This window comes from Lactuca virosa, chromosome 2, assembly GCF_052849685.1.
Source record: "Lactuca virosa cultivar CGN04683 chromosome 2, Lactuca_virosa_CGN04683_v6, whole genome shotgun sequence".
In the NCBI taxonomy this organism is placed as follows: Eukaryota; Viridiplantae; Streptophyta; class Magnoliopsida; order Asterales; family Asteraceae; genus Lactuca; species Lactuca virosa.
Genome location: NC_136427.1, coordinates 272,780,604 through 272,852,692, shown reverse-complemented (window position 1 = coordinate 272,852,692; position 72,089 = coordinate 272,780,604). Strand labels below are relative to the sequence as shown.

General features: G+C 36.1%; 2 protein-coding genes and 2 pseudogenes across 2 annotated transcripts; all 4 read right to left on the bottom strand.

Moving 5' to 3' along the window:
* Positions 1–27,760: 27,760 nt before the first annotated feature.
* LOC145157000 (agamous-like MADS-box protein AGL62) lies at positions 27,761–29,989 on the bottom strand. The gene is made up of 2 exons (XM_079076180.1): positions 28,938–29,989; positions 27,761–27,910 (listed from the first exon to the last, which is right to left on the bottom strand). Exons 1-2 carry the CDS (start codon positions 29,703–29,705, stop codon positions 27,857–27,859), a joined length of 822 nt encoding a protein of 273 aa, XP_078932306.1. The 5' UTR covers positions 29,706–29,989; the 3' UTR covers positions 27,761–27,856.
* Positions 29,990–41,209: 11,220 nt separating this feature from the next.
* LOC145156999 (miraculin-like) lies at positions 41,210–41,896 on the bottom strand. Its single transcript, XM_079076179.1, has one exon. It carries the CDS (start codon positions 41,842–41,844, stop codon positions 41,257–41,259), a length of 588 nt encoding a protein of 195 aa, XP_078932305.1. The 5' UTR covers positions 41,845–41,896; the 3' UTR covers positions 41,210–41,256.
* Positions 41,897–43,695: 1,799 nt separating this feature from the next.
* Positions 43,696–44,433, bottom strand: LOC145158518 (secreted RxLR effector protein 161 pseudogene; annotated as a pseudogene).
* A 23,557-nt stretch (positions 44,434–67,990) lies between these two features.
* LOC145161101 (kunitz trypsin inhibitor 5 pseudogene) lies at positions 67,991–68,765 on the bottom strand (annotated as a pseudogene).
* Positions 68,766–72,089: the final 3,324 nt, after the last annotated feature.

Here is a 72,089-nt window from a genome sequence, read left to right as displayed (position 1 = left end):
AAAGTCAAGGTCAACAGTCAAGGTCAACAGTCCATGTTGACCTCAACTCGGCGAGCGCATTGAACAACTCGCCGAGTTCCTGTATGACTCGTTAACTCGCCGAGTTACCTTTGTAACTCGTCGAGTTCCTCCCGAGTCCATTCCACTGAATCCCGCATCAACTCGTCGAGTCCCCCTAGTGACTCGTCGAGTTCATCATATGTCCAGAAAACTAATGTCTGATCAGACCAAAACCCTAATCCTTCACTGCAGTCATCCAGAAACCCATAAACAGGCAAACCCTACCCCGACTCGTCGAGTCAGCTAAGGGACTCGACGAGTTCCTTCAGGGATTTCAAAGTCCAGCCCTTTTTAGTGGGATCTAAGGTCCCAATCTCCAGATCCAGACTCCCTTAGCACAGATACCACGTAAAGTTGTAGACTTTACGTGCATGCAAGGTCCTTCAAGGCCATAACCTCAAAACTAAGCTTCTTACAAGGTTTTTGTGCATGGAAAGGTGCTAGGCTGCATAAAGTGAGCAACTTTATGTCATTGGGCACCTAGAGAGGTCCAGATTTGAAACCATATCCTAGTGATAAGTCCAGATCCGAGTTTGACTCCATTTTGCACCAAAAATGGTCCTTTACTTCCAAGAAAAGGGATCTAATCAATTAGAGATCAAGGTGACGACTTTATACCTCAAAATGATAGCCAAGACAGAGTAGATGTCGGATCTAATGCTCCTCTCCTTGCTCCTTCTTCTTCAAGCTCTATAATCATTCACAAATACCCCAAAATCAGTCACAAAAGCTCTCACTCTCACTCAAGAAGATGCAAGATCGAAATAGGGTTCTCTCTGGCTAAAAGGGTGATAAGGGAGGCCACAAGAGGCGGGTTATGTTCCGTAAATAGGGTGCAAACCATAAAAATTAGGGTTTCTCTTTACAGCTCCTACTCGTCGAGTCGGGGCCTTCCGACTCGTCGAGTAGGACCCAAACCCCGCGTCCCCTAACAGTCTCAACTCGACGAGTTGGAGCACCCCAACTCGCCGAGTCCATGCACAAAACCCTAAAAATAATATAAATTAATCAATAGCAGGAGCAAGTGTTACACATCTTCCCTAGAGCAGTCGTACCCTAGTCTCTGATAGGAATAAGAACCATCCCGCTAGTATCAACCTCATAAGACATGGCCAATCAAGTGACCCAATGGCCACCACAAATCCTACTCGAAGGCATAGAACCTAAATCCATATCAGACAAGTAGAGAGAAAGAGAAAAGGGAAGATTGAAGAGAACCTCAGTCTAAGTAAGGCACTACATGTATAAGAGGCCGCCAGAAGGAACCTTGTCACGCTTCTCATGGTGACAAATAGTAGAAGCAATCAATCGGTGAAGCGATCGATAAGTAGGAGATCTAAAGGAACTCTCATTGGCTGTCATAGAAACATAGATCCCCCTAGCATGACCCCAAACCTGCATATAGCTATACTCCTAAGGTGGCTCATTAATGATGATGTCAAGATTAGCAAATAAGTAAGGACTAGGGGGTCTCCTCATCTGTATAAATCGCTAGACGTATCCCCGACTCAATCAAGTTGCAGGAGCGGGTTACACCTCCCAGGAGAAAAGAGAAGACCGATCTGTCAAGCCAGTTCGTTGACACCTTGTCGAAGTGAACTTTATAAAAGAAGTCCCAACAGATCTCTTCATAGATCACCTCCCGAATCCTAACGACCCATCATCATCCTTGGCAAGTAAATAGCTCAAGACCTTTATCATCGCATAGGACCTGGGTGAGGTATAGCTCCAGACGAGCCGTCAACCCAGACTCATACACATCACTATAGGAAAGAGCCTTGGGAATACTAATCTTCTTGGACAGAAGAGCAATTAGGAGAGAGACAAAGAAACTATGATCAGTAAGATTATCGGGGAATTGTAGAAACGGAAACGATGGCCAGTTAGGAGGTAATTGATTGGCAGCTTGACGATCCTGTCTCAACATATCTGTAGAAAAATAGGCAAAAGGAAAATTAGGAGAAATAGATAAGATAAATACAGCATAGAGCGTTGAAATGGACCAAACGTGCAAAGGTGCGCTCTACATGCGAGTGCACGTGGCGCACAAGCCTCTATGCGACGTGCTCTAAGAACACAAAGAACAATAGATTTGGAAATTTGTTTTTCGTCTAAATTCCAACATAATAACTACATAGGGATGTTCGACTAAGCTTCTAGAATGCGAAGAACTAGCTTATTTTGTCTAAAACATTACCAATTCGAAGGATTTAGTTGAAAATTTAGAAAAAAATTTAAAATCTAAAAACTCAAAATATGGATCAATGGATGAAATAAACTCAAAAATTAGTATTGAGGTAGTAAAATCGGTAGTATAACAAGCCCAAAAATGGTATCCCATTACAATAAATTCATCCAAAATCTACCCAATACAAAATTTCTAAAAAGCCCTAAAACCCGAATTTGAGCAATATAAAGAGTTAGGATTAGTGTAGATAGTATCTGGAAGTAGAGGAGTCAAAGGAAATGTTAAACATCAAATCCTGGAATCGAGCACGTGGCATGCTCGTCGTGCGAGTGGGGATCGATCGAGACATAAAAAAGGGGGACCAAAGGAATGTTTGAAGATGAAGCCAAAAATCGACTTTAATGTTGATTTGTTTCAGGTGCAAGCGGCACACATCGTGTGCCCATCGCGTATTGATCAAAATTTCAAAAATTCACCCTTTTGATTTACCCTTAGATTATATTATACCTTAAAACCCTAGAAACTTAATGTAGTTAGGAGTTAAGGAACAATGAAGGAAAATGTACATAGGATAAAAGAAAATTCTTATTTTAGCAGCGATAAGAAGACTCGTTGCCAAGATAGCAACAATAGCTTTCTATAACAAAGGAAATAAAATATTACTAGTAGACCAAGACATATAAGGAATTGATTACAACCCCATTAGTCAAATGTAGGATCGACAAGTAACCTACTTGTTGTCGTTTTAGGATAACAACCCTTCAATGATAGATTTGATTGACCCAACCACTATTCAGACCATGATTCAACGTCAAGTCTCTGATGTGTTAGGGAACCTCAGAGAAAGTAAGCAAGAGGGAAGCAATAAGGAAGATAGTCAAATGACAAAAACCTATCAGGATTTCATTAACAGTAAACCAAGACCTCTTTATGTTGATAAAGGGGTAGATAGTCTAATCCATTGGATAAAGGAAATGGAGAGCAAGTGTGCTGATGAAAATAGATTTAAGTTTACGACATGTACATTTATGGGAAGAGCTCTCATCTAGTGGAGTACCCAATTCAAGCCCTTAGGCGTAGACAAAGCCTATGCAACCCCATGGGAAGAGATAAAGAAGCAGATGATAAGGGAATTCCATTCTGAAGAAGACGTGACTCGAGCAGAACATGATTAAGGAATTCCGTTTGGAAAGATGTTATTTTGGCTTTTCTTGGCACTGATCGGGATCTTGATAGGACTAGAATAAAAGTGGGGTATGGGGATGGGAGGTGTAAATAGTCATATGATAAAAATAGACTTATCCATTAACAATTGTCTTGTCCAATATATAAATCCCATGTATAGTAGTTTACACTTTTGGAATGATAAATGGTGTAGTTACAGGAAGCTTTCTCAGACCTTTCCTAGGCTCTTTTATTACGACATGAAACCTGATTGATTCATCATAAACAAATTACAATGGAATGGTAGGACTTAATAGTTCAATGGAATTAGATTCGTGATATGGAAGGGATCAGGATGGGGAGTACAGAGGTCACAAAGTTACATCGAATTTACTGTAATAATCACTATAACTGTCACAAAGATATGTGGATTTGGAAACTTCAACAAGATGGTAAGTTCAGTGTTGCCTCTTTTAGAAAAGAGATTGACAGGTTGTATTTGGATAGGACATTAATTCCTACCAACTGGTTAACAGTGATTCCAGGAAAGGAGAATGTTCTTTTGGGGAGAATAAGGCTTAATCGATTGTCAACCCAGTCCAACATCATTAGGAGAGGTATGTACTTTTTGTCCCGTGTGAAACAATCATGTTGAGAATGAAGATCCTATTTTCAACATCTGTGATGTGGGGAAAAGATTAGAATTCATCTTCACAGGTGGTGGGACGGGATTCCTTGGAAGATTAACTCCAATAATAATTTGTTCATGAAGGATCATTTCGATGGGCTTCAAAAACAATTGGTTGAAAGGTGGAAGGTGATCATGGCTGCTTACTGTTGGGTCCTATGGAGGATAAGGAATGATGTGGTCTTCAATGCACAGTAAATGCAAATTAACTTGCTAGTTAGCAAAATTAAATGTGTTTCTTTTTTTGGCTTAAATGTCATTCTAAGCTTGCTCATTTATGTAATTAGGACACTTGGCATTGTAACCCTTCCCTGTAATTTTCTGTTTTGGCTAGCTTCTCGTTAGTTTAGTTGGAAAAAATTCTTGTTTACTGAAATAAATATCAATAACTAGCCTAACTTCGCCTTCTTAAATTAGGTCAAAGATCCAGTCATTTGTAAAGTATCAATTCTGGTATGTAAATATGTGGTTATTAATCAAAATGCAACATCAGTACGTAAAACGTAATGAAAAATCAAGTAAAAATGATAGACACTTTGTAGCACCCGATTCCTGGTACGTATTTAATTAAAGAAATTTATGTGTTTTTTCTGGGACTCGACGAGTTGGTGGCCCAACTCGTCGAGTAGAGTTGTAATCCGCGGGAGTTTAAGTGACCTACTCGACGAGTCGGGAGACCGACTCGGCGAGTAGGCGCTGTTTGAGTGAAACCCTAAATTTGAGGGTTTGTACCCTATTTAAACACCTTATCTCAGCCTCCATCGTCCCTTATACTCCCAGAGGACATCATATCGAAACCCTAGCCGTTTTTTAGTGTTCTAAGGACATTTTGGTGCTTTTTGGTGGGTTGTGAAGCTTGAGAAGAGGGAAGGAACTTGTGAGACCAAGGGGAAACAAGAACATCCAGAGTTTGAAGCTCATTTTCAGTTTATTGGAGGTATGAAGCTGAACCTTTGTCTATAGATCTTGATTTTTGGGCCTTTTCCTTCATCTTTCTAAGCCCTAGAGAGGTTGTATTCGGGATTTATTGTTGGAGGTCAGTGTATGCTTTAGATCCAGGTCTATTTGGGGGTTTTATGGCACAAAGGTTCCCATTTTGTTGCCATGAACACCCTATGCACTTTGGAGGCCATCTTTTATGGCTTTTTGGACCAAAGACCCCTTGCATGTGTACCAAGTTTGGAACTTTACGTGTAAAATGGACATTAGGAGGCTAGATCTATAGTTTTGGTGTGTTAAGACCTATTTAAATCGACTGTATAGTATTGGTCAAGGATGGACTCGATGAGTTGTTCTTGGAACTCGGCGAGTCGCGGTGTAATTGACCACCAAATCCTTTATGTGGATGGACCAGTTGTTAGGGAGGAAGTCCCTTAGTTGTTTAGGCGCGTAAAGGGACCTGGGAATCATAGGTTTGGGCGAGTGTATGAACAAACTCGGCGAGTCCAAGGCAATCTCCCAACCTTTGAAGATGGACTCGACGAGTTGTTCATACAACTCGACGAGTCATAGGCTGGACACATTCTTATGAGGGAGATGAACTCGACGAGTTCACGGTCGACCTCGGCGAGTCGGATGAAGATGGCCCCGATGGTATGATTAAAGAAGAACCCGTCGAGTTCTTGCTAGACTCGACTAGTTGAGTCGGGGATTGGTTCGAGTTAGAGGGATATGGACTCGACGAGTTGGTTGACCAACTCGGCGAGTCAGGTCAACTGGATGTTGACTTTGACCAACATGGACTTTGACTGAATTGATTTGACCCTGGTTTTGGATTGCATGTTCGAATTGATGATTTAGAAGGGTTGCCATGTAGGTATTGAGGAGTCGAAGGGAGTCGACTTTCACGCCGAGGACATTTCAGACACTGCACGACATCGAGGTGAGTTACCTTCCAGTAGCGGTGGGTCTACGGCCACAATGTCGGCCCACCAGTAGGAGTTGTATGTTGGATTATTGTCTTTGTGATATTCATCTGGGTTTGCTACTACCTGATATGTTTATGTGCTAGCATGGTATATTATATGTGATAGTGGTAGTAGGGGGAATATAGTCCCCAAGTTCGGTCGTTAGGACCGAAGGGTAGGTCGGGCACCCCAGAATTGTCTGACAGTATGTTTATGCTATGATATTATGTGGTAGTAGTAGGAGGTGAAATAGTCCTCGTATGTCGGTCGTAAGTAAGTTAAGCACCCCAGAATGGCTTGACCTGGGTAGTCAGGCACCCCAGAATTGCCTGACAGTATGTTATTGTATGGTGTGTGGTATGATGGGGGAACTCACTAAGCTTCGTACTTACAGTTGTCAGTTTTGTTTCAGGTACTTCTTCAGTGAAGGGGAAGGAGTCGGCGCGGTAGCGGCACATCACACACACGCATGATTTCCGCACTATGAGATTTCTTGGGATTGCACTCTGATTTTTATTACTATGGATGATATGGTTTTGAGACATGTTGTTACAGTTTTATAAATTGATTTGACGTTGGTGATGTTTTTGGTAAACTATTTTATGAGTTACTTAATTAAAAATGAAATTTTTGGCCTTGAAAATTGGGATGGTACACACTTACATATTATGAATGAGGAATCCTACATTATTAATAAATTTGGTTATCTATTAAATGAATAATATAGGTAAATGTATGATATTACATATAGTTTTCAAATAATTCCTAATTTATTACATGTTATCTAAATTCTTGTGCGACTATCATCATTCTGTGAGAATTATGCAAAGATTACCAAGTGTAACAATCAAAAACAATTTGGGGTTGATCTCCCTAATGGTTGGTCGACGGTCTCCATTATTTGATATGCTAACAAAGAGGTTTTTTGTAACATCCTAAAAAAATTGATAAATTTTTCATTTTAAACATCGAATCATACAACCAATTGTTCCAAAACCAAATAAAGTAAAAGTGTGTTTTTCAAACATCAGAGTGAATGAAAAGTAACCAGTGTAGAAAAAAGCCATCAGTGGGATGTTATGCAGTCAAGTTGGGCCCTTCCCCTTGGAGTTGGAAGTACATGAAAATTTTTAAACCACAAAACCGTAAGCACAAAGCTTAGTGAGTTCCCCAAAATACCACATACCATAAGATAGAGAACGCTATGGGTCATCGATAGTCTGAATGTCACTATTAGCCATGAACCAATCATGGTCTTTCCTTGTCACACCAGGAGCCAAATCCTAGTCTTATGTATAAGTGACAAGAGCCACCTCCTGGTCTTCCTTGCGAGCATCACAAAGACAACTAGCAGCATACAAATAACTGTCGGGGGCCAGACCCTGGTCTTTCATACAATTTTCTAGGAGCCACTGTGACATCCCCATTTTCACCTTTACTCTTAAGGATCTACTCGAAGCATCATCTATTCCTCATTCATTCATTCCGAAGTCCATCGTCGCCAGGGTTTACACAATAGGCACTAAGTCCATAGTTGCCAGGGTTTATACAGCAGGCACTAAATCCATAGCTGTCAATGCTCGTTCGTAAAGCACTAATTCCATAGTTGCATTCATTGGGTACTAAGTCCATAGCTACCAACGTTTATCTAATAGGTACTAAGTCCATAGCTACCATCGTTTATCTAACAGGCACTAAGTCCATAGCTGCCGATGTTATTTATTAGGCACTAAGTCTATAGCTGCCAATGTTCACTCATATCATATTTCTTCTCTCATCATTCATCTACCCATGTTTTACCCAACATATTCGTAGATATAAAATACATATACAGTTTAAATTATTTAAAACATGTATAAAATCGTTCATCCAACATAGATAGCAAGTATACAGGTTATATGCACACATAGAATGTAATTTATATAAAATAATTCATATCTATGTGTAAGATGAAAGTAACTATGCACTCACTTGTTAAAGTGATGATTCCAAACTCGGGCAGCGCTTCGCTTCTAACGATTCTAATTTCCTTCAACGAAACCTAGCATTATTATCGCTAAATTTTAGTCTAATATTTATTGCGACTAATTATTAGTCTAGATTCGTCATTAACTCAGAGTCTACTTTCATGATCTATCAAGTAAGGAACAACCAGGTAGGATCATATCGGAGGTAGGGTCCGTTTGGTATAGGAAGCATACTGTTTGGAAATCTCACTTTAAACACCTCACTAAATCACAGCCTAGACATCATTCCCGTAAGTAGATCAATCAGTATAACGACTTTGAATCACTGATAGATCTTATTTATAGGTTCATAATAACAATATTATATTTAAATATAAGCTATATTTAAAGCAGGGTAGGCGTATCTCACTTACAGCGGGTTTTGCTAAAAATCGGGCTTCACTAAAGCAGAGTTTCTGAGCCGAAAAGCTCTTTTTCTCGGAGCCTTCGGGCGCTCTGCGGCTTTCCTATAGCACCTTGAGGTTACTAGGGATTTAGAGGGGTTTTGGGAGTCTAGAGAGAAGTTAGAGAGAGAAAGAAAGGCTTATGGTGTGAAGAAAATATGAAGAATTCATCCTTTATTTATAGGGGTTTGATCATAGAGTAGGCCCTAAGTTTTGTTCGTATCTTCCGCGTACGATATTTGTTTTCTACGTTCTTTATACCCACGCATTGGTATTTATGAGTACTACAACTTTCATTAAGACCCAGTCGGCTAGTTCTCATTCTATCTTCGATTTACAAAACTATTTCGAATTTATCGCGATCGAATAGTAGGGACTAAGTTTCGTCCATATATTTACCATACGAGCTCTATTATCGACGTTTTTTATATTCACATGTTGGTATTTACGAGTACTACAACTTTCATTTAGACCTTGTCGGCTAATTCTCATTCTATCTCAGATTTACAAAATTGTATCGAGTTCGCCGCGCTCGAAGAGTATGGACTAAGTTTCGTCCATATCTATCGCATACGAGCTCCGTTTTCGACTGTCTTTTTATCGTTGAACTCCTATTATCGATATCTTCATTTCTCGTTTAGATTATTTTGGCTAAAATTCGACCGATCTAAAATTCGAATTTCGGGCTGCACACTACTATGCCAAATCTTAGAAAATTCATAACTTTCTCATACGGACTCCGTTTTTGTCTGTATTTTTATCGTTGAACTCCTATTAATGAGATCTCCAATTCTCATTTTGGTTGCGTTGGCCAAAAATCGATCGATCTAAAATTTGAATTCCGGACTGTGCACTGCGATGTCAAATCTTAGAAAAATCATAACTTCGTCATACGAAGTCAGATTTGGGTGTTCTTCTTATGTATGTTCTCGGTTTAACGTATACTACAACTTTAATTAGATCTCTAAGTCTAAAAAGTAGTTTATCAAAAATTCACTTTTTACGATTCCCGGTGCCGTGCTGGTTTTGCCGTAAAACTTCGACAGGTCATAACTTCTTCGTTATAACTCGGATTTCGGCGTTCTTTATATGTACAAACCCTTGTGACATACACTATAACTTGGTTAATATTATTCCTTCTAAATAATCTCCCATCAAAAAAGTCATTTTTGACGCTCATTGTCTCTAAATTAACTAGCCCGAATCTGCGGGCGTTACAGCCACCACCTAGTCTTTCATACATATGCATATGCCACCACCTGGTCTTCCATACAAGTATCACATAGACAACTAGCATCCTACATAGTACAACGAGAAGACTCACGTGGCTCATGAAATCAGCTACACCACAACTCAATGACCCGCAATAGATGCTACAACACTCCTATCAAAACACACAAGGTACAATATTAGTCTACACCCTGAATCCAGAAATCTTGACCAAAAGTCTACCCAAGTCAACAAGTCAACGGTCCAATATCAACCCTTAAGTCAACAGCCCAAAAATCACTTTACTGAATCGCCATGTCATGGCCGCGTAACGAAAAAACAGTCGAGCAGCCTCCTAGCTACCACGACGCGGCGGACAAAGTGTCATGGCTTTGTAACCGAGTCTTGTTGGATTAATGTCTAAGTCCATAACTATATTTGGTATGTAATTGACCCGACCCGACATGGTCCATTTGGGTTGCACTTCACCGACACAATTTATATGGATAGTCTTTTGAGAATAGTATATTTATGATTTATATTAATATATTATAAGTTCTAATATATTAATATATAATCATATTATTTAATTAGTATTGATCAAGAATTAATTTATAATTAATTAAGTGATCAAAAGGAACTAATTAAATATGGACTCTTAGATATATATATGTGTAGTGGGCCAAGTTCATTTAGGTTGGGCTAAGTCTTCATGGATAGTCCATGGAGCTTTAACCCATGGATCCTAGGAAATGAAAGGTCATGGGTATTAGGGTTTAACCCTAATCCTCCACACTATATAAAGGGTCTTATGGTTCATGAAATTATGCTAGTGGCTAGTGTGGATACACTAAAGAGGGCAATAACCGATTTCATAGTGTGAGCCAAGTATCCATATTCTCTAAAGGTTTTCCAAGGTGTTTTGGTGATTTGTGATTCCACTTGAGGCTTCCACACTATTGGGGCTAAGCTCTTAAAGCTTGAAGACATCAAGCTACATCAAAAGGTATGTCATCTAACTAGAACTTTGTAGTATAGGTGCTTCATAATATGCTAGTTAGGATGAAACCTTGGAATATTTAATATTTGCATGTATAATAGAGAAAACATAGATCCAAGGTTTATAGGGTTGCATGTACACCATAGGAGTGTTAGAATGCTCAAAACCCAACAGTTGTATCAGAGCCATGGGTTGTTTTCTGTTATATTGATGCAAATGTTTTATTTTCAAGTTGAAAAAAAAGGAAAAAAAAGCATGACGTTTGTCAAATTTTAAGATAATTACTTGTTTTGTGAAAAACTAATTATTTGTAAAATTTGAATTATTTGCTATATGAGTTGAATTAGGTCAAATTTAGTAAAAGATAAAATGATATGATTATTTTATTAGTTTTAAAAGTTTGATCTAAATGTTTTAAGGAGTTACAAATTTTGTCATAAAATTTTGGAGCTCAAAAGTTTTTTTAAAGTTGTGATCTTAAGTGTTTTGAAACTTCCATAAGTTATGGATATGAAAGTTTTTTTTAAAAAAAAAAAACAAATTTATTCAAAGTTTTTATGGAGTTACAAATTTTGGTGTTAATGTTTTAAAGAATTCCATAACTTGTTCTTAAGTTATGGAACATGGAAAGTTTCATCATAAAACACCACTAATTCCATAAGTTATGGAATCCAAAGGTTTTCAAGAATTACAAAACTTGCCCTCAAGTTTTGGAATTTAAGAAAAGTTTTTTATGAAAAAAAGAATTGAATTCTAAAACTCTTGGGTTCATAACTTAAACAATTAATTAAATGGTTTTAATTTTGAGTTTAATAATTGGAATTATGATGTTTTGTTGAATAGTTCAAATTAACTCTTATGGACTTTATTAATAGTTAATTAAAGCGTTTAATTAAAAGAGTATTATTAATCCATAAATATATGGTTTGAGTTTAATTAAATTAAAAGTCTAGTTTAATTAATAGATTAAACCACCAAGTATTTTAAATGTCTAAAATACACCCTTATACTATTATAATATTAAAAGTTTAATATATTATATGTATAAGAGCAAGTCGTCTTACCATTAGTAGGCCTCATTCACGAAGCCAGTCTATAAGGGGGGTATAAGGTTACTGCCTATAAAATGGCAGTTTAATGGGTGTCCACTCTCACTCACCGCTTCCTTGACCGGTGGAGGGTCGTTAGTCGAACAGGTAGGACAAGGACTATAATTCTCCCTTCATTATAAGTATAATGATAAATACTAAGTAACTAAACACTTATAAATTCCCAATCTTAGTTACTTAGGAAAATGTGAATAAGGTGCTAATCCATGAAATTACACTTTGCACTTTGTTTAAGATGTTAGTGGAGCGTGTGTGGTTAACCGGCACACTAACCTGGACTTAACAAGGTAGGCAAAGGGTAACTTAATGTTTATCATAGTATCGTTGGAGCGTGTGTGGTTAACCGGCACATCGATTGAGGGGTAAATATTAAGGGTACCAAGTATATTTGCATGGTTACTTCACACCTTGTTTTGTGATCCTCGGCATCCCAGTCACAAAACCTGAAGGGCACACTCGAGATTGAAACATGCCATTGAAAAGTTCAATGAATCTCAAAAGAATCTAGGAGTTTCAAAACCAATTAAAACCTAATAATACATTTCGTTTATCTTGGTGGAAATTGGTGAATCGTCATTCACCTACCTTCAAATATTTTATAGCTTGGATTATGGCATCCCTCTTCCAAGTTATAAAATAGTTTGTTGGGTCCTAGCCTTAATATATCATATTGGGTGTTATATTAAGGACTTAAATCAACTTTACGTGAATTTCTCCCATTGTTGATGTCTGGTTTAGACAACAATGATCTTCCCAAACCAAGCTTTCCTAATGAATATGACTTCCCGAGTTTGGCTCATGGAAGTCATACTTCTCTTCCTCCACCTCCTCCAATTATTCTTCCTAACCCACAAGTTCAAGGTCACTCAAGCCCTAATGGCAAGCAAGGTCTATGTGTGATCACATCTTAGAGATGAAGTCACATATTGACAAGCCGGGAGAGTTGGGTGTCAAAGTCTTGAGAAAGTTGGATGTTCAATCACTTTCTAAGTCACATAGTGAGTTCCTTTGGGACTACTATGAAACAGACTATGACATGAACCTTAATGATCATATCTATTTGCTTGGTGCTGCTGAATCAGCAATGATTTGGAACGATAGTAAAGCAAATTTGATTAGAAGATCAACTTCCAAAAAACTTTATGGATAGTGACAATGGTGACACTGGAAATCCAGAAAAAGCATTCTCTTCCCAATAGAAAGGGATTGGCCATAGTCAACCCGGTTGACCAAATGGTAAAGAGAAAGGCTAAGTCTGAGATAGTCCCATTACCAAAGGGTCCATATGTTTATTTTGCCAAAGGAAGGGGCGTTGATTGCAAAGCTGCCAAATTTACCTAAGGATGTTAAAGTCAATAAGTTTGACTCTACATCAGGTAGAGCTCATTATCTAACTTTGTTAAGTTCTATTCTGAGATCCTCATTACATGATGTGACTGGGTCACATGTTGATGTTTTAAGAATCAAAGAATAGAGAGAAATTTTAAAGGAAGTATATGTTGATTCTGATCGCGAAGGTGGATTTCGATCGCATCAGAATTTTGAGCAGTTGCTTAAGAAGTTATGATATATTGCTAAGGAATAGATAACAACAATTTTCCATGTGGATTGTAAGGATAAGTTTTTCCGCAAAGTTTTAAAATAAAAGAAAATTGTTTAATTTTATTTATTTGAAGTATCCTTACAATGGCATTTGTGGAAAATTGTTGCTTATATGATTCCACTGACAGCAATATTGGAAAATGGATTTGATTCTTTCATTTGTGGTAGTGTCTAAATTTACCAAATCAGGAAAGTTCCTCATCACCCAAGTTTCAATTGGACCGAAACTTGGAATCATGCAAGTTGAATAGTATGATGAATGAGAACTTTCAAGCATTGGAAAATCAAGACTAATTACTTGTTCACATGGATGTGTGAGTCAAGTGAAGGACTAAAGGGATCGAGTACACATTCTTGTGCACTGGTCATGTCCACCACAAAGCTCGTTAAGACTATTTGATTTACTAAAGTTTAGTAAATATGGTTATACTTACAAGTTTAAGTATAATTCTGAAACATTGGAAAAGTCTCAATGTATGGCAGAACGAATGGGAAGAATCAAATTAGGCAGAAAGATAAAAGTTTCTCAAATCTGAAAAGATGGGAGAGTACTTTAGTATCATGTTTGTGATCATCTTAATGATTTAGAAATCATATCACAATTAGTCCTCTAAAGGTCATCTTAGTGCATTCTTATGACTAAGAAGAGGAGTCATGAATTGTTGAAATGGTTAGATCAGGAAGATGAGTCATACTTCGTTCCAAAACAATTCTTAGAGTCATACTCCAAGATTGTAACTTGAGTGACATATCTTAAAGAAAGGTTTAAAACACTTGTCAAATGTAAGAGTAAAAGTGTCCTACTCTTGTACATTTGAAATTGGTAAGTTGTGATGTTTTGGATAAAACAAAGACCAACTAAGGCCAATTGTGTGAAGTGTTTGTCTTGATAAAGAATCCGCACTATCTCTTGAATATTTGGCAAGATAGTCTTATATGTCAAGAGGATAGTGGGAGTCTTAAAGATCCTAAAAAGAATTTCAAGAACTAATCAAGAATAAAACCTGAGGTTCTTCACTAGCACACGACTTGAGGTTTATAACCTATCGTGTTGACATATTCTGTGCCCATTCCAGTTAAAGTTGGCTTTGCATAGGAGTTCTGAAAGTTCTCAATTGGTTGCATAACAACTTGGAAGCAATGGCAGGCCCTGTACTTCCAGGTGGCAAGAAGTTAAGATTGCATAAGTTCAGTCCATATGAGTTTGGATTTGTCATTATCCTTGTCTTGAGACTATGGTTTTGACGATTCACATGGATAAGAACACATACACCATAAAATCTAAGGGTCATAAGGTTTCTCTCCGATTCATGAAAATGATGGTGAGGAAACATTTCCACCAAGTAGATTTGAAGCAGATGGCAAAAGGTCTAAACAATTGAGACTATGATTACGACATCCCTTTTCATAGTTCTGAAATTGTTTAGACACACATGCATGCTATCTAAGGAAAGGTGTATGATTTTGATAAAGTTTTATCAAAGCATCTCATATCAGAAATCTGAACTTTGGTAAGAAAGTCAATAAAGTATTGATTTCTAGAAGTCCAACTGATTTCTGAGTACATGTCAAAGCTAGTGGGAGCATAAGTGTTATGCTAATAATCATCATGTTAGTGGGAGCATGATAATTATTGTTAGTGTTGCAAGTTAGCAATGTTAATTATAGAAAACAAAAGTTTCAATTCGTGAGGCTGCAGGGATTAAAAAAGTTGTTTTGCTATAATTAAGGGAGAGGATATACTTCATTTCAGTTCTAAAGGCTTAGATTGAGACCTTAATCATCTTTAGTCAAGAATATATATATATGAATTTCATGTTGGATTGGTTCAACTTAAGGAAATTCTATATATTGCGTTCTCAAAATTCGATTATGATTACGGCATCCCTCTTCATAGTCAAATTTTGAAAACGTGGCAAATAAAAATATTGTAGCAAAAGACTGGTCTAGAATCATGTCTTTATGTGAGACATCATGAATCGTGTACCATTTGCTTTGGGTACAGGATCGATTGCATGTGCTATAATATTTGTCATTTCTAAATTTTTCCAAATGCCCAGAGGCATTAAGAAGGGAAAAGGTCTAGAATTGGATATGACTAAAATGTTTAAGCAATTGTCGAGGACAATCTGAGGTTTACCAAAGATTGGTTGCTCGGGGACAGTTGGAAGTATAGTGCTAATTTTGGAAGGACCATATTGACATATTCTGAAAAGAGGCATCTCTTATTAAGAAGTGATAGTCAAAATGAGAATATGGAGTTGTCTCCATAGGTGGAAGTTATCTGTGTAAGATTAGAAAACTTAATGCAAGAAGCATGTCCAAAGCAATGTACTTTGAATATGAGACTTAGTTTCCATGGAGTTGATCTCCATTGGAATACCTTATAATGATTGTTGACAAGTCTTTGTGACTTTGTACATATTCATTACAGGAGGGTCAGTGCATATAAGTTTAAAATCTAAACAGATTTCGATAAATGATAGGAATTTGAAATTCTCACATTTTTCGATAAGGATTTGGGAGTGTGAAATTAGAATCATTGAAATTATGATCAATTGGTTTATTTCACAAAGTAAGGATCATAGACAAACATAGAGTGCATACTTGGTGTATGGCAAAGCTATTGTTTAAGAAAAACATAGTGTACATGCTTGGAGCATGGGACAACTAGTGTTTTTAATTCAAGTATAAAGTTGATAAAACCGAAACAATGAATAATGAGTAACCAGTATGGTGATAAATAAAAGTGTTTATTTATATTCATAGGGTTTGATACCATATTTGATTCATTTATTCTTGTGTTTCACTTTGCATGTTTTGACTTCCAGAATAACTAAGTCGCTCTTCCTGAATGATTAAGTTATTCAAACCATCCACAGTCAGTCATATGTTGGAAGTAGATATGAATCAAGACTGTCATGGGTTGGTTTGTAGAGGTCCAAGTTGGTGGACAAAGTGGTGCTACAACACTCATGAGTGCTCATAAGTTCTGAGTATTGGATTCAACCCGCGCTCATTTGAATCACTTCATGGATTTTATCACGAGTGATCATGAGACGATAATATCTTATATTCTTCAAACCTAGAGATATGAGTTGTTACTATGAGTTGGTTATACATTGATTGCACGAAAACGCATTTGGTAACTTGATGTTATAAAACGTGCCTTTGTGTATGATTCAACAAGTAGTAGAACAAGCCATATGAGTTGAAGTTTATCCATTCCTTTTACCTTCGGGATAAAAGCGATATATGTGGGCCCCTCGATGATTTAGCGATGACACATGTGAGTTCTTGGCCAAGCCAGGACTGATTTGATTTGTTCAATCAGTCAGTCATCATAAATCGAAAATCGGGAAACAACAAATGGACAGAGAGAATGATTATAATCCATGTCTCAGTCCATATGATATCTAGAATGGAGGAATATATGATCCCTTATCTAATGGACAAGTCATTGACAAAGGTCAGAGTTCATTGACAAGATCAGAGTTCGACAGCGGCTTTAAGAGCTACGATTGCCAGTTGGTTTTTGAAGTCATACTCAATAATAGTTTTAGACTTATCCAAGTGGGAGACTGTTGGATTAATGTCTAAGTCCATAACTATATTTGGTATGTACTTGACCCGACCCGGCATGGTCCATTTGGGTTGCACTTCACCGACACAATTTATATGGATAGTCTTTTGAGAATAGTATGTTTATGATTTATATTAATATATTATAAGTTCTAATATATTAATATATAATCATATTATTTAATTAGTATTGATCAAGAATTAATTTATAATTAATTAAGTGATCAAAAGGAACTAATTAAATATGGACTCTTAGATATATATATGTGTAGTGGGCCAAGTTCATTTAGGTTGGGCTAAGTCTTCATGGATAGTCCATGGAGCTTTAACCCATGGATCCTAGGAAATGAAAGGTCATGGGTATTAGGGTTTAACCCTAATCCTCCACACTATATAAAGGGTCTTATGGTTCATGAAATTATGCTAGTGGCTAGTGTGGATACACTAAAGAGGGCAATAACCGATTTCATAGTGTGAGCCAAGTATCCATATTCTCTAAAGGTTTTCCAAGATGTTTTGGTGATTTGTGATTCCACTTGAGGCTTCCACACTATTGGGGCTAAGCTCTTAAAGCTTGAAGACATCAAGCTACATCAAAAGGTATGTCATCTAACTAGAACTTTGTAGTATAGGTGCTTCATAATATGCTAGTTAGGATGAAACCTTGGAATATTTAATATTTGCATGTATAATAGAGAAAACATAGATCCAAGGTTTATAGGGTTGCATGTACATCATAGGAGTGTTAGAATGCTCAAAACCCAACAAGTCTTAATAGCTTAATTGATTAAGTTGTTTTCTTTATCCTTAATAGCTCCAAAGCTCATATATGATACACCCCAAGGTTGTAACATCCGAATCTTGAGGTACATTTTTTATTTTATTAAATTTTGGCTTTTTTGGAGTTTCCACGACGTGGAGAGGATCACCACAACGTGGCGAGGCATTTTTGGTCGCAGACTTCTTTTGACCCGCCACTGCGTGGTAGGTATAGGCCATGGTGTGGCCACCGTTGATGACTTAAACCATAATTCTTTAGGTTTTGCATCCTATTTAAAGGAATGAGGAGGCTAGGGTTTGCTCATCCTCAATCTCCATCACCCTCCTTAGCTCTGAAGAAACCCTAATTCTTTTCCCTCTATTGTTGAAGCTTACATTGGTGCTTTTGGAAGATTTTGAATGAAGAAGATAGAAGGAGTGAGCCAAGAATTAGCAAGCAATTTCTCATTTCTCTTCCTAGCACGTTTTTGGACCTTTGTAAGTATCAAATACTCCACCTTTATGTTGTTAGGATGCTAGATCTTTAGTTTTGCCTCATTTTCTTCTCGTTCATGTTAGTTGGGATGGTGAGATCCCATAAAGGTTGCAACTTTATGAATCATTGGGGCATTTGGAGTAGTTATTGGCTTGGATCTGAAGTATGGTTGGATTTTTGAACCATGCATGGGATTTTTGGTCATAATCCTCATTTTGACCTAATATAAGGGCAAAACATGGATTGGACATGCATGTATATAAAGCACTGACTTTTAAGTTAGTTTTAGTGTTAGAAATTCTTCTGGAACTAATGGACTAAGGACTTTGGGGATTAAGTGCTTAATGGTTAAGTCCATGTTATGTTTTACCCCTTTTTTGGACCTAGGGTTTGAGATCTTGATCTCTTGGAGAGTCTTAAGGGATAAGGTTGGAAAATTTATCCATCTAGACCATAGAAAGGACCAGATCTGAGCTTTGGAGTTCTTAAAATTGGAGGAAATGGCTTAACCTGTTAAGTTGTTTAGAACCTAGTGCCCATAACGTGGTGACCGGGGAATCAACGGTTATTTTATCGCTTGTGGGCAACGACGTGGTCAACGATTGCCATGACATGGAAAGTTGACTGAAGTAAACTTTGACCATTGACTTTGTAACGCCCCAAATTTCAACCGAAATTTTACGATTAAAACTTTAAATATTTATTTCATTCACAACTGTAAGAATCTTAAAACATTTATCAGAGTATCATTAAAATTTATCAAGTACACAAGTCCCCTATTGATGCAATTCAATCGAGCCATGCCCCTCCTTTAATATAAGAAAACCTAAAACATGTAAACCGCAAATCGTAAGCGCAAAGTTTAGTGAGTTCCCCAAAATACCACACACAGAACAACACAAATAAACAACTATGGGTTAGCAGCAACCCTGGGGACTATCATCAGTCCCAGTGGGCTAACAGCATGCCCGGTGGGTTATCAGCAACCCTATAGACTATCAGCAGTCTCAGTCACATATAATCAACATAACACAATAATAACAGCTAGACCCAGTTGGACATCACAGATACAACTATTCTACCACATAGGCTCATACAAACATGCAAGAGTCACAAAGACAGCTAGCATCCTACGTACATAATTGAGCCATCACTGGTGCCTTCGACTCACTAGCACCGGGAGAAGACTCACCTGAATCGTAGAACCCTGAAACACTACGACACGATCCCTTTTCTGCATTGCTTAAACCCGCAAATCCACTAATACCAGAACCAGATAAAATCTTATTTAATAACCCAAAACCCTCAAGTTTGACCTCAGGTCAAACTTGGTCAAAAGTCAACGGTCAACGAAAGTCAAAGTCAACAAGTCAACTTCAGGCTGAGTACGCCCAACGTACTCAGCTCGTGCGCATGGCGTACTCATCATCTAGAATCAGGACCCCATACGAGTACGCGCAGCGTACTCAAAGGTACGCCCAGTGTACTCGGCCAAATCACACTTTTCCATTAAGTGCTTAATCTCTTAAACCCTTTCATCCAACACTTAGGTCTAGTCCCACAACATCATTCTAAGTCATAAAGTTTCCACCTTTATGACTTTCCATGTCTAGAAAAGGTCCAAAAGCCAAAACCTTAACTTATTAATACGTTAAGACATCATAACACTTTCATTGAAGGAATAGAAGGATCAAGATGACATTTTTATAGATCCATAATGGATAAAATTTCCAACTTTATCCATTAGAATGGTTCAAACCCCCAAGATCTAGACTTTAAGTATCAAAGGGACCAAAAAGTGCATCTTTTTCAACTTAATTCATTAAGTCTAAGTCTCCAACCTTCAGATTGAATCACAATGATGTTTAGATGGATAAAGTTTCCAACTTTATCCATAACAATGTCATAAACTTTTAAGATCTAAACTTTATGCACTAAAATGACCAAAAGCTCATAACATCCAAAATTGGCTAGATCTAACAAATGCATCATCAAGATTCAAACTTTATACCTTTAAAAGAGAGATCAAGGTGAAAAAAGTCCAGATCTACAAGCTCCAATGCAAACAACACTTCTCCAAGAAGTTCCTTCTTCTCCAAGTTGCACCATGCATACTCCAACGCACTCAAAAACACCTTCTTTTAGCTCACAAGGCTCAAACTAGGGTTAGGGTTTCATGGGAGGCTATTGGAGAGGTGGATGTTGAGAATGGAATGTCTTTGGGGGAGTTAAGGAGCTTAAATAGTGTTCAAACCACGAAAATAGGGTTTAGGCACTGATCGCGTACGCCCTACATACTCCTGGTATGCGCAGTGTACTCAGGATTCCCCAGTACACCCAACGTACTCCCCCCCTGTACGACCAGCGCACTCAGCTTAACCGAAAACTGTCCAAACTTCAAACGGTCATAACTTATTCGTTTCAACTCCGATTTTGACGATCTTTATATCCATGGAAAGGTATTAAGGAAATATACAACCCTATCTAATTACTTTTGACTTAAAACACATCAAACTAAAATCCATAATTCATGAAAGAAGTCTAAAACACTACTTTCCTATTTTACCATTTGACTCCAAAGCACAAACCGAACTATTGGATCACATATCTACATCACCCACATCCAAATGGGCCTAAACCTCTCTTACCCAAAGCCCGAAGTCTTATGATACTTTATCTTCGGGTTACGACCCCGAATTATGAAACGACCCAAAACAGGGCGTTACAACTCTCCCCCACTTAAATTATATTTCGTACTCGAAATCATTCCTTACTATATCTTCTACCGAACCAAACGATCCTGACTGAACTCCCTGAATCACGAAGATGACTGGGAAAGTCACCTCACTCTGATAACCATCCACCCTTACTACTATTGAACCCAAAATAGCGGAAATCACAAGTGCTAATGAAGAATGAACCTCAACTTGGCTTTAAGCCCACATGTGTCCAACCGCTATGCCTGAAACTTAAAACCCTACTCGATGTCTGACTCTCAGGAAGGCAAAACCGCTCTAAACCATTTCCAAAATGGCTCAACTTCATATCCCGAACCGCACAAACCTATCCGTCCTGAACAAATTTATGGATACCCGAAACATATACGCCCCGACTACTTACCGGTAACGAAAAATCCTCATCGAAAACGAAATCAGCTCCAGACTCAAAAACGAATAGGTACAGGTGGTCCTGTTCTATCCGCCAACATTAATCCATCGGTAATTCACTCCCAATGAAGGACAACTCAACCAACCAATGCTCGAACGATCAGCAAGTCCATTTAACCCCAGTGATGGCTACAAACCGAACTGAGTACTCACATCACATTTGGCCCCAATCCAGCCTACGATCTCCCAAGTATTACAGATGTTGAGGCCCACTCACAGCCCTTCACCCAACCATGCGACAATCTAAATCATCCTAGAGAATGCCACGAGCCAAGTCAGAGACTTCCGTCACTATTACCACCGCCTACCAACCGAGTGAATGCTACGGCTGCTCCGCAGTCTTCTGATACTTCCACAACTGCATCCTATCCTAGTGAATGATACGGCTGCTCCACAGTATTCACTTCCACAACCACACCCTATCCTGGTAAATGCTACGGCTGCTCCGTAGTCTTCTGATACTTCCACAACCGCACACTAACCAAAAACACTGCGAGTCAAAACCTTGCCTACCGAACTCTATCAGGTGTTCGAGTCGTGCTTCAGACCCTAAAGCCTTCATCAGACAAGAACAAGCAGAGAGGTCCTAACGCAACCCTCGACCTGAACTTAACCATGAATCCATATCATTTTCTCTGATGCTCGTCACTGACCAAAGAACACTATTTCTTTCTTAACTTTGAACCCTCTCGCAACCAGAACTGGCTCTCTAGTTGACTGGACTTCTGAGTTAATCCTTAATAAAAAAATATCTTATCCGCACCATCCGATTAGCTGTTAAGGCCCAACCGGCCAAACAGTAGTCTCCTCCACACTCACATTACTGACCTATCTTGGATTCTTCCTAGCCTCAAGGAACCCTAGCACTCCCTCCAGATATATCGATCCAAAACTATAACATAGGCAAAAATTCTAAAGTGGCTCGCACTTGGAACTATCCCCGACATCCCCAAGTGACCATCCCTCACTTGGATTCATCTATGTTCTGATAACTTCATATTCATTAGATTACTTAGCCATCCCACAATATTCCTACCTAATCACTGCCACATTGAGCTTACTGGACTAAGATCCTATGATCAAACGATATCGGGTTCTCACATCCCAAAACAGATGAAGCACTTTACTACTCTCGGCTAAGATTGTCGTATCCAAAGTACCTTCCCTTGATACAATTCCACATCCTTCTACAATCCCAACTGATGACAAGGAACCTAAAAGACCCACAATTGGAACAGATAGATAATCACTTCAATGTTCTTCCTACTACCAAAACAAACCCGATTCTACTATAGACCATAATCCCACAATCCGGCAATTCAGGGCAACGTACCCAGAAGCCATGATATACCATAGCATAACATGACGATTGGTTGTCACGATCATTGACCTCCAGTTATACAACTCACAACCTTCGAAGCATCCCCACCCATTAACGATGAACGAGAACATCCAAAGATCGAGAATGCACTGACAACAACCCGATAATCCGAAGTTTTCCACTGAACTAAACTCATGCAGAGCTACATATACCCAACCCTGAAGTTGATTGACAGACTAACCACTGTTTATCTCAGACTAAAGGTAGCAATCTATACCATGCTGGCAAATCCTTCAAACATCGATATTCAACCTGAGTGACCCAAATGACTCATGACCTAAAAATCAGCGAACCCGAAAGAACCACTAACTACAACGAGCTCCCGGACCAACATCTCCTGCTACTAAAACAACTCGTGCATTCCTAAGCTCATACAACAAAGGTTAACTTGCTTTACACCCCGTATTGACCACATATTGAACCAAAGCCTCGTATATCTGGACCACAAATCCCTATAACCCCTTCTTCTGAAACCGCGAGCTCAAACATATTGATGATCGATCTTTCAAGTAGCATGCCCAGTTCTCCCCCACTTAGGTTTGAACTATCACCAACTGATATTGCATACAAACCCAAATCAAACCAACTCAGCCAGATACATACCATCCATGACTCTTGGAATGTATAACACAGCGCAAGATAATCTCCTAGATAAAGATCTAGCAATGCAAAGACATTCTGAATCTCAGATGGAGACCTCGAAAACTTCCCAGACCTAACCGCCTCTATCATCAAGAATCCCATTCAAAGCACAAGCAATAACTCTAATAGCCCATTCATAACATTGATTCTCTATCAAGAACAATTGGACTACCATAAACTTCGCCTCTGAATCCCTGGCCTTCAGTCCATCGCGAGACACAATCATAGAACATGAGGCATCATCCTCACAGTTGAGACACAACAAAAGTTGTTGTTCCCGATTCACTTTTCCTGATCATCTGGAACAACCTGCCAAAACACTCTCTAACTAAACTCAAGGAAAGCATAACCCTGGTCCTCATCGTGTACAGTCTCCACGAAAATGACTCTCTTTCCACACATGAAAAAAAAATTAAGAATATAATCCTCGTCATAGAAAATGTCATCATAAGCCATCGACCGATCACTCAATCTCAAGACTGCAATCCTCAAGCCGCTCATCCCAACCGCTCCCTCATTGAGTCCCACGACTCAGACTGGCACTACCTTAAGTAGTGCCCTAAGACCTCGAAATTGACTACTCATCATGGTCTGCATCATTCAATCCCGTTGATATGGCCACTCAGGTCCCAATAATCATCAGGCACGTCTTCTTCCGTGATAGCCATAACCGAAAAGCTGATAATAACTAAAATGTTGCAACAAGTTCATGGTGCCAAACCATGTTCCTACCCTCAAACATCTCTTTAGAATTTTAGGGACTTTACTTGATTCGAGTATGGATCGTGTGCTTCCAGTAGTACAGGCCCAATACTACCTTCCACACTTATCCGTACTCTTCTCAGAATAATCTCGAATCCTCTAAGTCACTTGCTCATAATGATACCCTCTAAAATCTGCTGAACAGCGCATCACTCGCACTAAAGCGCTTCATAGGCTCTCCTAGGATTCCTACCTCACCCTGCCATCAGCTGCTGAAGGACCTCTATGAATCTCAGTTAACTACTTCACGAATACAATTACATGCAGTAAAGCTTAGATAATCCATTAAGTCCAAGTCTCTAACCTTCAAATCTGAATCACAATGATGTTTAGATGGATAAAGTTTCCAACTTTATCCATAACAAGGTCATAAACTTTCAAGGTCTAAACTTTATGCACTAAAATAACCAAAAGCTCATAACATCCAAAACTAGCTAGATCTAACAAATGCATCATTAAGATTCAAACTTTATACCTTTAGAAGAGAGATCAAGGTGAACAAAGTCCAGATCTACAAGCTCCAATGCAAACAACACTTCTACAAGAAGTTCCTTCTTCTCCAAGGTGCACCAGCATACTCCAAAGCACTCAAAAACACCTTCTTTTACCCCACAGTATTCAAATTAGGGTTAGGGTTTCATGGAAGGGTGTTGGAGAGGTGGAGGGGGAGAATGGGATGGTTTTGGGGGAGTTAAGGAGCTTAAATAGGGCTCAAACCATGAAAATAGGGTTTGGGCACTGATAGCGTACTCTACGAAAATGGGGTTTTGGGGGGGTTAGAAGCTGCTACATGCAAGGTTACCAAACATGAGAAATCATGTGTGGAAAATCAACACGTGTTCATATCTTTTGTATTTGATACATTTTGTTTCCTTGTGCCGGATGCGGTGGAGCTTCTTAGTAGAGTACAACGGATCATGCATAGCAATGTTATATCCCCTAGATCTATGGATGTAGTCTTCAAATGAATTGGTTTTACCATATAAAAAGGTTTAGTGATGCAACTTATTGCTCGTTTGCCTTCTCATTTGTTGTACAATGATAGCTAAGATGTATTCGTTCATGATACTTAATTGATATTTATGAGACTTAATTAAATATCACTAAAATATTTAAATTATGTTTAGTAAATTAAATTGATACTTATGAGACTTAATTAAATATGATTAAAATATTTGAATTATGTTTAGTAAATTAAATGAATAATATAATCATCTAACGCCTAGACAAAATAATATATCAAAAGCTTTCAAACCAATTATTAAAAACTAAATTAAGTGCATCTATTATTTTGTGTGTATTTATTTATATGAGAGTGTATGTTATTTTTGCTTTACAAACATATTGATCAAATATATATAATACATAGTTATATGTTTAAAAGAAAATTCATAACTACCAAATAAATTTATTCACATTTATATGTATTAAATTATAAAAAAGATGATTGGAAGATGCAATATATATAAACTTATGGCCCTACAATTTTAAAAATAATAATTTGCATATGTTTACAATTAACAGTCGATAACTTTCAACCCTAGTATACAATCAATAAGATTAATCATATTTATGTGTATTAAATTATAGTAACACAATCATCAAAATATAAATTCTTCAAAAAACCTTTTTGTAATAAAAAAAATTGGAAGTTGAACGCTATGATGTTGAAAAACTTCAAATTACAACTCTTAAAAATATAAGAGTTAAAAGAATTATGTCATTAAGATAATAATCACGACAACGACAAAAAAATAATAACAATAACATTCATAGAATCTTCATTCCTTTTTATTCAATATCCACACAAAACTGAGCCATAAAACAAATGAATTGGGATATTTATATTTTCATTAATGTGAATAAAACCTATAAAAGTCCAATTCATGATTTCATTTTTTTTCTTTCAAAAACACACTTCAAACACACTAATATTTGTAGTGTCTTCATGTACTTATTTCATCACTGTGAAGATAACTCATCAAAACACAATTCTGGTTTAAACACACTTCAAAATCATCAAAATTCACAACACTTTTATGCTAGCTCTAAATGCCGTAAAAATTCTTCATTATCAAAATTCACAACACTTTTAACATATAACACTTCAAAATTGACGACACTTTTTTTTTCTCTAAATGTACAAAATTGAGACAATTCTTCATCATCTTTAAATACAAAAAACTTTTGGATTTACTCCTGTACACAACAAAATTCTTATGGAATATTAAGAAACTACAAGGAAAAAAAGATATGGAAAGAAGAAAGCAAACTTATTTGAAACTTCTCTATTATCATGCACTCTAAATAAAAAAAATGAAAAATAGAAGATAAAAGCAAAATGAAAAGAGAAGAGAAGCTCGTGTTTCTTATATAGGTCAAATATTTCAATTAAATAATCATTTAAGTAGTAAGATGAAGAATTGATAGTTTCAAATGAATATGCTTCAACATAGATCATTTATCTTGAATCACATTCATTTCAATGGTCTCCTTTATAAGAGATAGATGGATTCTTAGAAGCTTCCACCTTACAGCTGGCCTCAAAGTTAATATTTTTAAAAAAATATAGTGTTCGGAATCGATTTCACATATGAGGAAATTTTTGAATATGTCTAGACAGATGAATTATGCCAATGACAGTATGACACCCTTCCATGTTACTTACCTTGGATTCCCTCATGAAACAAATATGAATAGAACTTCCAATTGGCCTCCCTCATTGAAAAATTCCAAAGCAAGTTCTCGAGATGGAACTCTATAGGAACTTATCTTACAGAGGTTGCCTAGTCAATTGCAATGTTGTTCTTGGAAGCCTTGGTTCGAGCATGTTATCTTTTTACAGAGCCTGGTCTACGATCAGTAAAAGACTTGAAAACGTTAGGAACAATTTCTTTTAGAGAGGGAACTCGGAAAGTAAAACCATTGTGTGTACAACTCCAAATTCAAAAATATCAAAAAAAAAAAATTTGTGGCCATCTTGGTGGCTGCTTTCCATTGGCCATGATTAGATGAAAATGGGTCATTGTTGATTTAGGACAGCTGGTGCACATGTAAATCTCATCCACAACTGTTTTGTTTCGATCTATCTCTAACTTCTCACTGGCCGGTTTTTAATAGAATGCTCTTGTTGTTAAACATTATGATGTAAATAAAACATATATTGGATATCGAACTATTTTGAAGTCATTTCACCAAAAAACTGACAATGCATGGTTAAAAACCTTTTCCAAAACTAACATCATATAGGAGGCTCATATGACTAGCATATGAACTATTAGGGAAGCCAAAATGCACAATAATTTCATAGAGTTAAATATATTGCCACATCATTATACATTTCATACAACTCTATCATTTTTTTTTCTACAATGTATTGAACTCTACAAAATTCAATAAAATATTACAAAAACCAATTTATAATATATATTTAAGAATTAGAAACTTTCATTTTTCCCATTGAACTTCAAATCTATTTAATGTCAAAGGTGTTGTCTCATAATGGTAAAGTTTCATCCATTGAATAACAACTAGACTTGCCACCATCATAAGGGTTTTTTTTTTTTTTGCCACTTTGCAAGTTTTAGTGAACTGATAAAAGAACAAACAAGATAGAAATAAAATTATCCCATAAAATTGATACTTAGAGAGTTCGAAAGACAAAATACAAATAAACTCTAGAATAACATAGAATTACTCCCTTGCAAAGCACACCAGCCACTCCATAGCTTTAAAACCTTCTTGAGTTACTCCCATCAATCTCCAAGTGTCTTGAACTAGAAGCCTGATCAGAGGAAGAGTCATGAATTTAGAATATCTAAATACGATTTAGCTTCCAGTGTTATATATGGCAGATAATTGTCAAAAAATTTCACCATGTCATACTTCAAATTTCATTATTGGAACAATAAAGTTCATATGATCAGATGGTCACTTTTGGTTTTTCTAAAATAAACACAAAAGAGAACGCTTTGAATTAAATTGAAATGTCTAGCTACTACAAGCTAGCCACATGTTCTGGCTTGTAGTAGCACAAATGCCAGTGAAAGAATTATGCCTTAAAAAAGTTAGAGATAATATTTCCAAATGAGAAATCAAATATCTTCCTATATTTGCTTCCTACTTACCCTCCTACTCACTAGATCAAATACATGAATGTAAAAATAATATTGAATTCTTACATGTTATTGCGTTAAAAAAGCATGTTACTTTTCATGGAGTCTAGATCTGAGGAGGTAAGAGTTTAAATTACCGTCTAAAATATTAGAGAAATTAGATGCATCTTGAGGATCTTAATTATCTTCATAATTTTCTTCAGTGATTTATAGCCAAATCTACTTCTATATAAAACCAACTTTTACTTTTTGGTAATTCGTGTTCATAATTAAGTATAAATAATATATAGCCACTTGTGCTTTTGTATATTTAAGCTAGCATAGAGAAAGATTATCCTTTTGAAAACCACAGGAGATCAAATATTATTCACAATTATATAAGAGAAGATATAGTTAATCATGGCTTAAGATTTTTTTTGGAACAGCAGTCAATGGATTAAAGCTCTAAGCAAAAGACTAAGAGAGAGACAAAATAAAAAATAGTTACAGGTATATAGAGTTAATAGCAGTTTTTGGATCTTTATATTAATCTGCTCGATTTTCACCTTTAAAAATGAGTTAAAAACTAGTTACACAAACAAACTATAAATCAGTTTTCAATATTAAAACAAACTCTTTGTGGTATAAGAAAAAAAACAAAGTCAAAATAGCTAAATTCAGGGATCTTTGTAATTGAAAAAATGAAAAGAAAGTCACCTGATTCAACGACTGAAATGGCCATACTCCATGAGAAGTCATGGATAATCCAAGCCCAGAACTTTTATCTTCAACCGAGTCCCCAGCTATCCCCATAGAACCAGAGATTGGGACAATTGGCATTGAGTTTGCAGCCTCCACCAGATGCCTTTTCGACTGCTCTCCAATGTTCTTTTTCAGCGCCTCCATTGCTACTTTCAACTGCTCAAGTTCTGTTAATCTCAGGTTCTCAATTGGAGCTTCCCACCAGTGATTATCTTGGCCTGCTTTCCTGATCTCGCTAAGGTGTTCACTTTTGTTCTTCTCAAACTCGGATTGACTAATTACATAAGTAAGTTGCCTATTGAGTTCGTGGATTTTGGCATTACGATGAGCATCCATAAGTTGAGATGTGCTAGAACTTGGTGGAGGATTTTGTGAGAGGAAGCGATCAACAATCATCTCAACAGATGGATGGCCAAAGGAGAACACCTTTTTACCTGGGGAAAAGACGATGATTGTGATTTCAACCCCACACAAGATGCTTAGTTCACTTGCTTTCTTGAAAAGGCCAGCACGACGTTTGGAGAAGGTAACCAATAAGTTACTTTCTTTCGCCATTCTTGTCATCTGAATCTTTTGGCGACCTTTGGTCTTTCGGGGCATCATTGGAGGACTTGAGAGGACGTCTCCACGTAGAACTGTAGGACAAGTAAGTCCGGCCGGGTTTTTCTTTCCTTGATCTCTTTGAAAAACCTTGAAGGATATATATATATTTAAAGGGCTCATATCTGCCAAACAAATTGCGACATGTGCTGGATCCACATATTATACCACTAAATGTATTCCCATGTATGCATTTGATATTTCAAATGCAGATTTAATTCCATATACTATAGTTCGCGTTTAGATGGTTTTCCAAATTGAAGAATAAATTTGATTTTTTATTGGTCCGTTGTAGATCTTTTTCCAGACTTCTCTTTGAAATGAATTGCTTTAATCATATAATGAAAATTATTAATTGCAAATATGGTTCATGAACCAGTTCAAAATACAGTCAAGACCTTCCAAATTTGTAATGTACAGCGCTAAGAACCCAATAAATAAAATTTAATTTTATCCCCGACATAATACAAGGCAATTACATTGAAATTGTAGGGACACGATCCAGAAATTTTCTGCCAATAATGACTAATCGAGAACTTTGAAAAGTTAAGGTGTGGGCGGTGTGGCATGATCCTGAAATTCACTGCCAATAAAGACTAATGGAGAACTAACTGGGGTGAGCATCAAAACCGAAAACCCAAACCAATACTTAAAATGATGGTGCGGTTTTTGATTTTCATAAACCAAATACAAACGGTTTGGTTTCGGTTTTATTGTAAAACCGCCCCATGAATAATCCAATTCGAACCACTATATCTTATGAGTATTTTAAAAAAATTAAAAATATCATATCTATTATATAATAGATAATTATATATACATATTAATTTTGGAAAAGCTTATGAACAGTAACCTGAAGCCAGCTGGCAACTGTTCATCGGCTGGCCAAAGATGGTGGTGGTTGAATATTTGTGGCTCCTTTTGGTTGGTCAACGGGTGCTCTGTGACTCATCGGAGATTGATTGTACTCTATTTTTTTATCGACGAAGGAATGCTGAAAATCGCGGCCGAGTTTTGATTCCCCCTATGTATCCCGCTTCTAATTGTACACACACCACTGCATCGCTATCCCGTCTATTGTTTCGTTTGGTGTTTGAAAGGAAAGAATTTCACGAACTAGGGTTCTACCCTGATGCACATCATTTTGGGCTTTTGCGATGGAGATGGCAAGGCCGATGGAATCAGTGTGATTTTTATCGAATTTGACAGTCGAGATTGATGTTGCTTCAATAATCTAGGAAACTTTTGAAGAAAACACAACATTCCACCGTAATTTCTAAAGCCCATGTAATTTTTTTTTCATTGAATTTGACAATCAGAATCGATGGTGTCGTAAATATATGCGTTCGTATTGTTGACATTTTCATTGAGAATTATCAACAAAAAAAATGAGAAAAAGGAAGTACACGAAAAATGGTGTTACAAGGAAATGGCGGTGTATTGACCGCCTCCATCTCTAATCAGATAACCACCGTCAACCCATCGTCCAATCAGATGAACACCGCCTTACAACACTGTTTTTTTCATTGCTTTGTCTTTAATTCACTGCCTGGAACTTAGAGCATTGGGTGTGGGCATCTAGATGTAACATTATTTTGGTGCCACCTCACATGACACATCATCAATGGTGTTATAACACCAAGTGGGGAAATGGTCACCATGTTACATCTTGTTATAACACCAACTTTTTTCCATTTTATAATTTTTTTTTTCGAATTTTTTTTTTTTAATTTAAACAAATATTTTTTAAATATAACATAATAAATAAAACATAATGTTTAAAAATTATAAATAACATATAATAAAAACAATTTTTAAAGATTAAAAATAACATAGAAATTAAATTACACATAACATCCAAATTCAAAAAAAAAATACAACGCTATTCGTTAAAAAAAACATTTTTTTAAAAAATAAACGCTATTCGTTATCGTTATTGTTACCATAGAAGATATAATCCGTCAAGTCCTCTCGAAGTTGTCTGTGTTTATTTGCGTCATGAATGTCAACAACTCGATGCAAATACCCTGTTGTTCCTGGTTAAAACTGAACGTGTCTGGGCTCCGTTGGGATATAGTGTGCAATATTTCTCCATTTATCTTCTACTATCATGTTATGCATTATGATACATGCATACATGATATATCGTAGAGGTTCTAAATCCAATGGTCGTGCTGCATGTTCAACTATATGTCACTTCGCCTTCAGTACTCCAAAAGCACGTTCCACATCCTTACATGCTCCTTCTTGTCTTCTCTTACAAAAATTGTCTCGTTCTTCAACCGGGTGGCGGAATGCATACATGATATATCGTAGAGTTTCTATTTTTTTTTTTTAAAAAGAACCGTTGCCAAACGGTTAGTCAATGGAAACCTTTGAAAATAGCCCCGTTTCTTCCGGTTGTGACGCCAATGAGCTTCGCCCTTAACGAGCAAAAACGAGAAGGGGGGGGGGGGGGGGCAGTGTTCCCCCCGTCACCACGCCGTTATGGTTTTCCACGTCCGCACAACGAGCACGAGAAGTGCCCATACCGTCTCGTCTTAGAGGTATTCTCCATATTAGTTTTCCGATGCAGACAAATATCGACGAAGACGATGATGTCTCTGAAATAGGTGAGGAAGTTGGTCGGCCCAATGACAAGAGGCGGAAAAAGTAGACGAACGTCTTCATTCCATTTCTCAAATTTCAGTTATGCCTTCCTTTGTTGTGCGGACGTGGAAAACCGTGGGGGGGGGGCGGTGTTCCCCCCGTCACCACGCCGTTATGGTTTTCCACGTCCGTACAACGAGCACGAGAAGTGCCCATACCGTCTCGTCTTAGAGGTATTCTCCATATTAGTTTTCCGATGCAGACAAATATCGACGAAGACGATGATGTCTCTGAAATCGGTGAGGAAGTTGGTCGGCCCAATGACAAGAGGCGGAAAAAGTAGACGAACGTCTTCATTCCATTTCTCAAATTTCAGTTATGGCTTCCTTTGTTCTTTCTCAAGTAAAAACCCCTTTAAGGTACATTGCATTGTTTCTCTTAAAATCTACACCAAAAATCGATTTTGTGATTGTGGTGGTTCTTGTGCGGAGATGTTGATGTGGGTCAGTTTACTTGCAGCCGTCGTACCCCAAGAACACTATTCAGTTATATAGGCCCGCTTATGTTGATATTTGAGAGCAAGTTTGACTATGCACACCCACTACTCGATGAAATGCTAGAACCAGGTTTCTAAATTTTGATTCCAAAACATCTTTTCATGTTTTCTCTAAATTATTTGACTATGAATATCATTAAGAATCATACTTGAAGGCTATTGGGTCTTTGTGTCTCGCTTCTTTAGAGAAACAAAGGTATTAAATGCTAATTATATCGTTTTAAATATCAATATATAACAATAATAATTTTCTTATAGAAATACTTCTAATTTTTCACATGGTTGACAAGTTATCTGCTATTGCACATTATATCCAGACAAAAATGAAAGTGTTAATTGTTGTAGCAAAACAGTTGAATGTGTATTGGGATTCAACTTCATTTGAAGTGGCAAAATTTGAGCCTACGAATGACTTATTGGTGAGTTGCAATTTTGCTTTTAAGCTATGTTTTAGAACTGTTTGATGAAACTTGAATCTTTTGTTTAGAATGGACCATTAGACCTGTGGACTTTGAGAAGGTGACTATGATGAATCTTGATTCTCCCAAGATCCAAACTTCAGATATGCACAATGTGCACAACCGTATAGAAAAAGATGAATGTACGTTATGATTTCTCTCAAGCATAATAGAAGATACACACTAGGCAATCAGAATACTGTTTCCTCTTATACAAAACCTTCAAGTATACATATTTATTACAACAATAATCTTTTTATAGCATGATAATGTTATTGGATTCGTTGATTCGATGCTACTATTTTTTTTTAATTAGGAATTGCCACTGGAATTATTCCAACCATTGACCATTATGCCCTGATGGTTGATATTCATAGATATAAAAAAGCTAAAAATAGATTCATACAAAAATCATTAAAATGAATGGATTTTTTAATTTATGAAAATATTTTCCTGAAAATGGTCATTTACTTAAAAAACCTTTAAAAGAGATTAGAAACATATATTTTGTGTGAATGTATTTTCAATTTATGATGTGATTTACAATCTATAAATATAATTGTTATCATTTTCTTTTTCTTCATGTTGTAAATATAAATAGTTATGGGTAATCTGATACATCATATGTACAAAAATCAATGTTGATATGTTTAATGCTTAGTAATGTTTAAACAGACAAATATGCCAACTTTTCCATAAAGGAAATTGTTGTGTTTCTTTAGCTACTTATATAGAAAGTTGTTGCATATCTTTCTATTATCTCTCCGGTGCTTGCTTTGCTGATCGGTATTTCATCACTGGTCGATTTAATCTGTGATTTTAGTAGCTCTTCTTCTCCCAAACCATTTCTATTGTTTTGCTTATGATGCTACTTTCTTTTAAGTGGATACGTAAAAGTAATTGTTGTCATAAACAAATATATTATGTGCTTTATGTAGCTTAATTTGCATCTAAAATTAATTGCTTATTGTTTGAAAATATCTACGATTTTTTGACATATCATCATTTATATTTTATTCGAGAAAGTTTGATAATTGGCGCAAGAAGACACCTTTTACAAATGTAACACCCACTTGACCAAATTTTCAGAAATCATAAATTAAATTGAAAACTTGAATTTCGAAATTTAGACTTAAAAAAAATATCTTCGGGAAATGATAACAACATTATGGAGAAGAGGCTCTGTTCTAAATTTTTATTCTTTTTAGTCGACCAGATTAATTTTTCAGTTGAAAAATAATCTAAATAGTTATCTTTTGGATTTGAAATTTTTTATTTTTTGCTAGTCTCAGGACGAACAAATGGGTTGAGACTAAACTTATAACCAACATTCACTTCCACACAACAATTGCCTTTCAAAACCAACGCTGCTATTTGCACTAAGGATCAGTAGGCGGTCAATGTTGAAAGAGGGCTTACTAGACATTGATATATTTGAGTATAGTTTTAGTGATTTAAGTATAAATCTGATCATAATATTATTTAACTTATTTACCAAGACTTTTTTTAATAAATGACATTTGATTTTTTTAACATAACTTTTCATGATTAATCATTACTAATATTTTATATCATTTAATCCAAATATTATCTAACCTATAATGTGTGTTTTCCTTATACAAACTTACCGTTGACTTCAAAACGTGATTAAACATTATTCAAAATAAATGCAAAAAATTATACAAGTTAACATTTTAATGTAGAAGATTACAGAAAATTGTCATATAAATGCATAAAGAATATATATAAGTGGCTAAAGAAATACAACAACTGCATTATATAAATGCCGAAAATTACAGAAAATTGTCATATAAATGCAGAAAATGACATAAATAACCCTTTTATTGTAGAGAGTTACAAAAATTAAACTTTAAATGCATAAAAAGACGCAAAAAATGACCAAAATTAAAACTTAAATGCATAAAATTATAGAAGTTAACATTTTAATGTAGAAGATTACAAAAATTATACTTTATATGCAGAAAAATACTAAAATTATCCTTTATGCAAATTTTTTACTATATTTTTTGATTTTATATTTCTTGACTTAAAGGTACAATGTTATTTTATGCAGACGGATGGCACAAATCAAAAAAGATTATTCCTTGAAACCCGTTTTAGTTATACCCCAAAGAAATACTATGTTGATGCAAAATTCTAGAAAGACAGTAACCTAAATGATCAATCACTAAAAGATTGACTTGCTTTGATGCAAAAGCTGAAAGAGGTGAGTTGAAGGGTAAAAACCCAATAATAGTATATATAAATTCAAAGGACAATACCATCATTCTTCCATAATTGTTAGCAAGAAAATATAAAAGTAGGGTGCTGTAGTACAACATTTATTTTTACAGGTGACTATTTATAATTGCAACATGTATTGTGTATTTATGGGGAAGAATATCAATATAGCATCGGTTATTTCTGTTTTCTAGCATATGTTGTACTTTCAAGTTTTTAAGGCTTTGTTCTTAAAAAAAATTTAAGCTTCATACGGATATTGGTCACATAGGTGGCTGCAACAGTTGCCAAAATTCAGCAAAAGGGACAAAAGGACATAATTATCATTTTGGTTATAACTGCAACTAGTGTTCTTTTTTCATTTAAAACTTTTTGTTGGTATCGTTTTTTCATTTAGAAGTAATCTAGCCGGTTACTAACGACATTATATCTGAGTGAGTCATTCACATACTTAAGATGATTAGAAAAACCAAGTCATAGTATTATTTCTTTAAAAAGTGGTTGTTGCTATCATTTTTTCGTTCAGAACTAACTCATCCAAATACTAAGAGTATTCTATTTTTATTGCTACCATATTACTTATCTTAAGGTATTTTAACAACACTATTCAACAAAATGGACAGTAGATGCACTAAGTGCCGAATGTATGCCTAGCATCCGACCAACCTAAATGCAAGCCAACGTATGTAGCGTCCTACTGTTGTTGGTTCGACCACGAGGTTGAACAATACAGTGAAAATATGTATGTTTTAGAAAAAAACAACCTACAAAGAAATATGTAACTTGAAAGTTCAATTGACCCACACCAAGACAACAACTTTCCCGACCCGTCACTTCCTCTAGTTAACTAATTGTAGTAGTTAAATAAGGAATTGAATTCAAATAGAATGTGAGATACACACGCTTCATACACACCTTATCGTAATTTATCAATCGTCCTTCTCGGCTCCCTCACAGACACACATAACTAAAGAAAATACCTACGTACGTATTTGATTAATCAATTTTCTAAATCATCATCGGCTTTCCCTCTAGCTCTAATTGGAAGCATACCTGGTTACCCACTACCCAGTAATTAAGTTCCTTAATCCAATAAATTACTCAACTGTGTATTAGAGATTCAGGGTGACATAAGATACTCGTAATCACACCCGGAAAGTCTCAATACATGGACCAATGGCTACAATCTTAAATCAATATGAATGTTAGTGTCATTGTCTCAATGTAAACGATTGTATCAATGGCTGTATTATCTTGAATGTTTCCTGAAAGTCAATATTCAATAGCATTATGTGAAATTGTTGTTTTGGTGTCGTTTTAGGTAACATCCGAACTCTGAGGTATGAACTTTAAAAATGTTTTGAAGAAATCTGGTTGGCCATGACGTGGTGAATATATCACCACGACGTGGAAAAAGTTCTTTGTAATCGCGCATCTTAAACGAGTGTCACGACGTGGCAACCATTTTTGGGCAAACCCTAAATTTTCGGGCCTTAAGCCCTATTTAAAAGAAGTGATGGCTAGGGTTTCCTCCACCCTCAGCCTCCATCACCTCCAACGACCTTTTGTCCAAACCCTAGACCCCTTTGAAGCTTTTGTGCTCATTTTGGAAGTTGTTGGTGGTTTTAAAGGAATAATAAGAAGATTTGGTGCCTTGGTTCAGCAAGTAAACCTTTTCCTCTTCTGTGTGCATCTTCTAGATTCTTTGTAAGTCCTCAAGTTTCCATCTTTTAATGCTTTTCTCTTTAGATCTAGGTTTTATGTCATGTTTTGGTCATTTTGATGTGGTTTGTATGGTTTAAAGAGATAAACTTTGCAACTTTATGATTTCTCTGAGTCCCAAGAGCATTATATCTCATAGATCTAGGAAGTAGTGGTGATTTTGAATCCTTTCATGAAATCTAGATCATATTGCATCTTTTGACCTAGATTTAGGAAAGGACATGCATGGGCATGCATGTTTATAAAGTTCACATTTTTAGGGATCATTAGGGTCCATAAAACCTTTCTGGAAGTTTTGGACTGAATACTTCATGGATTAAGTGCTTAATGGTTGATTCCATGCATTAAGTTTCCTTTTTGGACCTTAGAATATCTAGGCTTAGAGGGATGTATCAATGGATAAAGTTGGAAACTTTATCCATTAAGACCTTAAGAAGAACTATATCTGAGCTTTGGAGCTCATGGGGTCGATGAAAAATGGCTTAACCCTTTAAGTTGTTAGACTCAGTTTCCACGACGTGGCGTTTGGTTGCCATGACATAGCAACTAGGGAGGTGTAAGAGTATTTTGTCTTTATTAGACCACGACGTTGACCAATAGGAGGTCACGACGTGGTAGACCTTTGAAGCCAACTTTGGATAGTTGAATTGAACATTGACCTTTTGACCGGTTTGACTTTTGGTCAAAGTACTAGTTCTAGGGTATAGACTAAGGTTGGACTTTGGTTGATTGTTAGGTGTGTTGTAGTACCGGTTTCGTGGCAGTTAGCCCATGGAAATTTAAGAAAAAACCATGGTGGTATCCCATGATACTTGGATGTAAGACCACGGGGGTAGCCCATGGCATTTCAGGAAAAAGATCATGGTGGTATCCCATGACAATTGGATGTATGGTATGTGGTATTTTGGGGAACTCACTAAGCTTTTAGCTTACGATTTATGTTTAAATGTTTTTTAGGTACTTCTAGTTCCAATGGGAAGGGACTAACATAATTGCATCGCATCCACTCGAGAGTTTGCACCTTTGATTTTATCATTACTATGATGTTGTCTAGAAACACTTTTTTATACTTGGATACCTTTTAATGAATGAAAGAATTTGGTTGCTTATTAAAAAGAAAAAAAAATTACCTGGGATTTTGAGATGTTACAAGTTGGTATCAGAGCCTTGGTTTGAGGGATTTGGACAGACTCCCAGGTGTGTTTGAACTCAAACTAAGGAATTTGTAATATGTTTGAAAAAAATGAATTTTCTAAAAATGATTTTTTTTTATGAAAGGGGCGCGATGCGTGAAATCATACGAGCTCAAGTAAGTGATTCATAGAATACTCATACATGTTGTTATTTTATATATGTTATAAAATGTTTGCATGTTAGAAGTTAGCATAAGGATATGTTCAGGATTGAATGATAGAATGCCTATTAGGAGAGACGCCTATTAGGAAGGATGCATGTTGATGTTTTGTGGCCTATAGAGTTTTACTGCTCGAATGTTGCTTGCTTTATGCTTTGTAGGGTTCATATTGATGTGGGTTAACTATTAAATGAATATGTTAAATTACATGTTGCAAGGGTTAAATAATTTTATAATAATTTATTCGATTCTATTGCGTAGCTCTTGTTTGAGTCCACCCGTTGTAGGGTTGGGTCTGTTAGCCATACGATTATTTAGGCCTTGTTGCATGTAATTGTATTCACAAGGTAGTTAGCTGACATTAGTAGGGGTCTTTCAGCAGCTGATGGCAGGTTAAGGTGGGAACCCTGGGAGAGCCTAGGAAAGAACATTAGTTTCATTTCTCAAATAAAACTATGAAAATATCAATTTTAATATCTTTGAAGTTATATTATTGAAGTGCACAATGAATTTTATCTCTAAAGAACATTTGTAAAAACTCTTATAATGATAACATAATATTGATAACAAGCTGTTAATATAGTTGTATGAATTGTTTTAGTGTCGTTTCTAAAATTAAATTAACTTTGATAACTCTAAAGTTATGTTATTGAAGTTCACAATGAATTTTAGATAAAAGCATTTAAAAAAAACTCTACTTGTCTCGAAAGAATGATAACACAATGTTGATAGCAAATTATTAATAAAGATTTATGAATTGTTTTAGTTTCATTTTTAACTAAAATCAAATTATCCAAGATCAATTTTAATATATTTAAAGTTAAGTTTTTAAGGTGTACAATGAATTTTGTCTCCAAAAAACATATGTAAAAACTTTTTACTTACATAGAAACAATGATAATATAGTAAAATGAATTGTTTTTGTGTCATTTATCAAATCAAATTGTTGAAAACCAACTTTTATCTCTCTATAAAATTATGTTATTGAAGTGTACAATGAATTTCATCTCTAAAATAATATATGTGAAAAAACTTTACTTACCTAGAAAGAATGATAATGTAATGTTGATAACAATTCATTTAACTGTAATGTTGATAACAATTCATTTAACTATATTATCACTGTTTCATAATTTGTTTGATAAATGCCACTAAAAACAATTTTAGAAAAGGAATGGATAGGTCATGAGATATCCCTCACATACCTAAAGGTTTTCGGATATGTATCTTACATTAGAGTCAATGATGTGAATAAAGACAAGTTATATACAAAGGGAAAGACATGCTTTTTATTGGCTATGGTTTTTGGATGACATAGGGTACCGTTTTTTGGTGGTAAAAGGGTCCCAATAGAAGGCAAGAATTGATTGCAATGAAATTTTCTCACCAATTATGAAGATGACCACAATTGAAATAGCTCTTGGAATTGTCGTTACAGAAGATTTACATCTAAAGTAGTTGGATGTGAAGGAAAATTTCTTGAATGGCGACTTTGATTAAGATATGTACATGGCACAACCATAAAGTTTTTAGATAGATGGAAAAGAAAACTTAGTATGCATGTTGAAGAAAAACTTTATAGGTTTAAGCAAGTTCCAAGGAAGTGGTACTTGAAGTTTGATAATTTCATAAAAATGAATGGTTACATTAGATGTGAGAGTAATCATTGTTTCTACCTAAAGAAGTTAAAATCAACTTACATCGTCCTCTTACCTGATGACATGTTGGAAACTTGTTTTTACAGGTAACAAGGGCAAAAATAAAAATAAAAAAAATTGGCAAACTTTGGGCATTAACGAACAAAAATCATTATATGGACAAATTTGACAAACTTAAAGACTTTAATTTAAAAAAAAAAAAAAAAAAAAAAAAAAAAAAAAAAAAACCTAATTTTTAGTTCTAAAATTAGGAAATGGATTGGTTTTATATTTGCTCGCTTTAGTTTTTAAGTTAGAAAATTACAGTCCATTTTTCTCATTTTAGTTGTTATTGTGTAATTATTTATTATTTGTTTTAATAAATATGTTTCTGCTATTGTATATTTTTAAATTGTTTTGTATTTATGTATCTCAACCAATGTTCTAAAAAGCTCGTCATGGCGCGCCATGACTCCAAGGCTTGTATGTGCCGCCAAGCTTTACCAAAACGCCGCATTGACTCATATATGTATATAAAAATGAATAATAGTAGAAAATACATATAAAAATATGAATTATATACAAAATTGTCGCCTTAAGTCACGACTTACAAACGACGTGACTCGCCAAGGCTCGGAAAAGCTTGAGGCTTGACATTGCCGCCAAGTCACGCCTTACGTTATTTAGAACCTTAATCTCAACTATATAACTTACACAAATAATTATACATACCATCTAAAATATAGAATTAACGAAATCACTTAACGCACAACTACCACTATTCTAATTAGATAAATGAGATGGGAGTTACAAATTTGACTAGAATTTAATGAGATATATGTATGATTTCAGTTTTTGTTCCAAGTTATTGCTTTCTTTTGTATAATATAAATATAATTAATTTGTACTTTATATACTAAGAAATACCAATAAAAGAAATACTTTAAGTCTAAAAGTTCAATCAAACCTATCACATTGTTGCATAAAACCTTAAAGAACAAATGTTAATTAATTATTTATATAATGTAATGGTCCACAGTCGTTTATCTTGCATATAATTCAAAGATAAGTATATCAAAGTAAAACCGTGTATTATGAAAATAAAAAATAAAAGTCTTTATGCCTTCTTAAACATAATCTTAATAGGCACTTCACTAATAGTCAGACGTCTACTTCCATTTTTAGCAATCACAACACCAATATTTCCACAAACAGGCCTGCAAATGTCGCATACGGTCGGGCAGAACACAAGTTTGTAATGATCCTCATACTTCTCTATCTTAAACCAGTTACTGATGGTTTCCTGACCAGGGTTTCCCGCCACTCCATGACTTGTTACGATTAGTTGTCTATCGTACTCCTCAAGCATCCATACATTCGACTGAATGCAGGTCGATGCAGCCGAGAATATAATGTTGAGATCTGTTGATTCCCGAATGACACCTTTCTTGGGGTTCAGCGGTGTGAATGTCAATGGCATGCCATTATCGACTTCTTGGTTGGCTTGGACAACGTCAAGTGGGCATGACTCATTTCTCGTGGATGCCGATATAAGACCGCCACCCATTCCTCGGATCACAGGCAAGATGTAGTACTTTGTACCAGAACGTACCAAGTTCCCATCAAGGTCTCGAACTTGAGTTGGAGATGGTTGTCCTATTGAAAGGGAGATTGTGGAGAATAGAAGTAGTAACAATGTTTTCATCTTGAGTATGTAGCTGTTGTTGTAAAGACTTATAGATCAATTTGAGGTGTGGTTTAAGCTTCATAGAGATAACACGTATTTATAATGGGGACAATCGGTATGAATTTGGGAATGGTTGCAGGATGCACGTAACTGTTTGTAAAAGTCAGACAATCCTATCTCATTAAGGTTAGGCGTTGACGTTACAAATATATTAAATGCAATTTAACAAAGTAACAACCAATTGGGTTGTATAACATGCAATTTGGTCAAAAATGGATGATAAAATTTCAAAAATAGTAGTTGTGGTTTTTAAAAAGTAACAAGTTCATGATATCTTTTGTTGGTGTTACATTGATGGCCCTTGTGGTTTCAAAATCATGCCCGGTTAGTCATTTTGCTTAACTTTACTAAAAAAGGGATTATGTATTTATGAAATGACTTATCTACCCTTATCTATTTCTTTTATTATTTATTTAGAAACTTGAAGGACCATTTATGTAAATGAGATAAAACTAAAATAAAATGATAAAATAAGTCGCACGCCCTATGTTCACAGTGTACTACCATCTTCGTCTTCCCAATTCACTCCCATCGCTGACATCCAATGGCGGAGACAATAGGTGGCAGCCCCCCTCAATCTCTTTTAAAACACCAACCATATTATAGATAAAATGAGCCTCTAAGTAATTTTTTAGCTCAAATGATTTAATTAATAATGCTAGCCACTTCCATATATATTGTAGAAGTTTAAAGAAAAAACAGTTATTATATATAGAAAGAGAAATTAAAATAATGGGGTATAAGAATTGTCCCACCGCCTCCACCCTCATTATTTTTGTGTCCACATCATTTTTTTTAATTGACTTACTACTCCCAATTCCTTGGTAGTTATTGGTTATAATTTATACCCTCGTTTAATCACAAATAGCTTTTGTTAATCGACGATTCATCAATATAAAGTCCGTAGCTATTTTGATTCATTTTCGATTAAGAAATTATTTATGGTTACACTACACTGGTACGTTTGCACTATTTCAATCTTCTAATCAATAAGAAAGTTAATGGATGAATATAAGTCAATGCTTATAGTCGGTTGAAATTTTTTTAAAATTGATGTTAACAGGTGATTATAAGTCGATGTTTATTAGACAATTAACGTGTGATATGTATATAATTATATTAGAGGGTCATGAGTGTAAATATATCTCTTATATATATTCTTATTGTAATCGTGGATACAATAACAATACAATTACTGATTACCAAAGTCAACTCGGTATCAGAGCCTTACGGCGTACCCTAAAAAAACACCGATCAAAAAAAAAAGTCGATCAAAGGCAAGCAGCACCGATCAAGCCTACAGTGCTTCCCTCTCTTGCTTCTGTCGATCTGCACAGTGCCACCACCTACAGTGCCACCAACTACAGGGCCGCCACCTACAGTAACATCCAATTTCTTTTTCTCTTTCTCTTCTTTCTGTTGCTAATCAATGGCACTTATAGCCTTTACCCCGTCACCATAAGTTTGGTTTCACTCTATCTCCTACCAATTATGGTTACCGGAAGGCAATGGCGTTGGTGATCAAGCAATGGAACAGTAAACAACAAGGAATTAACAGTTGTAAAACTGGAAATAGGCAGTCGAATGATTACTTCTTTATTGAATGAAGAATAGAAACCTAATGATTGAGTTGATGTACAAGGAAATTTCGACTAATGATTTGTAACCTCTAAACTATGCTATTTAAACTACTAAAATTAACAGGAAAGAGAAATACTAGGAACAGTCCACTTTCTAACGGTCATGACTTCTCATGAGTTTTATTCCTTCCTAATTACCAGGTCAACCTTTGACCAACATTTCTCCCCCTCAAGGTTGACCTTTCTTCTTCAAATCTTCTATGCCAATTAGTTCCCTCATCTCAGCAAACTTTATCCTTGGCATTGCTTTTATTAGAACATCAGCCTTCTGTTGATCTCCACTCACATGCTCCACTTGAATCTGTTCCCTTTCAACACACATACGAATAAAGTGGAACTTTGTGTCTATGTACTTGCTTCTACCATGGAACACAGGATTTTTTATGAGTGCTATTATGGATTGGTTGTCAATTAACAGCTTTATCTTCTATGCTTTCTTTCCCATCAGCTAACTGAACAAATTCCTTAACCACAGTCCTTGACATGCAGCTGTAGTTGCAGCCATATACTCAGCCCCACATGTACTGAGAGCCACAGTTTTATGTTTCTGTGATGCCCATGTTATAAGGTTTCCTGAGTAGTAGTAAGCTACTACAGTGGTTTCTCTCATGTCTTCACAATCATTGTTGTAACTGCTATCACTGTAACCCACAAGTCTTCCATCACCTCTCCTGTGATACTTTAGTCCATAATCAGTTGTTCCCTTCACATATCTCAAGATATGTTTTATAGCAGCATAATGACTTTGTTTGGGGTTTTGCATAAAATTGCTCACCACTCCAATGTTGTAGTTGAGGTCTGGTCTAGTGTGGACCAAGTATCTTAAGCTTCCAACAAGCTTCATGTACATTGTTGCATTCACGGGTTCACCATCCCCATCTTTGGTTAAATGGAGTTTTGGCTCCATTGGGTATTGTGAACTATTATAGCCTTCCATCCCTAATACTTTTAAAGTCTTTTCAGCATATCCCTTTTATGTGAGCATTATACCTTCCTTAACCTGTGATACTTCAATTCCCAGGTAATATGATAGCAATACCAGATCACTCATATCAAACAAACATTTCATTATATTCTTGAATTCCTGGATTCCCTTCTCACTTGACCTAGTGACTATAAGATCATCTATATATACACCAACTATGAGAATCAAGTTGGGTTTGTGTACCTTTTAGACAACTTGTTCTTGAGCACACCTGGTGAATCCAAGAGACTTGAGTGATTGGTCAAGCTTTACATTCCATGCCCTTGGCGCCTGTGGTAACCCATACATGGCCTTGTGAAGACGGTACACGTAGCCTTCCTTGCCTTTGATCGTGAATCCTATGGGCTGAGTTATGTAAACTTCCTCCTTAAGATCGTCGTGCAGGAATGCTGACTTGACATCCAGGTGATGTACAAGCCAATTTTCTTTTTTTGCTACTGAGAGGATCAGTCTTATCGTCTCCAACCTAGCCACTGGTGCAAATGTTTCGTCAAAATCGACACCCCTTTCTTCAACATAACCCTTGGCGACGAGACGAGCCTTGTGTTTGATTACTTCCCCAGCTGCATTCTTTTTTAGCTTGAATACCCACTTTACCCCTATCGCCTTGCGATTTGGGGGTAGCCTAGTTAGAATCCAGATGTTGTTTCTCTCAATTGACTTCAACTCCGATTCCATGGCTCGTTTCTGTTGGATAAGGTGTCTAAGTCCATAACTATATTTGAGATGTACTTGACCCGACCCGGCATGGTCCATTTGGGTTTCACTTCACCCGAACAATTTATATGGATAATCTTTTGAGAATAGTATAAGTTATGATTTATTAATATATTATAAGTTCTAATATATTAATATAAAATCATATTATTTAATTAGTATTGATCTAAAATTAATTTGGTGATCAAAAAGGGCGAGTAATTAAATTCGGGCTCTTGTATTTATATAGTGTGGGCTAATGTTTATTTAGAATGGGCAAGGCTTGCATGGAAAGTCCATGGATAGTCCATGGAGATTTAACCCATAAATCTTATGGAAATGAAAGGTCATGGGTATTAGGGTTTACATGAATGTAACCCTAATCCACCACACTATATAAAAGGGTCCTTGGCACTTGAAATGGCACTAGTGTATGTGAGAACTAAAGTGTGGCCAATTTCTAGAAGTGTGCTACTACTCTCTCAAGTTTCCAAAGTTTGTGGTGATTTGTGACTTCCATTTAAGGCATCCACATTATTGGTGCTAGGCTCTCAAACTCCAAGTAATCAACCACTACTAAAAGGTATGTAATTCTACTAGTGTTTTATGATTCAAGTACCCCATAACATGCTAGTTAGGATGTAAACCTTGGAAAATTATTATTTGCATGTATTTTAGAGAAAACATAGATCCAAGGTTTCTAGGGTTGCATGTACACCATAGGAGTGTTAGAATGCTCAAAACCCATCAGTGGTATCAGAGCCTAGGCTTGTTTTCTTGATACTTGATGCAAATTGTTGAAAAAACTCAAGATTTCTGCATTCTGCTGAGTGAACTCGCCGAGTCCATGGGGGGACTCGACGAGTCCATGTGTTATTTCATCCTACTCGTCGAGTAGGTTCTTGCACTCGACGAGTAGGAAGCCATGAATGCAGATTTTCGAGTTTTGCTGCTGGAAATGGACAAGAAATATTACCCTAAACTGTTTTGGTCTTATAAAACTTGTTTTAGATGGTGTAATGGTTATGCTAATCCATTTACAATGGCTATTATCAAAATTTCAAGTTTTGTATGTGTTATTTATGATTCTTGAAATTATTGATATGAATGTTCATACACTTATGAGTTTGGTAGATCATAGGAATTATTTGCAAATTGTTTGTTAGTTTAATTCTTGATCTAAATGTTTTTAATGGAATCCATAATTTGTCCTCAAGTTATGGATTACCAAAAGTCTTTCTTTTAAAGTCCATTAAAGAACACATTTGTTACATAAAATGAAGAGTCTTCATTTTAATAAACCATTAAATCATAAGTTATGAAGTTGAAGAGTCTTGAATAGTTTCAAAAACTTGCCCTCAAGTTTTGGAATTTGTAAAGTCTTACACACCTTAGAAAACTTTAATTCCAATCCTTAGAGTTTTGAAAGTTAAAATTCAACCCTTATACTTTATAATATTATAAGTTAATAATATATATATATATACATACATATATATATATATATATATATATATATATATATATATATATATATATATATATATATATATATATATATATATATGTATAAGATCAAGTCAGTCTCACCGTTAGTAGGCCTCATTCACGAAGCCGGTCTATAAGGGGGGTATAAGGTTGTTGCCTATAAAATGGCAACTTAATGGGTGTCCACTCTCACCCACCGCTTCCTTGACTGGTGGAGGGTCGTTAGCCGAACGGGTAGGACAAGGACTATAATTCTCATTAAAAGTATAATGAAATATATAAAGTAACTAAACCTTTTATAAATTCCCAATCTTAGTTACTTTAGGAAAATGTGAAATTGGTGTTAACCCATGAAATTACACTTTGTACCTTACCAAGTCGTTGGTGGAGCGTGTGTAGGTAACCGACACACTAACATGGACTAGTAAGAGTGGCAAAGGGTGACTTAATATTTATCATAGATCGGTGGAGTGTGTGTAGGTAACCGACACATCGATTAGGTGATAAAGATTAAGGGTACCAAGTTAATTTGCATCGTTATTCACACCTTGTTTGTGATCCTCGGCATCCTAGTCACAAACTTGAGAGGGCACAATCGAGATTTAAACATGCCATTGAAAAGTTCAATGAATCTCAAAAGAATCTAGGAGTTTCAATCCAATTAAAACCTAATAATTCATTTCGTTTTTCATGGTGGAAATTGGTGAATCGTCATTCACCTACCTTCAAATATTTCATAGCTTGGATTACGGCATCCCTCTTCCAAGTTATGAAGTATTGTGTTGGGTCCTAGCCTTAATATTACATTTGGGTGTCTTATTAAGGATTCTATATCTAATCTAAACTTGTATTTTTTCTTTTCAGATGTCTTCCAACAATGTTGCTTCTGGCTCAAACCCTACCGGCTCCTTCTCTCTCATGAATCTTTTTGGGAGAGTCATATTTGATGGTTTAAACTTAATGATTGGATCAGGAACATCAGGATGGTCACTCGTTACGAGGACAAGGAATATGTCCTTGACAAGGAGCTGAAGGAAATTGATGAGTCTACTGCTACTCCAGAGGAGATCGCTGACTTTAGGGCACATGAGAGAGATGCTACCAAGGTGGCATGTATCATGTTGGCCACAATGAAAGCTGAACTCCAGAAGTCCTATGAGGACTTTTACCCTTTTGAGATGAACATGGATCTGATGGACCGCTACCATCAAAGTGCTCGTCAATAGAGGTATGAAATCATCTCTTCCATGATAACAACCCGAATGAAGGATGGTGAGCCCATCACATGCCACATGCAGAAAATGCAAAGGTATGTGGACCGTTTGCTGAAATTGAATGTGAACTTCCCTGAGGAGTTGGCTATTGATATCATACTGCACTCCTTACCTTCTTGTTATGATCAATTCCGAATGACATATCACATGAACAAGGAGGAGGTCACACTTAGCAAACTTCAAGGGCTCTTGAAGACCGCTGAAACTGGTCTTAAGGGTAAAATGGTTGTTACTACTCCTACTCCTACCGCCGCCCCTGTTCTGGCAATCGGGCAAAGTAGAGGGAAAAAGAGGAAAACCCCTTCGCAGGGTACCAAAGGAAAGTCTCTTGATGGCTCCTCTTCGAGTGGAACCAAAGGTGGTTCTGTCACTCCTTCTTCCAACCCAAAGGAAGCTGAATGCTTCTATTGTAATGATAAGGGGCACTGGAAACGAAACTGCCCCAAGTACCTGCAAGATGTTAAGGATGTTGGTTTTTGAGCATTTTAACACTCCTATGGTGTACATGCAACCCTATAAACCTTGGATCTATGTTTTCTCTATTATACATGCAAATATTAACTATTCCAAGGTTTCATCCTAACTAGCATATTATGAAGCACCTATACTACAAAGTTCTAGTTAGATGACATACCTTTTGATGTAGCTTGATGTCTTCAAGCTTTAAGAGCTTAGCCCCAATAGTGTGGAAGCCTCAAATGGAATCACATATCACCTAGGACAAAGGTGGCTCTTGAGAGAGAATTCCATGCACCAAAACACCTCCATATTTCTCTAAGAAAAGAAGTGGTGATTTTGGCTATGGAGTAACCTATTTATATGTAGGATTCCAAGGGTCATGGGTATAACCCATAATCCATACCCATGGGTTTTATGATCCATGGTTCATGTGGCCCAAATCTTTATGTATCCATACATAAACTTGGTCCAACATGGATCATAAGCCCAACACATATAAATATAACTAATTATCATAATTAGTCCCCATAGATTTAATTAGTCTCTTTTGATCACTAAATTAATTCCAAATTCATTCTTGATCGATACTAATTAAAACATATGATTTCATATTAATATATTATAACTTATAATATATTAATAAACCATAAATAACCTTCTCTCAAAAGTCCATCCTAACAAATTGTCCTGATGATATGCAACCCAAATGGACCATGCTACTCTCGGGTCAAGTACATACCAATAATAGTTATGGGCTTAGACATCTAATCCAACAGTCTCCCACTTGGATAAGTCTAAAACTATTATTGCAAGTACGACTTCACAACCCGACTAGCAATCGTAGCTCTTAAAGCCGCTGTCGAACTCTGAACAAATCAATGACGCGTCCATGAGATAAGGGATCATATATTCCTCCATTCTAGATATCATATGGACTGAGACATGGATTATAATCATTCTCTCTGTCCATTTGTTGTTTCCCGATTTCCGATTTATGATGACTGACTGATTGAACAAATCAAATCAGTCCTGGCTTGGCCAAGCACTCACATGTGTCATCGCTAAATCATCGAGGGGCCCACAGATATCGCTTTTATCCCGAAGGTAAAAGGAATGGATAAACTTCGACTCATATGGCTTGTTCTACTACTTGTTGAATCATACACAAAGGCACGTTTTATAACATCGAGTTACCAAATGCGTTTTCGTGCAATCAATGTATAACCAACGCATAGTAACAACTCATATCTCTAGGTTTGAAGAATATAAGATATTATCGTCTCATGATCACTCGTGATAAAATCCATGAAGTGATTCAAATGAGCGCGGGTTGAATCCAATACTCAGAACTTATGAGCACTCATGAGTGTTGTAGCACCACTTTGTCCACCAACTTGGACCTCTACAAACCAACCCATGACAGTCTTGATTCATATCTACTTCCAACATATGATCGACTGTGGATGGTTTGAATAACTTAATCATTCAGGAAGAGCGACTTAGTTATTCTGAAAGTCAAAACATGCAAAGTGAAACACAAGTATAAATGAATCAAATATGGTATCAAACCCTATGAATATAAATAAACACTTTTATTTATCACCATACTGATTACTCATTATTCATTGTTTCGGTTTTATCAACTTTATACTTGAACTAAAAACACTAGTTGTCCCATGCTCCAAGCATGTACACTATGTTTTTCTTAAACAATAGCTTTGCCATACACCAAGTATGCACTCTATGTTTGTCTATGATCCTTACTTTGTGAAATAAACCAATTGAACATAATTTCAATGATTCTAATTTCACACTCCCAAATCCTTATCGAAAAATGTGAGAATTTCAAATTCCTATCATTTATCGAAATCAGTTTAGATTTTAAACTTATATGCACTGACCCTCCTGTAATGAATATGTACAAAGTCACAAAGACTTGTCAACAGTCATTATAAGGTATTCCAATGGAGATCAACTCCATGGAAACTAAGTCTCATATTCAAAGTACATTGCTTTGGACATGCTTCTTGCATTAAGTTTTCTAATCTTACACAGATAACTTCCACCTATGGAGACAACTCCATATTCTCATTTTGACTATCACTTCTGAACAAGAGATGCCTCTTTTCAGAATATGTCAATATGGTCCTTCCAAAATTAGCACTATACTTCCAACTGTCCCTGAGCAACCAATCTTTGGTAAACCTCAGATTGTCCTCGACAATTACTTAATCATATTAGTCATATCCAATTCTAGACCTTTTCCCTTCTTAATGCCTCTGGGCATTTGGAAAAATTTAGAAATGACAAATATTATAGCACATGCAATCGATCCTGTACCCAAAGCAAATGGTACACGATTCATGATGTCTCACATAAAGATATGATTCTAGACCAGTCTTTTGCTACAATATTTTTATTTGCCATGTTTTCAAAATTTGACTATGAAGAGGGATGTCGTAATCATAATCGAATTTTGAGAACGCAATATATAGAATTTCCTTAAGTTGAACCAATCCAACATGAAATTCATATATATATTCTTGACTAAAGATGATTAAGGTCTCAATCTAAGCCTTTAGAACTGAAATGAAGTATATCCTCTCCCTTAATTATAGCAAAACAACTTTTTCAATCCCTGCAGCCTCACGAATTGAAACTTTTGTTTTCTATAATTAACATTGCTAACTTGCAACACTAACAATAATTATCATGCTCCCACTAACATGATGATTATTAGCATAACACTTATGCTCCCACTAGCTTTGACATGTACTCAGAAATCAGTTGGACTTCTAGAAATCAATATTTTATTGACTTTCTTACCAAAGTTCAGATTTCTGATACGAGATGCTTTGATAAAACTTTATCAAAATCATACACCTTTCCTTAGATAGCATGCATGTGTGTCTAAACAATTTCAGAACTATGAAAAGGGATGTCGTAATCATAGTCTCAATTGTTTAGACCTTTTGCCATCTGCTTCAAATCTACTTGGTGGAAGTGTTTCCTCACCATGATTTTCATGAATCGGAGAGAAACCTTACGACCCTTAGATTTTATGGTGTATGTGTTCTTATCCATGTGAATCGTCAAAACCATAGTCACAAGACAAGGATAATGACAAATCCAAACTCATATGGACTGAACTTATGCAATCTTAACTTCTTGCCACCTGGCAGTACAGGGCCTGCCATTGCTTCCAAGTTGTTATGCAACCAATTGAGAACTTTCAGAACTCCTATGCAAAGCCAACTTTAACTGGAATGGGCACAGAATATGTCAACACGATAGGTTATAAACCTCAAGTCGTGTGCTAGTGAAGAACCTCAGGTTTTATTCTTGATTAGTTCTTGAAATTCTTTTTAGGATCTTTAAGACTCCCACTATCCTCTTGACATATAAGACTATCTTGCCAAATATTCAAGAGATAGTGCGGATTCTTTATCAAGACAAACACTTCACACAATTGGCCTTAGTTGGTCTTTGTTTTATCCAAAACATCACAACTTACCAATTTCAAATGTACAAGAGTAGGACAGTTTTACTCTTACATTTGACAATTGTTTTAAACCTTTCTTTAAGATATGTCACTCAAGTTACAATCTTTGAGTATGAGTCTAAGAATTGTTTTGGAACGAAGTATGACTCATCTTCCTGATCTAACCATTTCAACAATTCATGACTCCTCTTCTTAGTCATAAGAATGCACTAAGATGACCTTTAGAGGACTAATTGTGATATGATTTCTAAATCATTAAGATGATCACAAACATGATACTAAAGTACTCTCCCATCTTTTCAGATTTGAGAAACTTTTATCTTTCTGCCTAATTTGATTCTTCCCATTCGTTCTGCCATACATTGAGATTTTTCCAATGTTTCAGAATTATACTTAAACTTGTAAGTATAACCATATTTACTAAACTTTAGTAAATCAAATAGTCTTAACGAGCTTTGTGGTGGACATGACCAGTGCACACGAATGTGTACTCGATCCCTTTAGTCCTTCACTTGACTCACACATCCATGTGAACAAGTAATTAGTCTTGATTTTCCAATGCTTGAAAGTTCTCATTCATCATACTATTCAACTTGCATGATTCCAAGTTTCGATCTAATTGAAACTTGGGTGATGAGGAACTTTCCTGATTTGGTAAATTTAGACACTACCACAAATGAAAGAATCAAATCCATTTTCCAATATTGCTGTCAGTGGAATCATATAAGCAACAATTTTCCACAAATGTCATTGTAAGGATACTTCAAATAAATAAAATTAAACAATTTTCTTTTATTTTAAAACTTTGCAGAAAAACTTATCCTTACAATCCACATGGAAAATTGTTGTTATCTATTCCTTAGCAATATATCATAACTTCTTAAGCAACTGCTCAAAATTCTGATACGATCGAAATCCACCTTCGCGATCAGAATCAGCATATACTTCCTTTAAGATTTCTCTCTATTCTTTGATTCTTAAAACATCAACATGTGACCCAGTCACATCATGTAATGAGGATCTCAGAATAGAACTTAACAGAGTTAGATAATGGGCTCTACCTGATGTAGAGTCAAACTTATTGACTTTAACATCCTTAGATAATTTTGGCAGCTTTGCAATCAACGCCCCTTCCTTTGGCAAAATAAACATATGGACCCTTTGGTAATGGGACTATCTCAGACTTAGCCTTTTTCTTTACCATTTGGTCAACCGGGTTGACTATGGCCAATCCCTTTCCATTGGGAAGAGAATTCTTTTTCTGGATTTCCAGTGTCACCATTGTCACTGTCCATAAAGTTTTTGGGAAGTTGATCTTCTAATCAAATTTGCTTTACTATCGTTCCAAATCATTGCTGATTCAGCAGCACCAAGCAAATAGATATGATCATTAAGGTTCATGTCATAGTCTGTTTCATAGTAGTCCCAAAGGAACTCACTATGTGACTTAGAAAGTGATTGAACATCCAACTTTCTCAAGACTTTGACACCCAACTCTCCCGGCTCGTCAATATGTGACTTCATCTCTAAGATGTGATCACACATAGACCTTGCTTGCCATTAGGGATTGAGTGACCTTGAACTTGTGGGTTAGGGAGAATAATTGGAGGAGGTGGAGGAAGAGAAGTATGACTTCCATGAGCCAAACTCGGGAAGTCATATTCATTAGGAAAGCTTGGTTTGGGAAGATAATTGTTGTCTAAACCAGACATCAACAATGGGAGAAATTCACGTAAAGTTGATTTAAGTCCTTAATATAACACCCAATATGATATATTAAGGCTAGGACCCAACAAACTATTTTATAACTTGGAAGAGGGATGCCGTAATCCAAGCTATAAAATATTTGAAGGTAGGTGAATGACGATTCGCCAATTTCCACGAAGATAAACGAAATGTATTATTAGGTTTTAATTGGTTTTGAAACTCCTAGATTCTTTTTAGATTCATTGAACTTTTCAATGGCATGTTTCAATCTCGAGTGTGCCCTTCAGGTTTTGTGACTGGGATGTCGAGGATCACAAAACAAGGTGTGAAGTAACCATGCAAATATACTTGGTACCCTTAATATTTACCCCTCAATCGATGTGCCGGTTAACCACACACGCTCCAACGATACTATGATAAACATTAAGTTACCCTTTGCCTACCTTGTTAAGTCCAGGTCAGTGTGCCGGTTAACCACACACGCTCCACTAACAGCTTAAACAAAGTGCAAAGTGTAATTTCATGGATTAGCACCTTATTCACATTTTCCTAAGTAACTAAGATTGAGAATTTATAAGTGTTTAGTTACTTAGTATTTATCATTATACTTTTAATGAAGGGAGAATTATAGTCTTTATCCTACCCGCTCGGCTAACGACCCTCCACCAGTCAAGGAAGCGGTGGGTGAGAGTGGACACCCATTAAACTGCCATTTTATAGGCAGTAACCTTATACCCCCTTATAGACCGACTTTGTGAATGAGGCCTACTAATGGTAAGATTGACTTTATCTTATACATATCTATATAATTAAAATTATAATAATAGTATAAGGGTTGAATTTTAAACTTTTAAAATTCTAAGGTCTAGTTTGGAATTAAAGTATACATGGGGGGGTAACTTTACAAATTCCAAAACTTGAGGACAAGTTTTGAAACCTTTCAAAACTCTTGGGTTTTTCATAACTTATGAGTTTAATTAAGGTTTAATGAAAAAAAAATTCAAGTTCCATAACTTGAGGACAAGTTATGGAAGACATTAAATCATTTAATGATGACATTAAAAATAGTGACTCTTCTATTTTCATAACCTATGAGACTTAATGACACTTTAAAAAGAAAAACTCTTCACTTTCCATAACTTGAGGACAAGTTATGGAGTTCATAAAAACCATTAAGATCAAATATTCCAATTAACACAATAATCAAATAATTTTTCTATGATCTAGATTAAACTCATAAGTAAAGATAATTCACATCAACAATTTTCAAGAAATTAGATAATCATATAAACTAATACAAATCTTGAAACTTTGACAATTATCCTTTGAAGACTCTTGGAATTCATAACCTAAAGAGTTAATAAATGAGACATTTCACATCCATAACTTATGGAAGTTTCAAAACTCTTAAGATCATAACTTTAAAAAAAAACTTTTGAGTTCCAAAATTTTATGACAAAATTTGTAACTCCTTAAAACCATTTAGATCAAACTTTTAAAACAAAAAAAATAACCATATCATTTTATCTTTTAATAAATTGACCTAAATCAACTCTTGTAGTAAAGTGACTCAAATTTTATAAATAATTAGTTTTTCATAAAATCAAGTAATTATCATAAAATTTGACAAACTTCATGTTTTTTTTTTTTTTTTTTTTTCCTTCAACTTGAAAAAAAAATACATTTGCATCAAATATAATAGAAAACAACCATTGGCTCTGATACCACTGTTGGTTTTTGAGCATTCTAACACTCCTATGGTGTACATGCAACCCTATAAACCTTGGATCTATGTTTTCTCTATTATACATGCAAATATTAACTATTCCAAGGTTTCATCCTAACTAGCATATTATGAAGCACCTATACTACAAAGTTCTAGTTAGATGACATACCTTTTGATGTAGCTTGATGTCTTCAAACTTTAAGAGCTTAGCCCCAATAGTGTGGAAGCCTCAAATGGAATCACAAATCACCTAGGACAAAGGTGGCTCTTGAGAGAGAATTCCATGCACCAAAACACCTCCATATTTCTCTAAGAAAAGAAGTGGTGATTTTGGCTATGGAGTAACCTATTTATATGTAGGATTCCAAGGGTCATGGGTATAACCCATAATCCATACCCATGGGTTTTATGATCCATGGTTCATGTGGCCCAACTCTTTATGTATCCATACATAAACTTGGTCCAACATGGATCATAAGCCCAACATATATAAATATAACTAATTATCATAATTAGTCCCCATAGATTTAATTAGTCTCTTTTGATCACTAAATTAATTCCAAATTAATTCTTGATCGATACTAATTAAAACATATGATTTCATATTAATATATTATAACTTATAATATATTAATAAACCATAAATAACCTTCTCTCAAAAGTCCATCCTAACAAATTGTCCTGATGATATGCAACCCAAATGGACCATGCTACTCTCGGGTCAAGTACATACCAATAATAGTTATGGGCTTAGACATCTAATCCAACAAAGGATGGGAAGGTCAAACCTACCCATGCATGTATTTACACTATATTGTCTAATAACTCACCACATAATACTTCTTGGGTTCTTGATACAGGTTGCAGTATTCATATATGTTATGATTTGCAGGGCCTAAGAAGAAGTGAAGATGTGGAGCACGGAAAGATAAACTTAATCATGGGGAATAGGAAAGTTACACCTGTCACCAAGATTGGAGTTTATTCTTTGTTTCTAAGTAGTGGGTTAGTGTTAGATTTGAATAAGTGTTGTTACTCATCTGAAAGGCGAGAAATATTATTTCTTTTCACGGTTTGTACAAACAAGGGTTTACTTTTTCATTTGATAATGAATGTGGTGGTATTAATGCTTTTTATAATAATGTTCTTTATTTTAAAGCATTACCTTGTGATGGTGTATATGAAACTGTGTCGGTTGTAGAAAATTTAGGAAATAATGTGTGGTATATCGATTCTTCCACTAGTTTAGATAAAGCATCCTTGTGGCATTGTCGTCTTGGACATGTTAACAAGAAACACATAGGCCAACTCCAAAAGGATGGAGTCTTGGAGTCATTTGACCTAAAGTCAGATGATAGCTGTGAATCTTGTTTGCTTGGAAAAATGACAAAGTCACCCTTCACTGGTACTTGTGCTAGGGGTGAAGGTTTGTTGGACCTCATACACATAGATATGTGTGGACCCTTCAGAACCGCCACAAGGGATGCTAACCGCTTTTATGTGACTTTCACTGATGATTACAGTAGATATGGTTGTGTCTACTTAATCAAGCATAATTCAGAAACCTTTGAAAAGTTCAAAGAGTTTAAACAGGAAGTGGAGAATCACCTGGGCATGAACATTAAGATGCTCCGATCCAATCGAGGAGGAGAGTATCTTAGTACAGAGTTCCTTGACTATCTTAGGAAATGTGGAATTGTTTCACAATTAACACCTCCCAGAACACCACAGCTTAATGGTGTGGATGAGAGGCGTAATCGAACCTTGTTGGACATGGTTCGTTCCATGATGAGTCGAGCTTCGTTACCAATCTCATTCTGGGGGTATGCCTTAGAGACTGCCGCCCATATCCTTAATCTAGTCCCTACCAAGAAGGTTGCCAAAACAACTCACGAGATATGGACTGGGAAAGTTCCCAACTTAGACCACATCAAGATTTAGGGTTGCGAGGCTTTCGTGAGACGTGAGACTCAGGACAAGCTCGAACCTCGTAGTGAGCGGTGTATTTTCATCAGCTACCCATAGAAATCCTTTGGTTACCTCTTCTACAGACCCAGTGAGAATGTGGTCTTTGTGGCAAGGAGAGGGGTCTTTCGAGAGAGAGAATTTATAAGCCAAGGAAACAGTGGGAGGCAAATTGACCTTGAAGAGCTTCAAGAGTCAAGTGGTGAAGGAACCTCAAACCCTAGCAATCCACCTGAGTAGGAAACTCATGTTGAGTCAACTAACGAGCCCATACCTCTGAGGCGTTCCACTAGAGTTAGGAATGCACCTGAGCATTATTATGGTTTCCATAATACTGCAGAAGGTGATACATTTATCAGTGATAATACACTGGTAAATTTGGAATGAACCTAACTGCTATAGGGAAGTCATGGCAGGCCCCGAGTCTGCTAAATGGAAAGAGGCTATGGACAACGAGATACAGTCCATGTATGACAATCAAGTTTGGAACTTGGTTGACAATGTACCGGGCCGTAAGACAGTCGGGTGCAAGTGGATCTTCAAGAAGAAGACCGACATGGATGGAAAAGTGCACACCTATAAGGTGCCACTGGTTGTGAAGGGTTTCACTCAAACTCAGGGAGTTGACTATGATGAAACCTTCTCGCCAGTAGCAAAGATTAAGTCTATTAGGATTATACTAGCCATTGCTGCATTTCATGATTATGAAATAGGGAAAATGGATGTCAAAACCGCTTTCCTTAATGGAAAGTTGGTTGAGGATGTTTACATGAGTCAGCCAGAGGGTTTTGTCAGTGCAAAGTACCCTGATAGAGTGTGCAAGCTTGAGAAATCCATTTATGGATTGAAACAAGCATCTCGCAGCTGGAATCTTTGTTTTGATGAGAAAGTCAAAGAGTTTGGCTTTTCGAGAAGCGAAGATGAGTCATGTGTATATGTCAGAGCTAGTGGGAGTGTAGTTAGCTTTTTGGTACTGTATGTGGATGACATACTACTCATGGGAAATGATATCCTAACCTTGCAGGAGGTTAAGTCCTGGCTTGGGAAGTGTTTTGCTATGAAGGACCTTGGAGAAGCTACCTATATCCTAGGGATAAGGATATTGAGAGAAAGGAGTAAAAGACTAATTGGACTTAGTCAAAGTACCTATGTGGACAAAGTGTTGAAAAGGTTCAACATGCAAAATTCCAAGAAAGGTGACTTACCAATCCAGCATAATGCCAAACTGAGCAAGGCTCAGAGCCCGAGTACAGAGGCTGAGATAGCTGAGATGAGTCAACTACCATATGCTTCCGTTGTTGGCTCGATCATGTATGCTATGACTTGTACTCATCCTGATGTAGCATTTGCTTTGAGCATGGTCAGCAGATATCAGGGGAACCCTGGCAAGGCTCACTGGACTGCGGTAAAGAACATTCTCAAGTACCTACGGAGGACTAAGGACTGGGTCCTTACCCTTGGTGGGAGTGATGAATTGAGAGTAGTGGGGTATAGTGACGCTAGCTTTCAGACTGATAGGGATAATTTCCGCTCTCAGTCGGGCTGGGTCTTTACCATGAATGGAGGAGCAATTACCTGGAAAAGTTCCAAGCAGGAGACAGTAGCTGATTCGACTTGTGAATCAGAGTACATAGCAGCGAGTGAAGCGGCGAAGGAGGCGATACGGCTGAGGAACTTCATCGAAGACCTTGGAGTTGTACCAGCTATAAAGGAGCCTATAGAGATTTTCTGTGACAGCAATAGTGCGGTTGCCTTAGCCAAGGAACTGAGAGATCATGGCAGATCCAGACACATTGACAGAAAATACCACTTCATAAGACACAAGATAGAAGAAGGACTCCTCGTGGCAAAGAGGGTATCGTCAGAAGAGAACCCAACATATCCCCTCACAAAGGGTCTGACTAGGGTTAGGCATTTGCAGCATGCGAGGCGCATCGGGCTGAAGGACGATATTAGTTTTACAGATTAGATAGCTATTTATGGAACTTGTAAAATGTAAATTGACATTTGGTGATTAAATAAAAGTTGTTGTTTATTTATAAGTAAGGTGTTGCTATCATGTGTTAATTATTTACTATTGTTTCAATTTTGCATGTTTTGACTTCCAGAGTAATTATTTTATTCAAACTCTCCACAGTCGGTCATATGTTGGAAGTAGGTATGAATCAAGACTGTCATGAATTGGGCTTGTAGATGTCTAAAGTGGTTAGACATAGCAAAGAGTTGCTACAACATTCATGAGTGCTCATAAGTTCTGAGTATTGGATTAAACCCACGCTCACTTGTCACTTCATGGAATTTATCTCGAGTGATCGTGAGATGGTAATATCATATAAGTCTTCAAACCTAGAGATATGAGTTGTTGCCTATGAGTTGGTTGTGCATTGATTGCACGAAAACGCATCAGTAACTTAATGTTATAAAATGTGTCTTTGTGTATGATTTAGCAAGTCGTAGAACAAGCATATGAGTCGAAGTTTATCTGTTCCTTTTAGTCCTTGGAGGATTAAAAGCGATATTTGGGCCCCTCGATGATTTTGTTTTGACCTATGTACTGGGTTTTGTCAGAACCAAATTGATGTGCTCAATTTAGTTCTATGTCAAACAAATCGGAAATCGGGAAACAAATTGTTGGACAATAAGTACGACATTGTTCCATGTATTTGTCCGGCTGATATCTAGAACAAAGGATTATATGATCACTTATCTTAAATGGCACTTCATAGTTCAACAGAGTTTTAAGAGCTACGATTGCTGGTCGGTTTCGTAAGTCATACTATAGTTATCAGACTTATCCAAGTGGGAGACTGTTGGATAAAGTGTCTAAGTCCATAACTATATTTGAGATGTACTTGACCCGACCCGGCATGGTCCATTTAGGTTGCACTTCACCCGAACAATTTATATGGATAATCTTTTGAGAATAGTATAAGTTATGATTTATTAATATATTATAAGTTCTAATATACTAATATAAAATCATATTATTTAATAAGTATTGACCTAAAATTAATTTAGAATTAATTTGGTGATCAAAAAGGGTGACTAATTAAATATGGGCTCTTATATTTATATAGTGTGGGCTAATGTTTATTTAGAATGGGCTAGGCTTGCATGGAAAGTCCATGGATAGTCCATGGAGATTTAACCCATGAATCTTATGGAAATGAAAGGTCATGGGTATTAAGGTTTACATGAATGTAACCCTAATCCACCACACTATATAAAGGGGTCCTTGGCACTTGAAATGACACTAGTATGTGTGAGAACTAAAGTGTGGCCAATTTCTAGAAGTGTGCTACTACTCTCTCAAGTTTCCAAAGTTTGTGGTGATTTGTGACTTCCATTTGAGGCATCCACATTATTGGTGCTAGGCTCTCAAACTCCAAGTAATCAACCACTACTAAAAGGTATGTAATTCTACTAGTGTTTTATGATTCAAGTACCCCATAACATGCTAGTTAGGATGTAAACCTTGGAAAATTATTATTTGCATGTATTTTAGAGAAAACATAGGTCCAAGGTTTCTAGGGTTGCATGTACACCATAGGAGTGTTAGAATGCTCAAAACCCATCCGTTTCCACCCTTCTTCACCTGATGCTTCTTCGTAAGTTGTGAGTTCATTATCAATCAACAATAGCTATTGATTACTTTCATATAGATCCCGTCTCTCCTCTTCCTCCAGTCTTGTCGTATTTTTATAGACGTCATTGATTGAGCGAAAGCCTCTTGCTGGTGTTTCATCGTACGAAGCTACAGACCCGCTTCCTTCTTGGAATGTCGATGCTCGACTAGGAGGTATCGAGCTGATTCCAGGTGTATGCGATTTTGATTAATCTTCCAGTCATGAGTTATCTGATCCATTGTCACCGTAAGGATCGTTTAACGGAGTCACAGGCTCTTCATTAACGCCATATGTTTGATCGAGATCTTGGGTCGGTTGGGATTGGGCTGTCACATTGACCATAACATTGGTCCAATAAGGAGTTGAGAGTGGCTCCCCCGTTGCTTCGTTATTCCAGGCCCAAGACCTTGCTTCGTCGAAGATCACATCTCGAGCTATCACTATCCGTCGACTACTGGGATTGAACATACGGTATCCTTTTGTTCCTTCCTCGGTTCCCAAATACACCACAACCTCACTCCGATCGCTCAATTTTGTTAGACCACGTAACTTCTTGATGAACCCTACACACCCACAGACCTTTAGGTGTGCTAAGGATGGCTTGGACCCCTTCCAGGCCTCGTATGGGGTTACGTTCTTTAGTGCCTTCATCCCAATTCTATTCTGCAAGTACACCGAGTGTCGTACTGCCTCGCCCCAAAATTGATCGGGTAATTTCATGGCCTTAAGCAATGATCGAGTCATCTCTAGAACCGTTCGATTGCGCCTCTCCACAACGCCATTTTGCTGGGGCGTGTGTGGATTCGTCAATTGCCTGCGAATTCCAACTCGATCATAGAAATTAGCGAACTGGATGGAGTTAAATTCGCCTCCCCGGTCAGTTCGTAACATCTTGATCTTATACTCACTTTCCCCTTCAACTCGTGACTTGAATTTCTGGAACATGTTGAAGGCCTCGTCTTTGGATTTGATCAGATACACCCACATGTAACGTGAGTAGTCATCTACAATCAGTAGGAAGTATTGATTACCTCATTTTGTTGCAGGTGTAATGGACCCACAGAGTTCTGTGTGCAACAGCTGGAGTGGGTCTTTTGCTCTCCACTGGGTCACCTTTGGGAAGCTCTATCTTGCCTGCTTGCTTACCATACAGCCTTCACATACTTATGATGGGTGAGTCAACTAGGCATACATGTTACCATACCCTTACGTGTCATCTCTCCAAGTAACTTGAAGTTTGTGTGACCCATACGTGCATGCCATAACCATGAGTCATCATCTATACTCATGGTCAGGCATACAGGCTTCCCATGCATAAGCTTTATTTTATAAAGTCTGTTCTTGGACCTCTGCACCTTCATAACTAAGCATCCTGCTTCATCATACATTCTCAAAAACTCCTTCTTCATCCCTATGTCATACCCCTCTTCAGTCATTTGTCCTAGATTAATTATATTACTGTGCAGGGCAGGAATATAATACACGTCTGGGATGACAAATTGGTCGCCATTCTTGTAGTCAAACATGAGAGTGCCTTTTCCTTTGATCGGAACCTTAGACCCGTCTCCAAATCGAACCTGCCCCGTTACTTTTTCGTCAAGTTCAGCAAATAAGGCCTTGCATCCGGTCATATGGTTACTAGCTCCGTTGTCTAGATACCATATGTTTTCTTCATTACCCTCCTTGAGTTGGCTCGGGTAGACTTTTTCTTCATTCAAAAGGACCACTTCGACATTCTTTTCTCCACAAACAGTCAACAATAGAGTTGGTTCCTCTTCATCAGCAGCCAAGTTTACTTCTTGGTCCTGCTGCTTCTTTGCCTTACATTTAGATGCATAATGACCAAGCTCTTGGCATTCATAGCATCTTATGTTGCTCTTGGCTCGTTGTTTTTTGTTGGTATTGTTTGTTTCATGTTGTGAGTCACTACCCTAGCGCCCACCTATGCCACGAGAGGAGCCTCGCCCTCGTGATATTCTCACTTTCATTTTTATACAACACTACTATACACTTTCATTTTTCCATTACATTCATGCAGTAATATTCTCACCTTGAGATATGCAAACTATTTTCTAGTAAAGATAGTCATATACTTGGAAAAACATACATTTTTACGAGAAAACAAACAAACAAAACAGTTGAGTTTTGGTAGAAGACTACTTTTCATTTTAGTAGAAAATATAGGATTTTCTAGGAAGTATACAAACATTTACATCAAAACACTTACAAACATTTTCATAAAACAGATGCAAACTTTTGACACTAAAATACTTATGAACTCACCAGCTTAAATGTTGATCTACTCTTTCAAAATAACTTGTATTCTCAGGTCACCAGTAGACAGGTACACTGGACCAGGTTTTGAGAAGACGAAGCATGTTCAAGACTCGTCTTTTATTTTGATATTATTTTTGGTGTCTTACAACTATTCACAGAACACACATGTGTAAACTATATTATTAATGCAATGGATGATGTTGTTGTTTGTTTTACTATTGTGCATTGTTATGATACTGTACATGACGTCCTCCGCCCCCGAACGTTTCCGCCGTTCTGGTTTGGGGTGTGACATACGGGCCCCACCCACACTCACATAACGGCCCCCGCCCAAATGAGATACGGGCCCCGTCCACACTCGCATAACGGGCCCCACCCAAATAGATACGGGCCCCGCCCACACTCAAAATACGGGCCCCGTCCAATAAGCATACACATTTAAGCATATACAAGTATCACACATAGAACAAGTATATCAACATAATCAACCAGGGTCGGCCTTGGTGCCTTAGACCCGCTAAACCCGGTGATGAAAACTCACTACGAAAAGATGAATGAAGTAAGTGATCCCTGACTGTTAATCCCACGCTCCCCGAGCTATCAATTGCCAAATAAAAGCTAAATAACATTAGGGATCTACACCATAACCAAAAATTCCTACTTGAGGTAAAAAAAAGACTATTTTACCCCTAACATAACTTGGTCCAAGAATAAAGCCCTAAACCACATTCCAATGGCCTAAAAGTAAAACAATCCAACAAGGCCCAACATATGGCCCAATTTCCAATTGGGCCCAATTCCTTCACATGGGCCCTAACCTAAGGCCCAATAACGCTTCCCTAACCCAAAGGTTCGATCCCAGATGGACCACTAAGGCCCAAGACACAAAGTTCAAGAAAGTAAGCCAAACCGAGGCCCAAACTACGCAAGCCCAAAACCATTGAGTACGCGGGGTGTACTCAATTGTACGCTAAGCGTACAGGCTGCATGGATTGTACGTTGTGCGCACGAGCTTGTACGCCTAACGTACTCACTTATTAAGCCAATCTTCTAAAAAACTATTACATCCTTAAGACAAAAGGTTCCAATCACAGATCTGAGTCATATGAAGTGTCTTAAACCATAAAGTCGACAACTTGGTGGCTTGTATGCCCCCAAATGAATCCAAACTCGAAATATGACAATCTACTTCCATAAAATGACCAATACTCATGCATGGATGGTTCAAAGCCTCAAAGATGGCAACTTTATGACTCTAGGACTGAGATAATACCAAGAGTAGCAACTCTAAGCTCCAGAAATGACAATAGCTCACAAGATCTCATCCATGGGACCAAAAGACCCAAAAACTCAAACAAGGAAGATCTAAGCATTAACAAAGCAAGTTATGAGCTTTATACCTCAAATGAATGCCAAATGATGGAGATAATTCATATCTACAAGCTCAACTCCAAAGCCTCTCCTTCACCAACTTCTTCTTCTTCTTTCCAAGGCACCAAACTAACCAAAAATGCACTCCACAAGATAAAAAACACACTAAGATGATAAAGGGGGCGATTTTAGGGTTTTTGGACAAGAGAGGCTGATAAGGAGGCTGACCCATGGGACTTAATGACATTATATAGGGCTTGAACCCTAAAAATTAGGGTTTTGGTCATGACCACATACGTTGGGCGTACCTCTTCGTATGCTAAGCGTACGTGCATGGCTCCGCGATTCCAAATGGACCAATTACGCCCCACGTACGCCAGGCTTACGCCCAGTGTACGGCCTCAGCAAGCCCACTCAAATAAATCCCAATACTTCTAATCCCACACAACTTGCATAATTAAATTATTAGATAAATGATTAAATAATTAAATAATACCTTGAAACCATCGGGCGTTACAATTTAGATCCACAAATGTAAGACAAAGCTTTGTGAATTCCCCAAAAATACCCCACACAACAATACAAATACAATGTATGCACACATGAGCCTTCAGTTTGACTGGATCGCCTCGCAAGGCCTACAGTATAGTTGGACCGCTCCGTTAGGCCTACAGTCTGACAGGACCGCCTCACAAGGCCTACAGTACAGACCACCTGGGTATCTTGGCCTAGAACACAACACAGTCCCGCCTCAACCCAACCATAATATGTCGACATATGCGAACAAATAATCAATAACCAGTAAACACATGTAATCATACATATCTACAAATCTAACAGATTACTACATCATACCAACATCCTACACACAAGGATACATACTACAGTACAAAGTATTGTGAGATAACTCACCTTGCAGTCTAGCAGATAACAGTACAACTCACAAAATTCAAGAACTTGTACTACGAGTCACATATACGACAATCAGGGACCAATCCTCAATCCATAGCCCCAAAGCTCTCAAGTTGACCTAAATTCAAATTGATCTAAAAGTCAAACATCAACGGTCAAAAGTCCATAATTCGGTCACAACGTCGTGGCTAAGCATTTGTCACGTCGTGGTGACCTCACGAAAAAACAGTCGCAAAGACCACCTAACGCCACGTCATGGGAGCTTAACCTCCACGTCGTGGGAACTGTTCTGGCCAGCTTAATGCATTAAGCTCTTAATCCTTCTACTTACATATCCATACTTTGTAGAAGGCTTTCTTACACCCAGTGAGTCATAAAAATCGATGTTTTATAAACATGCATGTATTGAAATCTATCTAGGTAAAAAATGATGAAAATGAGGTCAAAACCTCATGCAAGTAATCAAAACTTAGTCATACTTCAAATCTGGAACATATAACCACAAGGGACCTCAAAGATCCATAAAGTTGCAAACTTTATGGAATCCCACCACACCAACTGACCCAGTCATGAAGAACAAAGCATAAATGCCTAGATCTATAAGTATAACACATAAATATTGGATCTTGAAGACTCACAATGGTCCAGAATATGAGCTAGAATATGGAGGAGGAGCTTGCTTGCCGAATCTACACTTAATGGACACCTTATTCTCCTTCAAAGCACCAAAATCTCAACAAAAGCTTCAAAAACTCACCAATGGGGGCTAGGGTTTAATTAGGGTGAAATGGAGGTGATGGAGGTTGAGGGTGTGCAAACCCTAGCCATCACATCCCTTAAATAGGGCTTAAGCCCCAAAAAATTAGGGTTTCGCATGTAGGTGGCTGCCACGTCGTGGCCAATATCTTGTCACGTTGTGGCACTCAAGAAAAATATGGGTTTCATATGGTGACACCACGTCATGGTGTTATCATCACCATGTCGTAGCTACCACAAAAATCTTGTATTTTAAGTCTCAAATGCCACAACAACAAAAAAAACAATTATATCTGGAACTTGGTGTTACAGAACCTTTGTTCGTTATTCTCTTGACTGTAATTAACGAATAGTAAATAAATTTGATTCGAAGATGTTAACTTTTAAAGAAATGGTGAAATGGTTACCTGAAGATGAGCTTAAAATCAAACCTGTGAAAAACCTCCTCGCTCAATTTCCTGAAGATAAGCAACACAAGCACTCAAGGTGAAGTTGATCCGACAAGAGGTTTCATCCCACGTGGACATATTTGGCAATTCATTTACTGAGGCGGCAAAGGGGTAACCATTTTACCCCCTTCAAAATCTCAAAAGTGACCTTTTAAACCTTACCAGAGTCACTTCATACCCCTAGAAAGTAAGAATAAAAGTACTTCAGAGACCAATTACATTAATTTGTGAAACTTCGATGGGCAACAATGACATTAACCCATATTTAAATATTATCTTGTGTTAATCTGGGTATTAATTTATAAATTATAATGTGTTATTATTATTTTATGTTTTTTTTAAAAAAAAATTGAACCCTAATTCTCATTTTTTTTTGCGTCGACAACATTAGCTGCACTTCAAGGACTAAAGGGTTGAACAATTTATTTGCATTTGTAAATTTGGATTGTGCTTTTGTCATACTTTAAAATTTTATTTAAGTTTGAAACTAATTTAAGTGTGTAATGTTTAGTTTAGTTTTTTTTAATAGGTTAACCTATGTTTAACATATTTATTTAATAGGTTAGATTTGGGAACTAGTAAACATGTCAACTTGATAACAATTTAATTATCTGAAATGTTGAGTTGGATTGAAAATATCGAACTCATTTAAATAAACAAGCTAGTTGGATTGGATTGAAATGTTCAAACAAATTAATAAATAACTCCGACTCCAACTTCAACACCATGGTCAATTTATCGTCAGCTTTAATATAAATAATTGTTTATTAATATACTAGTTGTGAGACTCATGTATTACATGAGTTAGTTTAAAAAAATGTTAAATATAAAGGTCAAAATATTTGAGAACTTTGAATTTATAGAAAAACAAGAAAAATAATGATTTATTATAATAAAAATGTTTTTTATCTTTTAAATTTACACAAATAATTTAAATAAAGAAATAAAGAAAAGAAACTAATGAGCTTTAATTTTGGAAATTTTAAAATTAAAATGTAAGTTTATTAATGAAATTAATATTCATTTATTACTACATTTATTGTAATTATTACATTAAATTATTATGTGGAGTTTAATAAAATAGAAAAATTCATAAAATAACATGTGAAAAAAAAAATTAATTCAAAATAACCACAAAATGACAATTGACAAATTGAACGAGAATGTGACAAGTGACAAAAAAAAACATTCATTTATTAGAGAAGATTTACATTTATAATATCTTTTGATATAAATAAATATTCATAAATTCAGATCCAAACACTAAATCCTTGACTTGGAATCATATCTTTATTGATAAAATAGCTTTTAGAGCATCCACAACCCTTTATTATACATACAAGTATACCGACATACAACCCATTCACAATGGGCACAAAAGTCTTTATGCCTTCTTAAAATTGACCTTAAGGGGCGTGTTATTTATGACCAGACTTAAACGTCCAGTTTTAGCAATCGTATGACCAATATCTCCACAAGCTGGCCTGCAAGTGTTGCACACAGTGGGGCAAAACACTAGCTTGTACCCATCCTCATGCTTCTCTATCTTGAACCAATTGCTTATGGTTTGTGGGCCTGGGTTCCCTAAGCTCCCATGGCTCGATATCTCTCGTTGCCCATTCACACCCTGATCAATTCGCCAAATTGCAGACCGGGTACAAGCCGTTGAACCTGAGAACCTAATGTTTAGATCGGTGGATTCAAAGATGTTGCCGTCTTTGTTTGCCTTGACCGGTATGAAAGTCAACGGTAGCCCATTTTGCAGATCGTTGTTTTCTTGCACCACGTCACTAGGGCATGTCTCGTTTATGGTTGTGGGCACTAGTTTAATGCCCCCACCCAGGCCACGTGTAGTGGGCAAGATGTAGTAGCCGGTGCCTGACCGGATGATATTCCCGTCAGTGTCACGAACAGGAACTAGGGATTGGGCAGAAGAAAGTGAGAGCGTGGAGAAGACGATGAAAATGAAGAGTGGTGTCTTCATTGTGTGCATTTTATCCGTGGTAATTATGATTGTGATATCCATGACATTGATGGAGCAGTACTTATAGTCAAGGGATGATGTGGTGTCACGCGGTGGTCAAATTCCTTACGCATGTATTCTAAAAATATCTATTAATGGCAGATAGATACAAGCCAGGCTAAATGTAGTATGGTATGTTCTTTTGAACGAAGATAGTTTAAAAAAACTTAAAATTCAAATAAGGGTTTTCTATAAGTTCCTTTTCACACCCCTGAATTGATCTTATGTCTTTTTGTTGTTTTTTTTGTTTTTTTTTTTTATTTTGTTTTTTAGTTGTTTTTAATTCTTTTTTAATTTATATTATTATTATTATTATTATTATTATTATTATTATTATAAATTTCGCATAAAATTTTAAAATTCGGACGATATTTTTTTTTGTTTTTAATTCTTTTTTAATTTATATTATTATTATTATTATTATTATTATTATTTTTATTATTATTATTATTATAATTGTTATAAATTTCACATAAAATTTTAAAATTCGGACGACATTATAAATTCAAACGGCTATATAAAACCAGTTTTTAAATATTTTTTTATATTTTAATATTAATATTATTACTGTTATTATTATTATAAACTTCAAACAACATTTTATAAATCGGACATTATAAATTCGAACGACTATATAAAATCGGAACAAAAGCAAAGTTTGTCCCTATTAATTACAGATATTAATTGGTACGGTATTATAATTGTGTATTGTGTGGTGCGTTATAAGGATTGAAAACATTTAGTCGAGCACTATACAATGTTTTCCATGCAGCCAAATGTTCTGATCTGCACGCACATTGTTTATCTTCATTTCTTCAACCATTTTTGATTCATTTGGGGTTAACCTCCTTGCAAATGGGTGACCCTCCATATACATTGCTGGTTTATGATTATGTTCATCATTTTTAACCTTTAACCTCCAAACATCATCTCACTTATAGTAACAAGAGAAAATTTCGAATGGACAATTTGTTTTTCTGGACCCTGTATTTTTTGTGGACGTCTCCAGACCTCTTGATACACCACCCCGATCACACATAAATATAATTTTTGAAATATATCCATATCCATATCCTTTTGTCTCTGTTCTTTTAATAACAACCACGTATCCAAGAGACCGTGCCGTTTCTTGCAACCACTCCGTTAAGTTTTCACGACTGTTAAGTTTTCGGACGATATTTTTTTTTTGTTTTTAATTCTTTTTTAATTTATATTATTATTATTATTATTATTATTATTATTATTATTATTATTATTATTATTATTATTATTATTATTATTATTATTATTATTATAATTGTTATAAATTTCACATAAAATTTTAAAATTCGGACGACATTATAAATTCAAACGGCTATATAAAACCAGTTTTTAAATATTTTTTTATATTTTAATATTAATATTATTACTGTTATTATTATTATAAACTTCAAACAACATTTTATAAATCGGACATTATAAATTCGAACGACTATATAAAATCGGAACAAAAGCAAAGTTTGTCCCTATTAATTACAGATATTAATTGGTACGGTATTATAATTGTGTATTGTGTGGTGCGTTATAAGGATTGAAAACATTTAGTCGAGCACTATACAATGTTTCCCATGCAGCCAAATGTTCTGATCTGCACGCACATTGTTTATCTTCATTTCTTCAACCATTTTTGATTCATTTGGGGTTAACCTCCTTGCAAATGGGTGACCCTCCATATACATTGCTGGTTTATGATTATGTTCATCATTTTTAACCTTTAACCTCCAAACATCATCTCACTTATAGTAACAAGAGAAAATTTCGAATGGACAATTTGTTTTTCTGGACCCTGTATTTTTTGTGGACGTCTCCAGACCTCTTGATACACCACCCCGATCACACATAAATATAATTTTTGAAATATATCCATATCCATATCCTTTTGTCTCTGTTCTTTTAATAACAACCACGTATCCAAGAGACCGTGCCGTTTCTTGCACCCACTCCGTTAAGTTTTCACGACTGCTAAACACCTAACAAATATAAATATATATTTGGCCAGTTTAAAAGAATTCCACTAAAAAATAACATATAACAACTTACGATTAAATTAAAATTATCTATCAAAAATACGTACCATGTTTGTGTAAAAACTTTCCATAAGGACGGAAGGAACGATCAATAATTTTGTGAATCGAACGAATCGTGCGTTTATATAATGTATAAAGTTAAAGTTATGTCAAATCAGCTTCTTATTATTAAAGATAAAGATAAAGATAAATATATATCAAATCAATAATAATAATAATAATAATAATAATAATAATAATAATAATAATAAACGAATAGTAATATTTCTATTATTAGGTGTACAATAATTACAGCTTCTTTCTCAATATGGGAATCTCTTGAATTTGGAAGATGACAAACAAAAAATTTGTGGTAAATATAGTGGATAAGGAAAAGGAAAAGGAATCCAATATAAGTTCGAAGTGTGTAAAAAAAAAAAGGTTTTAGAATTTTTATTTTTCTTAAAAATAAAAAAGGTTTAAATATATAGCTTAAAAGTTGCTAATGTAAGTTGGAAGTGTGTCAAAAAAAAGGTTTCAAGTTCGAAGTGTGTCAAAAAAAGAAAAAAAAGTTTTATTTTTCTTAAAATCATTATATATATATATATATATATATATATATATATATATATATATATATATATATATGTGTCAAAAAAGATAAAAAACATGATGTCAAATTAAATGTCAATAATTTGATTTGATTGACATTAGGGGGGGTAAATGTGAAAAATGGGGTACTTATAGCACAACCCTTCAAATAAATATCTAGTACTTTTAGCGGGTCGTTGAGTTTAAGACCTCTACCAAAAGTAAGTGGACCCTAAATATATATATATTTTTATATAAACAAAAATCTTTAATACTACGGTAAATTTATAAATTGTAACGTTTCAAAAATCCAGAATAAATTTTTGTATTTTTAAAATAGAATAAATACTTATTTTTATAAAGTTACATTAAAGTCAAACCAATTATTTATAAACCATAATTCAAAATCAAAGTTATAAGAAAGATAATGTGGAATCTCGAATCACAAAACTGTTGATGTGTGTGTATAATCTCGCTTTCGCAATCCGATAAGTACCTGAAAAACATTTAATTCACAACTATAAACACACAACTTAGTGAGTTCCCCAAAATATCACATATATCATATCATAATAATCAGTTGTGGGTGATCAGCAACTCCGGGACTATCATCAGTCCTGAGGACTATCAGCACTCCTAAATATCACATACAACACAACAATATAAACAACTATGGGTTATCAACAACCCTAGGACTATCAGCAGTCCGAT

What these genes read in the sequence shown, in the direction of transcription:
- LOC145157000 (XM_079076180.1), bottom strand. Translation starts at nt 29,705, where the DNA reads ATGAGCCCTTTAAATATATATATATCCTTCAAGGTTTTTCAAAGAGAT. An exon ending in CATTTCAGTCGTTGAATCAG is followed by an intron (nt 27,911 to 28,937) that starts GTGACTTTCTTT and finishes TCCTCTGATCAG; the next exon opens with GCTTCTAGTTCAAGACACTT.
- LOC145156999 (XM_079076179.1), bottom strand. Translation starts at nt 41,844, where the DNA reads ATGAAAACATTGTTACTACTTCTATTCTCCACAATCTCCCTTTCAATA.